Source organism: Sminthopsis crassicaudata, chromosome X (genome assembly GCF_048593235.1).
Source record: "Sminthopsis crassicaudata isolate SCR6 chromosome X, ASM4859323v1, whole genome shotgun sequence".
NCBI classification, from domain to species: Eukaryota; Metazoa; Chordata; class Mammalia; order Dasyuromorphia; family Dasyuridae; genus Sminthopsis; species Sminthopsis crassicaudata.
In genome coordinates, this window is record NC_133623.1 from 25,208,508 (window position 1) to 25,280,596 (window position 72,089).

The 72,089-nt window shown below is 43.6% G+C and overlaps 1 protein-coding gene across 5 annotated transcripts; it reads right to left on the reverse strand.

The window, feature by feature from the left end:
• Positions 1-1,849: 1,849 nt before the first annotated feature.
• GPR174 (G protein-coupled receptor 174) lies at positions 1,850-43,492 on the reverse strand. 5 transcript variants are annotated; one of them, XR_012483958.1, is made up of 3 exons: positions 42,991-43,492; positions 4,151-7,441; positions 1,850-3,157 (listed from the first exon to the last, which is right to left on the reverse strand). XR_012483958.1 is itself a non-coding variant. In XM_074277346.1 (3 exons), exon 3 carries the CDS (start codon positions 6,938-6,940, stop codon positions 5,819-5,821), a length of 1,122 nt encoding a protein of 373 aa, XP_074133447.1. In that variant the 5' UTR covers positions 6,941-7,441; positions 42,991-43,089; positions 43,229-43,492; the 3' UTR covers positions 4,009-5,818. The 5 variants fall into 5 exon arrangements, 4 of the variants coding, with proteins under 4 accessions (XP_074133447.1, XP_074133445.1, XP_074133446.1 ...); XM_074277346.1 differs by lacking the exon at positions 1,850-3,157 and having other exon boundaries at positions 4,009-7,441; positions 42,991-43,089; positions 43,229-43,492; XM_074277344.1 differs by lacking the exon at positions 1,850-3,157 and adding an exon at positions 16,265-16,348 and having other exon boundaries at positions 4,009-7,441.
• Between the last annotated feature and the right edge of the window lie 28,597 nt (positions 43,493-72,089).

Sequence of the window (72,089 nt, forward strand, 5' to 3'; positions counted from 1 at the left end):
AGGAGCCATTGGCCAGAAGAGGAGGAGGGTTTCAGAATCTTTCCAAGCCTAGAAGCCAGGGACTGGGAGGCTAACAGATGCCATCTTGGGCCCTACTGGGGCCAAAATACAAATTGAGATTCTTCTCTAAGCTGTGTCCCAGAAACCACCAGAGCCACTGGTCCATTCAGTACAAAATCCAGGTCGCTCCCCACCCCCCACCACTGGACTGACCATTAGCTTGGGCAGCAACTGGCTGATCATCTGGCTGCTCATGATGTGTAGGGGCCAAGAGCAGAATGGGGCTCTGCAGGAGATGGGCCAGGATGTGAGGAGTACTGAGAAGGGACTCAGTGGCCTGGTAAGCACCAACACTTTAGTGCAAATGACATTATCCTAACCAGAGAGCCCCTGGCCAGGGTCTCTGTGAGAGGAAGGGAAAGAGGGACATTAGAAATCAATCGGCAAAAGACACAGGAAGGGGAAGCGGGGGCTGAAAAACACTCTTTTCCCCAACTTTCCAATTTGGCCCAGGGCCGGGCATCAGAACCTCCCAAGCCAGGAAGCTGGGCTGTCTTTCCAGCCTTCTTTTGGGACAGGTTCCTCTCCGGCCATTCTCCAGGTATCCCAAGAAGGGCACGTCGCCCTCCTCCATCCTCCCACCAGGCGGGGTGGGGGGGTGGGGGGTGGGGAGGGATTTAGCCACTGCAGGAGATGGAAAGAATGAAGCAGATCCCAATTAGAAAATGGAATATCATTCCATGTAATTAAATGGCTTTCTGGAAATGGGTCTTTTCTTCTTCCTGTCTGGCAGTTTTGCTAAGTCTGTGCTCTCACTAAGGAGGCTGACTTGCTTTTCTGCTTCCTGACTGTCTGTATACAAGAACGGGCTGCCAAGCAGAGACCTCAGGAAGTCTTTGGAGCCAGGGGGTAGAAGGAACCAGCCTACTCTCTGCTACAGAGGAGAGCAGGGCCAGGGTTTGGCCTCTTCCTCAAGGACCACAGAAACAACTGGACTCAGCAAATGGTTTGCAAGTCTATGGGGAGGGCCTGGGGGAGAAAACTCTCTCTACCAAAGCAGCTTGGGAAATTCTCAGCAACTTGGAGATTAAGGAGCTTCCTAGATATGAATTCTACCAGATGGGGTCTTCTTCTCACTGGGGACTCATCCCTGCTTGGCCCTGCCATGTTCCCTCTCTCAGACAGTCTCCTTCTCCTGCTATTTCAGGGTCTTCACTCATGGGCTCGGAAGTCCCAGGGGCTGTTTCTCCTCCACAGTATGTCACCTTGAAATCATGAGGTATCCGTCCCTAAAAAACTGAATTTATTTAAAAACAAAACAAAACACCTGAAACTAAGGCACTGGTGGTCCCTGTGACCCAAAATTGCTAGGTATAGCTCTGCAGGGGAGCCAAGTCAGAACAAACTTAGACCATGTGTCCCAAGGGGGTATGTGATTCCAAGAATGGCAGGTGATCGTTTTGGGAGGGGCAGGGGAACAGAGGGGCTTTCTCTGTCAAGTAACAGGGTCTGTTGAGCACTCAGACGCCAATTGGAAAAAGAGGAAGCCCAACCCTGGGGGGAGGGATTTCTCAGTTGGTGAAAGCATGAATCTATGGACTCAAGACTTCTGGATGCCAAAATAGTATCAATGACTACTCTCACATCACAAACCTAGAGCTGGAAGGAACAAAAGAGGCCACTAAGTCCAAGCTCCTTATTTTATAGTTAAGGGAACTGAGACCCCGAGAGGAAGTGATTTGCCGGAGGTCCCACAGGTAATAAGTAGCACAACGAGTCTCTTTGAGACAAAAATGCAATTTATAAATTATAGCAGTAAATTATGCTAAAATACATTTTCACAGTACTTTATGGGGGAAAAAAAAACTACAGGATTTAGAGCTGTTTGTGATCTTAGAGATCATCTCTTTTATTATATAGAGAAGGAAACTGGGTTCGAGAGATCTTAAGTCACTCGGGCAAGGCCACTCAGGCAGTGAAATTGTAATCCAAGTCCTCATTCCAAATCTCATACTTTTGCCACAAGGCTACAGGGGCTTCTAAGAATCAAAACTTTAACCTGGAAATTTACTCATCCCCAGGTTACCCGAAACCCCACTTAGGCCAGGTTTCCTTGGTTCTTGAGACAGGAAGTTCCACTCTAGAGACTCATGGTAAGCAAACTGTATTTTCTCATTGACCCCCACATGTGAAAAGCACAATCTGTTGCTGTGACTTCACATTGTCAAAGTCTCCCACATTTGGATCTGGATTTGGGGCTCAGGAAGCAAAAGTCAAGCAGTGACTGTGACAAAAAGGTCTTTCTTTCTAAACTGGAGATGATTACTATAGATGAAGAAGTCTACTTAGACCGCTCCAACCTCAAGAAGCTGTTAGCGGGCCAAGAAAGAGAACTCCAAATGAATCGGAGAATGAGAGCAGAAATAATAACAGCTGGTAGGCATAAAGCATCTTAAGGATTAGAGACTATTTCCAACACATTATTCTCACTTGATCCTCACATTACCCTGGGAGTTATCTGCTATTATTATCATTATTTTTTTTATTATAGCTTTTTATTTACAAGATTTATGCATAAGTAATTTTTCAGCATTGACAATTGCAAAACTTTTTGTTCCAATTTTTCCCCTCCTTCCCCCCCTCTCCCCCAGATGGCAGGTAGACCAATACATGTTAAATATGTTAAAGTATATATCATTATCATTATTATTCCAATTTTGCAGATGAGGAGACTGAGGTTAATAATAATAATGATAATAATAATAAAACTTAGCATCAAAATAGTGCTTTATGGTTTGCAAAGCACTTTATAACCATTATCTCCTTTGTCCTCACAACAATCTTGGGAGGAAGGCATTACTGTTGTGGTTGTTATTCAGAGACAGGAACTTGCTCAGTCACACAACTAGTAAGTATCCGAGGCAAAAGTCAAAGGCTCTCCCAACTCCAAGCCAGTCCATTTCTTTAAGAATAAATTGGGCCAGGTTGTAGAAGGCCTCAAGAGCCATGCTAAGGAAGAAGCATTAGAAGACTATTATGTAGGGAAGTATTATAAATTGTGGGAAGAATAAATGGGAATCAGGAGTCCTGAGTAGCTCCTGGCTCTGTCACCTGCTGATGTGATCATTTGCCATCTCTGGACTTTCAATTTCTCCATCTGTAAAAAAAGGTTGGACTGAATGAACCTACTAGCTCTAAACATTCTGTGATTTCAAAATCCCACGAGGAAGAAGATTCGAAGAGAAGGGGACAACTATAGCAATACTTTCCTTCTCAGGAGGATTGCTCTACTTACAAGTGCAATTCAATGGCCAGCTCCTCCATTTCCCATTTTGGTGCTCCCCCCAGCCCCTTCATTTGGTAACTAATTTCTCCCTCAGGCCCTCACACAGTACTTTGCACCTTTCCCATTTACTTATATGTAATTTTGTGTTTTAGCATTATTTGTATTTATGACTTATCCCCCCAAAAGACTACTTTGGAGCCAAATGAGGGCAGTGTCTGTATGTTAGCTAAACTTGGCTCTTCCCCAGTGCCAAACAAAATGCTTTCTGCACCACAAATTATGGTACACAAATGTTATGGAATATTACTGTACTATAAAAAACAAAGATGAGGAATTCAAAGAAGCATCAAAAAACTAATATGAATTGATGCAGAGCAAAGGAAGAAAGCCCAAGCAAACAGCATACGCAATGACTACAATGATGGAAATGGAGAAAATACAATAAAACTGAATGTGATAGAAATAAAATGATAAAATTTGGCCAGAAAAGGGATGAGCAGATGCCCCTCCCTCCTTTCATTTAGAAGTAGAGGGCTATGTGCGTAGAATCCTGTTGAAGATGTCAGCTATCATCAATATATCTGTTGGTTTTGCTAAACTGTTTTACAACTATATCTTAGGTAGATGGGGAGCTTTGATTGGTAGGGGTGGTAATGAATGTGATATGAACACAAAAGTTATCCATAAAAGTTTGTTCTTAAAAAAGCTCTCATGTCTCATGCTTGAATTCCTTTCTATTTCACTTTATTTTTCAAAGATACTTCTTGAGTTCAGATTCTTACATTTCAAATAAGCCCCTGTACTGCCAATAAAAGCTAGCCCTTGGGAACTTTACATAGTCATCTAGATGATGAGCATACATACCATATGTGTGTGTGGATGTATGTGTCTGTCCAGATTTGTGATTTCATTAGTATACGGACATCCTCATGCGTAATTGTCCTCCATTGACGCAGATGGCAAACTCAGATACAGGCCAGTGAGAGGTTAAATGACTTGCCCAAGTCACACGGCCAGTATGGGTCAAAGACAGGTTTGGAACCCAGTTCTTCCCTAGTCTAAGAAATCATTTTCCCCATGTCATAAACATACATTTCTTTTTTAAAAAGGCATGAAAAATAGCATATCAGGTAGTAATAGCTCACACACAGATAGACTTTAAAGTTGCAAAGGATGTACCTCCTATACATCTCATTTGAGCCTCATAGTAACTCTATGAGGTTGGTCCTAGAAGTGAATTATCCCCATTTAACAGATGAGGAAACTGAAGCTCAGAGAAGGATCTGCTTCAGAGAAGGACTCCAAGGTACATGCAGGGTCACACCTAAGGAAGTATTAACTGTGGGAATCAAACAAGGGTATGGCTCTGCCCTTTCCCCACACTGCCTCTTGTGTTTTCAGAATGTGTTTGCTTTTCCCAAACCCTCTATCTTCACAGTGTAGGTACAATGTTTTGTAAACTCTCAAGCTATAGATATGGGAGTCATGATCTCATCTTTGTCATCTTCTTCATTAAGATCTTGTAAGAGGTTCCAGGCTTCCCAGAGAGATCTTCCCTACTTTTCCCATGAGGTAGGAGGTGGGGATGGGGATCGTTTTGTCTTTTTCAATAGCTTGGGGTACAGATGAGGAACACAGTTCCCCAAGGGGCATGGCTGAGGCTGGCTATTCCAATGGGATCAGTGATTCCTCCTGTGCTAGGAAATCCAAACAATGGCCAGGATTCATGTTCCTACAGTAGCGATGTGAAGCTTCTGACCTAGGAGGTCACCAGTTAGGAGCAAATGGATATAGGAGCAAAACAAAGCTCTCCAAGCTCCCAAATTAGATGAGTTGACAAATGAGTTAATGATAAAACAAAAGGTTAGAATTCATTTCTAGGCTATAGCACAAATATGTGTATTGTCGAGCATCTGTGATTTTGATCAAAAAAGCTTGAAATCTGTCTATAACTTAGTAGGTTATTCTCACAAAATAGCCCAGGGTTTCAAGAAGGCAAATTACTTGCCCGGTGTCACAAAGTATTGGAGTCAGGATTTGAACTTGGCTCTTCCGTCTCCAAGGCCAGCACTCAGTCAGTTTTCCCCACAAATCCAAGATTATACCAAACCCTGCATTTGGTAGAATAACCGGAAGACTGTACTACATTTGGACACAAACGGCCTCATGGGCTGATGTGGCAGAATTAAGTTTTTTGAAACAATTCCGACATTAAAAAAAAATCATTCTGTTTGTGGCACAGCCACCCTCTGCTGCCTCTCCAATGCCAATATGAACGGCAAGCCATCAAATAATGGTTATCGTCAGCACAGCGCTTGCAGAGATTTGATGGGCAATGGGATGAGCGGTTACCAAGCTGACCTGGTGATGCCCTGACTGGGAGCCAAGACTCAGATCTACCTAGACGCCCATGGATGGGCTAGGACATAACCAGGGAAGACACACATGTGCGGTTGCTGTTATTTGTTTCCTGGGTTGAGATGTTAAGTTGTCTTAATCTCTGAGCTTTCAGTCAGCGCAAGCATTCAGCTTTCAACAGAGTCCCGGCCCCGCTGCTGAGACATGGCTGCCCGTGTAATTTTTATTATGGAGTTGAATGCTGTCTTGCAAATCTTGTCTGGACAGCCGCCTCCGAAACTCATTGGTGGTGAAGTAGTAGATGACTGGGTCCAGGCAGGAATTCAGGCTCGCCAGGCACAAGGCCACTGAGTGGAATATCAGAATCACCTTGCGAGCCCTGCAGCTTTGGATTTTGTTGGCTTTGACCAGGAAATCTAAAGGAAAGCTGAAATGATATGGTGCAAAGCAAATCAAAAAGACCGCTGCACAGGTTAAGATCATTTTAAGAGCCTTCTTCTTCTCCCCGAGGTCCTGGGACACTGGATACTTCTCCTTTAGTGATAACACAGTCTTCCAGGAACAGTAGAGAACAACGATGAGAGGGGTGATGAAGCCCACTAGCTCCCCCACTGTCACCATGACAATGGACTGTGCCAAGTTCACATTCCTGGTGGGGAGATCCACAAAGCACTTGGTGCGGTTGCTAGCCTTCTCGTGGTTGATGCGGAGAAAGGGGAAAAGGAGGCAGGCAAGGCAGATACTGAGCCAGCCAGCTACACTGATGTACAGGTCGCATTTCCTTTTGCAGTCTGTGAAGCGGAAGGGGTACATGAGGAACCAGAACCGCCGCACGCTAATGCACACCAAGAAGTAAATGCTGGCATACATGTTCACATACTTCAGGTAGAAGCAAAACATACAAAGGCCTTCCCCAAAAGGCCAGTTGTGATTCAGGTAGTAAAAGATCCTCAAGGGCAGGGAGAGTACTTGTAATAAGTCTGCGATGGCCAAGTTGATCATGAAGATCACAGCTCGCTTGGTTTCTTTCATATAGCCATAGAAAACCCACAGAGCTAGTATGTTTCCTATGAGACCAGGCACCAGGATGACTGTGTATGTGACCGCATAAATAAAGTACCGAAAATCTGTGTTGGCTATATCTGCTAGGGTACATGAATTGTTACTACTCATGTTTCTCTCCAGAGACTCTCTTTGGTCAATAAGTAAGTCTACTGCCAACTGCAGAGCTTTTTCAGTGACAGATAATGGATGGGCTGGGAAATCTAAAAGCATAGAATAATGTTCTCCTTTCATTACCTCTGCTTGAGCCCCTATACATGATTTGGGTGCTTTTCATAGAATTATGTGGACATTTGCCTTGGATTAGCATTTAGTATTCATGGATATGAAAGTGTAGTCTGTATGAGCCACTGACAGACATCCCTTCTTGCTGCTATGGTGGCAAGGCCTTCTGGGACATTATAACTGTTGGTTCCCTCTTTGTAGGATCCTGAATATATCACATAAGGATTCTTCCAAGCTCCACATGGTGACAGATATCTTTTGGCAAGTATTATCATGTGACACGATGGTAGGATGCTGTCTTAGGACTCTCTGGAAGACCCCCAAGTTTCTTAAAAGAACTTGGTTGCTTGTGACCTTGCTGGAGAAAAATACCATATTGGATACTGGTTTGAGGAAGTGGGAGAAAGCTCTGTCCATCGCACTTCAGGGCAAATTAATTTGGTCCAGGGCATGGCTATGGAGCTATTTCCATGGAACCTTTAAGGCTTGAAACCAGGCATGACAAGCAGACTGCAAGGAAAATAGAAAACAAAATATTAAATCATTTTGAGGACCATTTTGGGACGAGGAACACGGGAGAAGTGTGGAATATTAGAACTGGAAGGTTGCAATCCATTAATTTTACAAATGAGGGACCTGAAGTTTAGAGAGGACACGCAATTTACACATAGGCACACGATAAAACTCGAGCCCAGCTCTCCTAATTCCTAGAGCTGGGTTCTAAGCACTTGGTTCTTTCCAAAGGTTCTTTTCCATTTCATCAATCTTCTTTGTGTCTTTGTTCAAAATGTCACCTTCTTGAATGCTACCTCCTTGGTGGCCCACATCTATGAATCTTTAAGTCTTCCCCCCCAAAGGACTTAGCTTCTTCAAACACCACTTCCATCTTGCTATTCCCCCTAAAGCTGATTGTTCCTCTTGCTTAATCTACCAAGCCCTCTGGCCTGACTTTCAAGGCTTCTCATAATATGCCCCTACCCAGTTAATGGAATCCCATCTCCCACTATGGCCCCACATTCCCACTTTGCTTCAGGCAACTCCTATCTTTTCCAAAATAGGTGGTACCATTCACTCAAAGCATTTATTAAGCACCTACTATCGAAAAGTACTATGCTAGGCACTGGAGACAAAAAATACACCTTGCTCGTTCCTGCCTCTTTTCTCTTTGCTCATGCTTAACTCTAGCCCCAAACTTCCTTCCACATCCATTCTCCTTTGTAGTACTCTCAGCTACAGTCTCCGGACTGGATCCCCCTTCTGTGACTATATATATATGCTTATCATTCCCCTTTCCTAGTCCCATCCCTTCTACCCTCATTCCCTGTACCCATCTCTTGGATTAAATTGTGTATGTGGCCCAGCTCCCTCACTTTTTCCATTTAAGTAGTTGGGGGAAAATAAAGTGCCAAGTGAAAAGGACATGCATAAAGGCAACAGGAAAAGACTGAAGCAGAGAGAAAATAGGAAAGGTTTATGGAGAACAAGCAATGACAAGATGGGAAAAAACAAAGGACATGGGCAGTTTTGCCCTTATCTTAAACTGGTGAGATGGCATCAAAAGCCTGGAGGACCTTTCGGCCAGAGATGTGAGAAGTGAAATTTGAACTGAAGAGGTTCGAGTGAGAGAGACAGAGACAGGGACAGACAGACAGAGACACACAGAGAAACAGACAGAGATGTTACCATCTCTCCTCCCCAGCCCCAAGTCAACCCCCCCAGGATTTTGGGCCCTCAGAATATTGGGAACTCATCATTCCCCATTACATTATTTTCCCCCTTTGAATGAAACCTTCCCATTTCCTCCTGACATTGTCAAGTATGTGCTTACAAGGCGAGGGGAAATCTCCATATCCTGGGGATACTATGCATATGCTCTCTCAATTTTTTCTGGGTAGGATCTCTAAGCTAACAGTAAGGGAATCCCCCAAAATGCACATTGGCCCTTCTTTTCAGGAGTGCTGCAAGAACTACACAGGAGAGGCGGTGTGTCTCCTTAAGAGATCTATTTATTGCCTCAAAAGCTGCCTCTCCCCACCCTCCTGGCCAACCTTTTACTTCAAGGAAAACTTGGACTTACAGTAAAACTATGACTCTAGGCACTCCTGCACAAAGAAAACTCCTCACCATCTGAGCAAGGATGAATGTAAACAGTCCCTTATCTGTCTTTAAGGCAGACAAAAGACTGTGGAGCTGGTTTTCTAGGGTGGACCACTATTCTTTGAGGCTTTCCTTCCTCAGGAAAGCATCCACATTGTGAGGGACTCAGCCTGAATGAGATAATGACTTGAAGGAAGCGTCCCCATTCAAATAAGGAGGCACATTTTTTCCCTTGCTCTCCAGAGTTTTCCCTCATAAATCCAAACCTGCTTCTGCAACTAAAACAAAAATGGACCAAAACACAGCTTGGCAAGCTGGTCAGAAATCCCCCGAGGACTGAGCCGGTTCAGACTGAGCTGTGGTCAGCAGTTATGACTGTTAATTATTAATATTTATCGATCTCTTCACCTAAGTCTTCTAAAGTATAACTTCAATTGACTAATGCTCTGCTTCAATGGGATTATTAACCCAATTGCTAGAGCCGGGCTCCTGGCTGCCACTGGGACCCTCAAGAGGCTTCCTCATTTCAAAGAGCAGAGGAACCCCTGGTTCCAAAACACCATCTGTCACCCTGGATACCTATTGTCCCCTATGGTCAGGGAGTGAATCAGCTTTTTTGATGAGGTTTAGATTTGGGATACCCAAATGAAATTAGGGTTTCTGGTGGTCAGGGAGTTAAATAAGGTCTAGTGGCGGCGCAAGGGTAGGGAGTTCTGAGGATTCCCTTTCTGGCGGCGCAGAGGTCCTCTGTAAAGGAATTTACGGACCCCAAAACCTAGATTGATAAAAGAGGTTTAAATTATGGGGATTGGAAGTAATGTTAAAGTTAAAGTTAAGGAAATAGGTGAGAGTAAAAAGGCACTGGAAATAGTATTCCAGGGGGCAGAGACCCTTGGCGTGCCAAGTGTAGCATAGCATGGCATGTTTGGAATCTCTGCAAAGTGAGGGTTTTAGTTTAGCTCTTTTATAATAGGGGGGTTTGGTTACAAGCTGAAAGGGGCTCATGGGTGGGAGTCCCAGGTTGGCTCCTCAATGGGTTTCAGCCAGGGCTAGAATTTGAATTGAATTCAATAGGTTTCTGGACTGAGCCAACCCCACCCAGATAACAAAGATGAAGCTGTTTGTGCTTGGGGTGGACTCCCCTCACTGAGGCAGAGTCGAAGGAGGTTTTCTCCTTTAAGGATTTTCAGTTTTGGGGTTCCCTCTTCATTCTGAACTACGCTTTGTATACTATTCAGCAGTCTTTAGACAGTTAGCAACTGGAATAGAGAGGGTACTGACTATGGGAATCAGGACTGGTGTTCCAGAGGAGGGGACCTTTGAGCTGAGTTTTGGAGGAAGCTAGGTATTCTTTGAGGTGAAATTCTGGGGTCCTAGGACCACGTATCTCACAGATAGGGACACTGAGTGGCAGAGAGCTTGACTGACTTGTTCAAGGTCAGGACTAGTAATGCAGGTTCCCAAGATCCCTAGCACTCTGCCCTAGTCCAAGAGACAAGTTCCTCCCTATATGGCTTGAATGTGTGCATGAGAGGCTTGGATCATTTTTAGCACCAGCTGGGAGAGTTCCCTCCTTCTCGGAGTCATCCTAGCTATCTGAAATAGCACAGCGGCCCCTCTCCCATGACCCTAATTGGATATACCCTACAGATGGCTCTGATTAGAAAGGCTGAGCAATAATAATAGCTGACATTTACATAGGGCTTTAGGCATTACAGGACACTTTATATGCATTAGCTCATTTGATCTTCATAGCAACTCAGAGACAGGCTGACACAGGTGTTAAGCTTGCCCTTTTCTAGGGTCCTCATTTATGAAAAAACTGAGGCTTGTGGAAATTGGCTGATTTGTCTGTCAGAGCTGGGGTTTGAACCCATGTTATTCCTGAAGTCAGGTCCAGCACTGATTCCACTCACCCTGCTTGCTGCCTCTCCCCAGGGTCTATGGTAGCCTCCCTCTACCCATCTTAGGAAGGCGGTTTGGGGATCAGGATGGGCTTTTCTCGAACAGGGCCCCCTTCATCAGAGCTGCAAAACTGGCCCAGTTTGTACTTATCTTTTATCTTCTCCTTTCTCCTTACCCTAAACCAGTGGTCCTCAAACTTTTAAAATAGGGGGCCAGTTCACTGTCCCTCAGACTATTACTATTGGAGGGCTGGATGATAGTAAAAACAAAAGCTCACACTCGGTCTCTGCCCCTCAGCCCATTTGCCATAACCTGGCTGGCGGCATAAACGTCCTCAGGGGCCACATCTGGCCCTCGGGCTGTAGTTTGAGAACCCCTGCCCTAAACCCTTAGAAATCACTTCTGCCTTTCCATTCACTGGGTTATATATTTAGAGGCACAAGTTGTGGAAACTCGCTGGTTCAACTCATTACTTTTCTAGAGGCCTGACAATTGAGTGCCAAGGGGCTCTGAACATCAGGCTTCCGAGCCAGAATTAGGAGTGCTTTCCATTATGCCACTGAGGGTTCCCGCAGAGCCTTGTTCTTAACTGGTTAGTGTGTTTTCCTTCAGAGGAAAAATTTACATTTTGATAGGGGCTGAAAGATTCTTAATACAGGCATGAATATCTTGAGTGGCTGGTTTTCGGGCCCCAAAACAGGTTAGGTGTAGGGAGCAGAAATATTTTGGGGGAGGAAGGCAGGAGTTCCATCAACCATTCTTCACCTCATACCCAACAGGGGCTCGGCCAAGCCTCATCCCTAAATTCCAAGTAGTAATTTATTTCCCAAGGACCTTAAAATGAATGGTTGTTTAACCTTCAACAAGACCCCAGCAAGGTAGTCAGAAAGTAGGCATTAATATCGGAGTTTTATAGATGCAGGGACTCAGGCACAGGTGATGTCCACATGCCAACTTAAGATGTGTTGGCTTAAACATTAATGTACCTTTTGGTTATTTGTGAGGCTAACTGTTAGCAACTGAGGTGACCCCCACAACCCTCACGAAATGAAGAAAGATATTTATTTAGAATAAATGTAAGGGCTTGAGCCTTGGGACCATGCCATAAAGGAATGATGTTTTGCCTAGAAAAGACTTGAAGGATGGGTAGATGGGGGCTGAATTGGAAGATCTGAAAGGCTAGACCAATAAAGAATAATAGAGAAGATTCCAGTTTGGGTATGATTTTGATTTAATGACCTTTGGAGATTCCATCCAGCTCTAGCTCATTGGGACATCTGCCCATCCTCCTATTGGATTTGAAAAAGTGAAGGGCTTGTTTGCCCCGATCCCAACAGGTTAGCTGCCTACACCAAAGCCATCCCGGTCAGGATTTCCACACTCCCTTCTTCCCTTTGCCTGAGTAGGGGCAGCCTTTTCAGTCAATAGTAGAATCGGATAAATTCTTGCATTCACTTGGACAAACTAACCCAGGAAAATCCTGGATCCCATATATGGGGACTCAATTTAGTTTCTCAAGGGTACCAGAGTACAACACCAAGAGTACTGCATTTGGTACTGGGTGGGGACTAGGTGTAAATCTTGGCACTCCCTAGCTATGTGATTTGGGGAAGGTCACATTCTCTTCTCCTCAATCTCACCACCTGGACTTGATGTCTTTTCCAACTCTAAATGCATGAAACTCTAATCAAAGTCTGTTACTGAATGTGAATGAGAACACATCACCTAATACCTGTATTTTTACTCTCCTAAGAAGTGGGCAAGAATCCATTCATACTGTTAAACCAAGAAGCTTAAAAAACCATATTTGGGGAGTGGGTATAGTGCGAAGGATACTAAAAACAAAGAAGAAAAAGAAGAAAAGAGAGTCACTGGGACATTATCAAAATAAACAAAAGAGAAATCCATAAAGGTACACGTACAAGGAGGGCAGTGTTAGAACTATCATGTTAAATGTAGGAGAAACTTAAAAAAGAAACACACTGTACATTTGTTTACATGTATATAGTCATTTTCAGTCTTTTGTAAATGGAAGTGTTGTTCATGACTGAAAAAGTTTTAAAATATTTATTTTGAATAAAGAAAGAATAAACAAAGGTGTTTGGTCATGGAGCCATTTTTCATTCAGACCTCGTTAGATCCCAGATACTGAGCAAGATGCTGGGATACGGGGACAAAAATGGGAGGTTAAGATCATCTTGAGTGAGCAGAAAAAGAGTGTCAGTCAAGGCTCTGAGAAGAATGGAGGAGTAGAGGGTCTTGTTGGCTGAGTTCCTGTCCTGGATGTGAGAATCCTGGCAAAGCTTGGTATGGTAAAAAGGGATTTGTGGCATCAGCAAGAGTCGTGAGGATCACTCCAGGAAGACTTTGTGATTTGCCAGGATGTGACAATCTACCGTTTGACAAACTCTTCCCTCTTGTTTTGCTTTCTTTCCTTAGAAATCTTGGCATGATGTCCCCAAATTACAAAGAAAAATGCCACATGGGACTAAGGCTACATTGAGGTGGTAGGACTGATGAGATAAAATTTTTCTTTAGGATACTTCCCTTTACATCAAAAGAAGCTTTCCATCTAGCTTCAGAGTTAGCAGGGAGACAGCTGTGATATAAGAGGGATAGCACTGACTTTGGAGGGCCCTAATTCCAGCAACTTGATGGCCATCAAGTCCAACCCAAACCTGACAGAGAATTTCCTCTAAAACAAAACACACTGTCAACCGGCCTTGCCTTGGAATCCTAGCTTTGTTATTTCCTGTTTGGCCTTGGGCAAGTCTTTTCCCTTTTCTGAGCCTCAGTTTTTCTTCAGTGGCAAAGGAAGGACTAAGGGATCTCCAAGGTTTCTTTCAGCTTTGAAGCTGAATTTGAATGAATAATTTGAAGAGAAGTGAAGAGGTAGGAGTGGGAGTGAGAATTTTCCATGGAAAGGGCTCTGTTTATAATAGAGTTAACCATTTACCTGTTTACCGTGTGACTTGAAACCCAGTGAAATGGGTAACTTATGCCGTCTGCCTCATTTCCACCTCTTGCCAATCAAGAGACGTGGCAAAAAAATAATTTTGCGGCATATGCCAATCGGATGCTCAGCTGAATCAACTCAAAATACCACTTAGAAATGAAGGACTGATGCTTCACTGAGCCAAGAATGAGTACAACAGAGGGATCTTTTGGGGTGGGGCAGAGAAAGGGGGGCCTCAGGAATAACTATTTTAATCCACCTCAAAGCTCTGCTGAACAAACTCATTCTTCCATTTGTGAATGAGAGACCCATCACATGCCTCAGCAAGGCCAGAGGATCATTGATGAATTAGCATTCAACATCCTTCATTCATCCCCCAAACTACGCCTTCTATGCAATCCCACGATCTGAGAGCAAGAATAGACCTTCTGAAAGTTTTTAGTCCTGACCCCTGACCTCAGACAGAGCTGCCTGTTAACCTTGGTCACCTCTACAGATTGGAGGGCAGAGCTTTTTTCCCTTTTCAAGATCCCCGGGAGGGATAGCTCACACAATCTTTTCTTGGAAACCCATTCCAGCAGTTAAAACAGCCCTGAGGCAGTATGTACAGGATGGCGCCTAAATAGCCTGGGAAGCAATTAACCAGACCATGCCTCCTTGGGAGTTAACCAGCACTGCCCCGCTCACGAGGTCATCATAGTGTTTGTTCAAACAGGTCTGTGCTGCCTTTCTTGACCCAAACCTCCCAACTGGGGGGCCAATGGTCAAACCTAAGCAGGTTCCCAGCCAGTATTATTTTTAACACCTCCTCTAGGGCCCCATGGAGCAATGGAAAGAGGACAAAAAAGTGGGAGGTAAAACAATACAGTATTGTCAAGGCATCCCTTGTGGGACCGGAAGGTCTTCCATGTGGCTAATCTACATTCCACTGGCTACAGGCAAAAGCCATTTCCTCTCATTCCCTCCTCCTTGGGGAGAGAAAGAGTAAACATCTGGCCACTCTACTTGGTGTCATGAGCCTTACTGCACTAGAAGTCCGTGACGAAGTCATCCCTCGGCCTGGCATTGTTAGGCAAAATGCTACTGGACTAGCCTTACCCTTGCAGGATAGTATATTTTCCAATCATGGCAGAGTGAGTGGTATCGGGGAGGCTGCCATGACTGGATACCAGAAGTCATTGGGACTTGGAAATTGGCACACTGAAATGAATCTGGCCATAAGCTGCTCCTTTTCCTGGAAAGTCACCCCCAAGAAGTTGAGTGGGGAACTTAAAAAAAAAAGCAGGGGGTGGAGTGAGAAGGAGAATGATGAGGGCTCCTCTTATATGGACCCTACCCCTCCCTGCCTTTGCCCCCCTCCCATCACTGGATCACTAGGTAGGGCTCAATTTAGATTATTGTTGAGCATTACCTTTAAATTCAACTCTGCTACCTGAATGTGTGAAAAGCACACTGACTCTGGGGTTGGAAAGCTGAAGCTTAAATCCCCCCTTTAATGCTTACAACTTGGGTGACTTTGGGATAGTGACTTAATCTCCCTGTGCCTTGGTTTCCTTATTTGCAAAACAAGTTGAAGCAGGTGGCTTCTGGAGTGCCTTCTAGCTGGATCCCATGATCCTAAGATCTTGGTGGCAAGGCTCCTCCCGCTTTTGGGGGATGGAACAGTCCAATAGGGCAGAGCAGCCTCTTTTGAACATGTTGTTTTCAAGAGTGGAGGCTTATGTTCCACTGATATGGTGCCATTACTTCTGAGATTATCTGGGCCACCCCCCCCATTTTAACAAAGGGGGGCTAGTAAGTAGGAGCAGAGCCTCTCTGGACAGTGTGCTTTTCCCTCCATCACACTGCCTTGATTCTCGATTTTTTTCTCCTCTTTTTCTGCATTGTTGGCATGCCAGGGAAAGTACTGAGGTCAACCTATGAGACACTGAGGTAGATAGATTAAAACTAAAGGGAGCCAAATATTTGCTTGTCAAGGCACACCATATTTTCAAACCCCAGCGACTTGCTCCATTGCACTTGTGTGTGTGTGTGTGTGTGTGTGTGTGTGTGTGTGTGTTGTATACACACCAAATTTTGTAATGAATACTCTCTTCTTCGAGGACAGCTCACCTTGTCTGCCCCTTTTAAGTTTCAAGATTCCAGCCTTTTCAGTTTGGAGAAGCTGATGTAAAGATCACAAGGTCTGTTTACAGTGGGGAAAGTGTACATATTTCCTGTTCTCGGCCCTCCTGAATGCTCGCTTTATATCTGGGGCCAGACAGGAACGTTTGGACAAGAAGGGGGTTCTGGGGATGGGGGGGAATTATGAGCCTTCACACTTATAGAAAATAGACTTGCTTCCAAGATAATCGAGCCCTGTTGGTAGGTTTTACCTTTCTGTGGGTCTTCTGGGGCCTGTACTCCTGAAGTTACAGGACTCATCTGCTTTTAGTGGAGCCACAATACAGCTACCTCACCTGGGGAAGTAGAGGATTTTGAGCTGTGAATTTACATTTCTTTAGTACTAGACAAGTGATAGCCCGGTTTCTCTCTATCCAGCTGGAGGATTTGGTAGACTCCATTTCCATTTCCCAGAGGAACAAAATGAGCCATGACATTTGCAATGTCCCAAGGGTAGTGGGTGGGAGAGCTGGGGCTTGAGGCCAGGTCTTCTGTGCTTTGTTCAGGGGGCTTTTGGCTGGCCCTACGCTGACGTCCATCACAACGAATGCTATAGCAAACTCATGCTGACAGAAGACCACTGTCTTTTTCAAGGCCTTGGTCAAGTTTGCAGTTATTCACCACATCTGATGCCACCTCCCAGCTCTTCAAGCCCTGTATGCATTTCACAGCTGAGGACACTGAGGTTCTGAGAGGTAAAGTAATTTGCTCAGGATCAGGCAAGTAAGCAGAAAATAAGGGGTGAGATTAGAAACCAGAGCTCCTGAGGACATGGCCAGTGTTCTGAATCCTACATTCTGACTTCAGGTCTCAGAGTTGGAAGAAATGAGCTGGGGCACTGGAGCTGGGAGCTAAAAGGGCAGGGGAAACAGGGCAAAAACTCCAACAATGGAGGTAGTCTTTGGTGTTCTTCTCCAAGAGCCAGCTTAAGAATGAGACAGATCAGGCAGCTGTCTCCTGGTGGAATTTCAGGGGCCCCAAAGCCCCTCTTGTCCCCTCTCTCGTGCCTCCCTCCACCTGTTCAGTAGAGGCTTGAATTTTTTTTCACCTGGGGACAAAGCCATTCATTCCATGAAGCAGCCTTGAAATGCAAATACCCCGAGAGAGGAAACACAGGGCCTTACATTCACCCAGAGGAACAGATGCCAGCCTGGGGCTGGCTGGTTGAGTCAACAGTGTGAGGGTGGCAGCCAAAAATGCTAATGCCCCCTTGGGCCGCATTCAGAGGCTCAGTGTCCGGGCTGATGGTCCAGCTTGTCTTCTGCTGCTCTGGGCAGACCACGGCTGGAGGGCTGGCTTCAACTCTGGGCGCCACAGCCTAGGAGGGACGTTGATACTCTGGAGAGCATCCAATGGAGAGCAACCGGGGGAGGGGGGAGAAGGCCTTGAGCCTGGGCCATGCAAGACTTAGTGGAAGGAGCTGGGGATGGTTAGCCCCGAGAAGAGAAGACTTGGGTGGAGTGTGGTGGGGTGAGGGAAGACATGAGAACTGCCTTCAGATATATGAAGGATAGCTGTGTGGGATGAAGGACACCTATGTGGGACAGAGACCAGGCTTGTTCCATTTGGTCCCAAGGGCAGAAATAGGATCAATGAGGGGGATCTCAAGAGAAGCAGATCCAGGTTTGATGTGAGAGAAAACTTAAGAAGAAGAGCTGTCCCAATATGAAACAGGATGCCTAAAGATTTGGGGGTGGGGGAGGCTTCCCTGCAAGTCTTTAAGCCAAGTCTGGATGACCACTGTTGATATGATGTAAGGGGATTCTTGTTCAGGTGGTCTCTGAGAGCTCTTCTAATCCAACCCCCCAAATCATTCATGAAGCATCCATTGTCTGCAAGATATCAAGGTTACTTCTGAGATTCTGTGGCTTGGAGACTTTTTGAGAGGACAGGCTTTGAGAGCTGGGATCGAGAATGCTGCCCACAGACCCCAAGTCCTTGGAGAAAAGCTCTGTGATGGGAAGATGAGCTTCCTACAGAGTAGCCATATCAGGTTCTGCCCACTTCTGTACAGACTGGCCATCTTGGTCTCTATCTGATTGGCTCATCCTCAAGCTTTCATCATTCTTCTTGGCACTAGACAGAGGGACCACAAATGAAGCAAGGGACTAGTATTCTCCCGCCTCATTCTTTATCTTAGACATACAGTTAGGTCTACAGAAGGCCATAGGGGTTGGGCCCCACCATGAGATAGAACTCCAAGCCTCAAGCTCCTCTTCTTATCAAAGCAACCCGATTCTAAAGGGCCCTCTCATTTACAGCTATGGAACTGAATTTTAGAGCTGGAAGGGACATTAGACATCTTCTAGTCCAATGCTTTCATTTTTACAAATGGGGAACTTGAGTCATAAGGAAGGGAAGTCAATTTTCCAAGGTCACACAAAGAATAAGCAGCTGAGATGGAAGGGGATTCCAACTTTGTGTTCCTGATTTCAAATCGAATATCCTTTCTACTAGACCACAGCTGCTGCAATTTAAGGAAATAACGGTGTAAGGAGAGAGACAGCGGGTGAACAACTTGTCAGTGACAAAGCTGGGATTAGGACTCGGGTCCTTCTGATTTGGAACCAGTGACCCTACTGAGCCAAGTGCCTGCTAACAGCATCTTTTGACTCTTAGAGAAATCTTCCCCAACAGAGAGACCCCTGAGTATTCAGAACTGAAGCTAGGTGAGTCCTCTAACTAACCACCCCTTCTTAGCAGGCAGCCCAATTGATCATTCACAATGGCAGTGGCACGAGTAGAGAGTCCCAAGAAGACTTGGGCCCTTTCTTGTTAGGAAGAAGTGGCCAGACACTTCTAGGATAAATGGCTCAGAGGCTCATAAGTCTACATCTAAAAGAAATTTCAGAGGCCATCTAGTCTACTCCTACCCCAGCCCTACCCACGCCCATTTTACAGATGAGGAATCTGAGGCACAAAGACATACAAGCAGCTTGTGACTGAGCTGGGATTTGAACTTAACTCCTCAGAGCCCCAGACTGATTCTCTTTCCATTACATCACTGGAATCTTTGCTTCAAAGCCCTCAGGGAACCATGATTTCCTTGATATGAGGGCTCTCTCTTTCAATGACTGCTCAGGATCTCTCCATGTCTTAACAGACCAACTTCCTAGGCCTTCTTACACAGCTATAAGCAGCCTTCAAGACAAACAGTGGAAAAAGTTCTGTCCCCGCTGCAGCCAACTTGGTGCTGGGATGTTGTGCATTTTGCTAGGCTGGGCCTTGGACAAGAGATGCCTAGTCTGTCACTGACTGTACTGAAAGGCTTCCCAACTTAGTAGGACCTGCCTGAGCCTGCCCTCCTTTGGCATGGCCTTCAAGAGTCCAGGCTGCTCTTCATGCCACAAAGAGGCACCAGAGAGGGACAGCTAATGACAACTGTTGTTATTGGATATTTAGACTCAAGGTCAGGAGAAAGGCTAACTTATCGGGTACAAGGCATTGGCTTCTGTCCAGTTGGCTCCAAAAGTAGAAATGTATCTCCCCCTTTTGTCCATGTCTGTCATTCCTCCTATCCATTTTGAGGTGGAGGAGATAACTGAGAAGAGCAAAAATCTAAGCCACCCATTTCTATCCTGTGGGGCCCTCGAGTCATCATACTCAGCTGTTCCCAAAGAGGGGACCTTAGGAATTGGCAGGGACACAGCGACATCTTCCACCCAACCAGAAACTAAACAGAGAGAACAGAAAAAGTTGGACTATGATTAGCAATGAGTGTCAATATTTGGACTCAGAATATCTGAGTGGAAATCTTGCCTCAGACATTCAGTTGTGCAACCCTGAGCTAGTCACCTAAACTCTCCTAGCCTCAGTCTCCTCATCTGTAAAACTAGAATATTAATAGTACCTGCCTCTTAGGATTGTCATAAGGAGCTAATGATAATTAGCTTTGTAAACCGTACAGTACATACAAAGTGTTTTGCAAACCATATTCTATAAGTACTAGTTATTATTTTATTATTATTATTACTATTATTGCTACTAAAGTTGAGTCCAGCAATAATTCCAACCTCTCTGTGTCTTTTTAAACTACAATCACTCATTTCTAGTAATCTTTCCAAAAGAGGAGCCAGCGACCACTGGGGGACTCTCTTATCTAACTCAGGACCAGCAGAATGCCCTGGGTATAATAGCACTACCTTAACTTTCTTTCTTTCTTTCTTTTTAATAATGTTTAATGAGCAGAACTTCTCCTTGGAGTTGCCAGACCTCTATGCAGTTGTCTTTGTTCTCTATCAGACAATAGCCAAGCGCCAGACTCATTGTGGCTCAGTGTATTCTTAGCCCCCAGAGGTATTCAGTGTGAAAGGCACCTCTGTCGCCAGCTTGAAGGTCATTCCTCTTGTAAAACCCCATGATCGCACTTTATTTAGCAACTTCCCAGCTGTTGTTTTAATCACTGGTTGTCTGCCTTTGGGAGGCCCTGGGCCATGGTAGAGGCCACCTTCTTTGAGCCTTTTCCTCCCTTTTCCGCCCAGTGAGCAGGTTATATTCTGATTTCCCTGACTAGGCTCGTCTTTTTAAATGGGAAATTTGCTTTCCTTCAATGGTTATCTGCCAAAGGATAAAAATAAATGCAGATCTGGCTCTCATACCATTGGATTAATCAGGGCTCCCCGAGGGGCTTCTAGGTGGCTCTCCCACTGATAGGATCAGAGAATTTTGAGCTGAAGGGGAACTCAGAAGTCACCCAGTCCAATTACTTTACTTCACACAGAAAGAAACTGAGGCTAGAAAGGTTTAGGTAGCTTGCTGGAGGTCATCCAAGTAACAGAGGTGGGATATGAACCCAAGTAGGCCTCCATATTAATGATCGGGAATGAAAATCCAGACATTTAAAAGCAGACATAGGACAAGTCTCCCTTGCAAAGCTGTCTCCCACTTGCCCCAAGCTCTCTGCAATTCTGAATCCAAAGAGAAGCTGAAAGGCAGCTAGGTGGTGTTGTAGTGGATACAGTGCTGGGCCTGGTAGCAGAAAGATTCTTCTTGAGTTCAAATCTGGCCTCAGACACTTCCTAGCTGTGTGATCCTGGCTAGGGTCACTTCACCCTGTTTGCCTCAGTTTTTAAAAAGAACCCACAGAAAACATCTAGCATTGAGAGTAGGGCCTTGAAAGTAAGCTGCTTTTCATAAAAGGGAATGACTCCTCCCCTAGCCAGGGAATGAGCTAAGAAGACAGTCTGAAAGCCCAAAGATGACTAGTAGCCCAGTCAAAGGAAAAGAACGGAGGACCACAGATGGAGAGCTGGAAAGTATCTTAGAGGTCACCGAGTACACCCCCTCATTTAAAGGAGAAAAACTGAAGCAAGGAGAGAACAGGAGACTTGCCCAGGTCTCCCAAATAGTAGGAAATGTAGCTTTTATTAAGTGCCTTTTATGTGCCAGGAGCTGTACTAAGTGCTGAGCAAATATCAAGAGGGACAAAGGATACTCCCTGACCTCAAGGGACTCATAATCTAATGGAGGAGAAAACAGGCAAATATACACAAACTAGCCCAGAACTGTCTAACACCAAGTTTAGCATTCTGTCCATATATCTTGGATACTTTCTAGCTCTCCATTATCTTTTTAAAAAATATCTTGAGAAGGGGGCAGCTAGATGGTGCAGTGGATACAGCACACGACCTGACTTCAAATCCAGCCTTGGACATTTAAATCTTACTAGCTGCGTGATCCTGGGAAAGTCACTTAATCCCAATTGCCTCCTTAAAAATTTTTGAGAACCACATTTTAATATAATTGAAGAGGGGACCCCCCTACTCTGAAGATCCTTGGAGAAAATCTTCAACCCTGTCTCAATAAGGGACACTGCCCCAAGTCTTTTCTTTTTTTCTGAAATGAATTTAAGTTTTAACTGCTCGAGGGGGGAAATGATGAAGAAACTCCCAAACTCTTAAAATCTCTTCGGACTCTGCCTCAGGGACTCTGTCCCACCCCAAGCACTGTTTCCTCCTTATTTAAAAACCCATTGAATTCTATTAAAATTCTAACCCTGGCTGGAACTCAAGCCAGAAGCCAATCTGGGACTCCAACCCCAAGCACCTTCAGATTATCAAAAGCCCCCCTATTACAAAAAGGGCTAAACTGGAGTCCACTCTTGCAGAGATCGCAAACATGGCATCCTTTCTCCGGCCATGTCAGGATTTCTGTCCATTAGAACTGTGGTTCCAGTGCCGTTTTATCTCTACCTTCAACCTTACTAATTAAACTTTACTTCCAAACCCCACAATAAACCTCTTTTATCAATCTAGGTTTTCGGGTCTGTAAATTCCCTTACAGAGGACTCTTGTGCCGCTACTAGACCTCATTTAACTCTGTATCCTTGTGCCGAATCCAAAGGGGTTACAGGGGAGCTCTATTTGACTCCCTGTACCCCAAACCTGCCACTAGACCTCAATTAAACCAAATTTCATTTAGGTACTCCTTACTGATGAGTATTAAATGATGAGGAGTAAATTGAGGAGTAAACAGAGATGGATCAGTTCCTTTTCTCTCTCTCCTTCCTTCCCCAAAGTAACCAAGGGCGGGTTCGGCAGCAAAGGAATTTGCTACTTAATGCTGTATGGAAACATAGTCTTTATTGATTAGAATGGAAACACGGGAGAGCCGGTGGGCAAAATTGCTGCATGGTACAAGGCCATTTGCAAAGAGAAGATTCCAGTTCTCTCTTTTTATGCAGTGATGTAGGGAGGTTCCTGAGAGTGATGTAAATTAAGATAAGGACTCTCTTGTTATCTTTTGGGGACAGACAGAAGTCTCTTCCCAAAAAGGAATTTCCTGCTGGCATTTGGTCTATCTGAGCAGATTAGAATGGGGGCTGTAAAACCCCGGCCAGCTCAGATAGCCCAAACTAGTTTGACCAGATCTTGTATCAAAGGTCCAAGTCCCAAAGGAAGTTGGAGATATAACAAGGAATACCAAGGGGCTACCGCCCTCAACATTACCTAGTTCTCATCATAATTAGTTTCCTTTGTAATTCTAAGTATCTTATTTTATGCTACATGTAAAGGTCTTATTTTGAGAAGGGGTCCACAGACTTCACCAGATTGACAAAGGGAATCATGACACAAAACATTTAAGAACCTCTCTACTCAGAGAATCTAGTTAATCTAGTCTCTTAAATCTTAAACTGGAATGGGTTGTTCCAGATTACTGCCCCTCCTACCAAATTTCCTTCCTCTAAGAGTATTCTGGGAAAAATGGAAGTTGAAATGTGTTTGTCATACCCAAATGGTGCCAATACAGAAAGTGAGTTTTCTTGACTTGTGGATCCCTATATTTCACAGCCAAAAGAACACAAATAACACCCATACTGGTAGAGAAAGCTCTTAGAAGCTAGCTGGGCTGCTGAGACAGAATTTCTAGGGTATCACTCATTTGCCAAAGTTAAGGCCAAACTGACTGTCTTTGTGTTTCTGATAGATGGTCACCAAATAATTGCACATGACAGAACATCAGAGTTGAAAGGACTCTTAAAAGTCATTGAGTTCATTTTATAGAACAGGAAACTAAAGTTTGTAGAGGAGAGGAAAGGTCTTGCTAATAGACACACATCTAGTAAACATGTGGGAGCTGGGACTCTCCTGCCTATAAATCTGCTGCTTTTCCCACTATGGTAGGCTGCCCTCCTGGTACTTATGAAGCTAAGGATCAGCACACCCATCTCCCATCTGAGGATCTCCTTGGTCATTGGCTTGCGGACCATCAAAGCTAATCTCTGATTAGGCGCTGGTGGACACTAGTTTTCTAAGAGTATAAGTCACTTTCAAGGAAGTGAAAAATAGATAACCAGAAAGCCAAAATAAAGTTTATTTCAAATTAAGTTGAAATAGCTTTCCCCAAGCTGCTCTATGTTTAGTGTTAACACTACCTTCCCAATCTGCCAGGCTGGAAACCATGAAATCATCTTTGACACCCCCTCTTTACCTCCTCCCCCACATGTAGACCATCCTTAATTACCATTCTGCTGCTTCCTCTTTGGCACAGTTTCTCAGTTTTGCTTTTGCTTTTTTGATTGCTATGCAAACAGAGTCTTTTGCCTTCCTCGAACCCGCTCACTCTTAAATTGTGGCCCCAGTCTTGCCGCCTACCTCATCCATATAACCTACATTCCGAAGCAAATACCCACTCAAGGAAAACCCCTTCAGCAGAGAGGGTAAGGGGATTTCCCTGGGAGGAAAGCTCATCATTTGAGAGAGGTCATAACACCTTCCCTTCTGCCTCTCCCCCTCCCCCACAATATCTCTCTAGACTCTATCTTGTATGAAGAGAGCATATAAAATATGAAGTTTTTTTTTTTCAAAAAGATATACAAAAATGGAACGGAAAGTTAGCCAAATGACTATTTTCTCTTAAGGACTGCACAGAGGTTAAGGGTTAGGGTGAGGTGGGGGGGAGGGAGAGAAATGCATTATTGTTATTTTAGTCATGCTTCTGTTTTGCCAAACATGCAGTCTGGTGTTAGGGAGAAAGCACTTGGTTCAAATCTCGGTTCAATTATTCACTAGCTGTGTGACCAAAAATCAGGCACTTCTAACTGAGGAGGTTGAACTAAATTCTATGCTAACCTTCAATCTTACATGTTGGAGTGCACAGCATGCTGTTCTTGCCTTAGACACATGAGCTGTGTGGCCTGGGACATGTCGAGCACTGAGTGAAGGAGTTGGATTCAATGGGCCGCCAATGTTCCTTCTAGTTCTAACGCTGAGATTCTCCTTGGGAACGATTTTCAAAGGCCTCAGTGCCAATTTTCATTTTTGGATTTTGGAAATGACCAAAAGAGAGAGCAAATAAAGTGGAAATGTTCACATCTGGGGCCCCAGTAGAGTATATGAGGCAGGTGGCACAAAACATAGCCTTGGCTATAGGGGAAGAAGGAAGAACATCCCAGCTCATTGTCTGCTAGCCTCCTCTCCCAATTGACTATTCTTGTTTACTCTAGCTAAGCTCACTTAGAATGGTGAAGTGTCTTGAACAGAAGAAACTGGGAATAAGTAGCCTGATAATGAAAAATTGGGGGAGGGGGCATGAGAACTGTCTTCATTTAGATTAGACTTCTTCTGTTTATAGGGCCCATAATCAAGATGGACTGGAAGAAGCTACAGCAGCAAATTTAGACTAAATGTCAGGAAATGCTTCCTAATGGGTCATCTTGAGAGAGTGGATGACCTCTTGTCAAGTATCTCAGGGTAGACATTCATCCCTGCAGGAGATGGCTAGATGACCACTGGAATCACTTCTAACTCTCAGATTCGAGGACCACAACCAGCTGTCAACACCCCTGAAATCCAGCACCCTGAGCCAGAACCCTCTTTTCTCTGCTCTTAGAACTTCTTCTTCCTCTGTGAAATCAGAGAATTGACTAAACATTCTTGTCTGTAACATTCTAATTCAACTTCCAGGAGTCATAAGGGATTGGAATAGAATTAGATGGCCAAAATTTGACTACATACATATACAGATTAGAAGCAAGAATGCAATAGGTAGAAAAATAACCTCAAAACCAAGACCCCTCTCTAATTCTTATCAACAAACCTGAGTCTCAAGGCTAACAGTGGAACTATCTATGTCATCTACTCAAAGATGCTCACTTTCAACAGGGGAGCAATGGGTTGAGTCTCCACATTTTCTGGCATCCGCTCCAAGTCTGGGAAAGAGAAAACAATATTGCTGAAAAGTGGGCTTCATCTGGGCAGATCTGCATCCTTCCTGCTGGGGCCAGATCATGGCCTGCTCCATTTTATAGGAACATCCCTGGGAAGAGACAAACCCAGTAAGCATGCAGCAGGAGGTCCCTTAACCTGGCATTTACAAGCCTTTGCTGTCTGGCTCTAGCCTTGTTGCATTTTGGGCACTCTATGTTCCAGCCCAACTGGCCTTCACGCCATTTCCTATTCTGGGTATTCTGTGTTTGCAGAGGCTGAACCAGGACAATGCTCACTCCTGAGCTCTGATTTTTAGAATCCCTAGATTCCTTTGGAGGCAGCTAGGTAGCTCCATAGTGGATAGAATGCCAAGCCTATCTGGCCTCAGGTGCTAGCTGGCGGTGTGCCCCAGGCAAGTCACTTTACCCCATTTGCCTCAGTTTCCTCATCTGTAACATGACCTAGAAAAGGAAACAGCAAAACATTCCAGTATCCCCATTGAGGTCACAAGGAGTTGGACATGATTGAAAAACAACTCAACAATTTCCTGATTCTGAGCAGGGGACTCCAATCACTGCACCATCTAGCACCAACCTAATACACAGGGTGGTTGTGGAGGGGAAGAAGTGGTGACTTACTTCTTTCTCTCCACAACCACCCTGTGTATTAGGATCCCTATTTTATAGATGAGAAGACTGAGGCTCAGAAAAGGGAGTCAGTGTCACTAGGAGAGCACTACACTTGGATTCAATTCCAATTCAAGCTCTGCACCTTGGCTAAGTTATGTCATCTCTCGAGGCCTCATTTTCTTTATCTAAAAACCTGGATGATCTCTGAGCTCCCTCCTAACTCTACAAGCCATGTTTCCATGTTGGGAATCAAATGATGAGAGCACAAAGCTCTGCAGTTGAAATGACTTGCTCCACGCCTTCTCAAGAGAGGCAGGATTGTTGGCCGGGTCTCCTGACTCCATGTCCAGCAGGTAAGATCCCTGCATCCTCTGGACACTTAGAATTCACATGGAAGGGGACTGGAGGAAGTAGTTTGGAAGAGAATGGGCTACATGGAGGAGAGGAGAACTCCCTTTGCCCCTAGGAGTCTCCCTGTGTCAGAGTGCGCCTCAGGAAGGGGGAGAGAACAGGTAAAGCCCTCGAACATGGGGCAGCTGGAGGGTTCCTGGTGACTCACAAGGCCCTTGGCTACTCAGATTTACTGTAAAAGAATCCCACCCCACCCCTCAAATTCTCATTGTGACTGGAGGGCAACAAATGTGTTTTCTCAGTCAGGAATCTTTTTAGGAGGAAGTTCTCACGACCACAGCTGTTTCACTGCCTGTTGAGTGAGTGGATTAAGGCCTAGCAGCCTGTCAGTACAGCTGTGTTCCAATATATATTTTGTACCCCAAATATTCCCAGCCTGACGTGTGAACAGAAGAGGCAGTAGTCTGTGTGGCTCGACTGAAGGGTCACCAAAAGGTCCCCATGCCCACAAATATCTCCCCTACTAGTCTGGAAATCCCACCATTAAAGACTCATTTATTTGGGTTAAGGTTTTGTATCACCAGGAGGCCCCTATGAATTTCACCTTAGAAAGCAGAGATCAGGACCCTGAGACCATGGGATTCAAGGCTGGGGAGAGAAAAAAGCAGGGAAGAATAGTGAGAAATAGCCTAGTGGAACTGGGAATGTTGGACTTGGCTTCAGACCTGCCTTTAGTCTTGCCTCAGACACTTGCTAGCTATGTGATCCCAGGCAAGTCAATGTAATTCTCTAAGTCTCCGTTTCCCCAGTGTTAAATAGAGATAATAACCATTGTCCTTACCTCCTAGGGTGGCAAAAATCAACTTGTGAAGTTAACAAGCATTTACTAAGCGCTTAAAGTACTCTCTAGATGTCAGTTACAGCATCACCAGTGTGTGGTAAAACCAGACCCCTTGTCGCTCAGTAAAAGATTCGGCCATCCCCACAAAGATGACACTGGGGGAGTGAATCTGGGAAGAGGAGAAAAGCATGAAGGGGACGTTGAGCAATACCCAAATGGCCTACGTCTATATGGGAAAACATAAGCTCCTCTTTTTCTTGAATCTCCCAGCACATGGCACAGGAATGGGTACATAGCAGGTGTTTGCTAAATGGATATGCAGAAAATACTCAGCGTGGGGTGGGGGGCTACAGCCTTGTTATACTCAAAGAAGGCTCAATGCTAGAAGTCATTTTCCTCTAGCAATTTGTGAAAAAAAATCTACTAAAGGCATCAGGATAGTATGCCATGTGGCAAGGAAGGAGTGCCCTCACTGATGAAATGCCAGACCCTCAGAGAAATACCTTACCAAAGGAAGTTCTTTGGTCTTCTAGCTCACTTTCCCCCTTGTTCTGAGCAGAGTCTGAGGCATAAAGGGAAGCATGGCCGGGGGGTGGTGGTGAAGAGACTTACATTCAAGACCTGTCTCTGACCTGCGCTGGCTATGTGACTCGGAGAAAGTCACATGATCTCTCAGTGTCCAAGGCAATTCTCTAAGACCAGTTGTGTCTAACTCAAATAGAAATGGAGGCCACTGACCTGTACAGAAGGATCCCTGTGGGTCACAGATGAACTTCATCTTAAAAAGTGATTTTATCTTTGTTTTATTGTATTTGTATTTATTTTGTTCAATATTTCCCAATTACATTTTAATCTGTCTGGGCCAAACATGAGAGTGATGGGCATCTTCATGTGGTTACCTCAATTCCCTCACGGTTAAGTGGGGATAATAATAATCCCTGCCTCAAAAGGTTATAAGAATCAAATGAGACATTTGTAAAGTGCTTAGCACAGTACTTAGGACATACATTCTCGTTCCTCTTCCCTTCCTTTCCCCAATGGCCAATGAGTAGACATACATAGTCAAAGAATCGAGCCATTGCCCTGCAGAGTGGTAAAAGATTCAGAAGAAGTCCTCCGGATGGTTGTGTGGACCTCCTATCTAGGACTTCCATGAGGATATGGATACAAATCACCCAAAATACAAAGAGATGGACTGATTGTGATCTGTATAATTGGGAGTTCATTCATATCAGTCACTGAGCTTGCAACCCTGACCTGATCCAATCCAATAAGCACTTATTAAGTAGCTGCTATGTGCCAGACACCAGGCTAGGCACTGGGGATATAGAAGCAGAAATGAAATAGCCCTTGTCTTTGAGGAGCTTGGAGTATTGAAGAAGCATTTGCTCATGCTAGATTGTGGGGAAAACACTCAAACTGAAAAGTGCCAAGTGTTCCTTGTATAGAAACTATTCAGCTCTGTAGAAGGGCTTGGGCTACCAGGGTTAGGGCAAAAGTCCAGCTCTAATCCGGAACAACATGGGGCCCCTCAATGTGCTATTTGGAAAATTCAAGACCATAAAGACCATAAACAGCACTTGGCTCTCAATTCTCCTGCATATGGATTAACCATGCTCCCATGATCCTCCTTGCTCCTCCAGCTGCAAACCTTTTAACCATTTGGTCCCTCTCTGGCATCCCTCATAATAAGCCTAGCCAAGTGTGCTGTCCCTGTGTGCTGAAAGAAATCTTTCAGTTAAAAGGAAAAAAAAAGAGAGGGAAAGAGAGAGGGAGGGCAACAGTTGTTTCCCATGAGTTCTACTTTATAATTTGGTTTAGAATAACAGGTAAAAGACAGATGAATTTAGTTCAACAGATGCAACGGAACTCTCGGGGGTGCTTTTAAATGGATAAAGCCCAGTGTGCAACAGATCGGGAATTTGCACAGAGGCACACCGGCTGTGCTCCCCCACCCCCTTCCAACTCCCTCATGTAGAACAGAGGAAAGAGTGTTCGATTTGGAGTCAGAAGACTTGGCCCTGAGCCCCAGCTGGGATGCTCACTGACTCTGTGACCCTGGCCAAGACAGTTCACCTTTCTGAGCCATAAGGATGGACAATCCCCAGCTCTAAAATGGGGATAATGTAAGAATACTTACACCATTTGCCTAGCACTTAGACAGTTGGGAGGAAGGCACTTTAGAAAACTTATGGTTCTAAAGGAATGATATTTATTATCGGGAAAGAGATTTTAGTTTGACCCAAGGAAAAACTCCCCAGTCACCAGGGCTGTCCCATTGGGAATGGGCTGCTTTGGTTTAGGGAAATCTTTCAGGTTTGGTTGTGAGGTTTGATTGTGATTATGTTGGTAAAATGCTTTGCAGACTTTAAAATATAAATATCTGTTATTCTAGTGGTAATATTTTTGTCATTGTTTACCAGCCCTGTGTTTTTATAAAGGTAAGGAGCTCCAGGGATCAAATGAGCTAATATTTGTCAAGTGGTTAGTACAGTGGCTAGCACAAAGTAGGTACTTAATAAATGCATATTCCCCTCTTCTCCCTTTCTAGAAGAGGAAATCCCTTCTGCTAATTCAGTTAAGCCCCCCTCATGCAACTCATGGTCTTAAAGATTTACCCAGAATAGTGGGACCAAGCAAATAGAAAGGAGGCCATTAAACTGAACATATGGATCCTTGTAGGCTGCATATTGATTTAGAAATCAACTTGTTGATATCATCTATGTTGTGCTGTTTTTTTATTTAGTTAGTTAGGTAATACCCAATTACAATTTAATTTGATTTTGCCATACTTGGGAGTGTTGAGGGCTTAGACCACTGAGAGGTTCAATGATTTTCTTCTTGTTCTTGTTCTCCTTCTTTTCCTCCTCCTCCTTGTTCCTCTTTCTCCCTGTTTTTCTTCTTCTTCTCCTTTTTTCTCCTCCTCTTCCTTTTTCTTCTTCCTCTTCAACTTCTTCTTTCCCTTTTCCTATACACATTTTTACTATAGATGTAACTTTCAACCAGCAGATTAAAAGTCTCAAGGTAGCAGTGCAAGGATGTATATCAACTTGCCTAAAATAATGACCCTAAATCCTTACCCCAAACCTCTTTTGAGGAATTTGTATAATTCTTTTATTTTTTCTCTCTATACTCTTTCTCACTCTTTCTTCCTGTTGCTTCTTCTGGAAATGAAAGATTCCCTTTGATCTCATCTGGCTTCTTCTTCTAGAGCGAAACTTTGTCATTTGCCCTAGTCAATGATAAAATCCTAAGACTAGATTTGGGAGCATCTAGACTCCAACTTTTAAAAATCACCCATTTGAGATCAAAGCATAGTATGATCTCCTTTTGTTATTGTTGTTTGTTTGCTTGTTTTTTTTTCTTTCTCATGTTTTTTCCCTTTTGATCTGATTTTTCTTGCACAGCATGATGACTATGGATATAGGTGTAGAAGAACTGCACATGTTTAACCTATATCAGATTACTTGCTGTCTTGGGGAGGGGGAGAGGAAGAGGGAGGAAGAAAAATTTGGAACACAAGGCTTTGCAAAGGTGAATGTGGAAAGCTATTTTTGCATGTATTTTGAAAAATAAAATACTAAAATTTTTTTTTTAAAAAAATCATCTACTTTGTTAGCAAAAAGTGAGCCAACTTCTTCCAGTTGTGCCAGCTATGTGACCTCGGGCCAGTTACTACCCTTCTCTGGGCCTCAGTTGTTTTTTTTTCCTTCATAAAATGAGAGGACTAGACTATGTGATCTCTAAAGTCCCTCCTAACTGTGGCTTGAAAATCCTAATACCTCTAAGGCAAGAAAGCTGAGCTTTGATATATAACTTTTCTCTTCCCAAGCAATTCATCTTTCTCCACCACTTTTTAGCTTATAACAATCCTAGGAGCTTGATAGTGCAAGTATTACCATTCCCAGTTTACAGATAAGGAAAGTGAAGCTGAAAGAGATTGAGGGGCTTAGCTAAGTCACACAGCAAGTAAGTGATAGACTTGGAATTCAAATCTAGGTCTCTTGCTTCCAAGTATAGCTCTTTCTCCATTGTACTGGACTCCCTAAGACCAATGGTCATCTTTGCCTTACACTACTTCTGTCTTTATTGGGAACATAATAAATGCTTAATAAATGTCTGTTGGAGAGAAATAGACTGAGTTGGTATTTCAAGCCTATTTTTAGTTGCCAATTTCTTTTCAAAATTTAAGTAAACCTAACAACCATAAACAAAAGCAAACACGGAAAACAAAGGCTAAGATCTCGTCCAAATTCTTTGGCCTTTTGTAAGGCAGAACTGAAAGAATGAACAATAAATAAGCAAAAGAGTTCATCTGGGTCTGCAGCTCCTTCTAAGCTATAAGAAATTTCATCACTTGAACTCATTTTCTTTTTTTTCTTTCTTTCTTTTTATCTTTCTCTCCTTCCTTCGTCCTTATTTTCTCTTTTCCCATGGAAACTTCAAAAAATGTAGCTTCATGAGAGCTATGAGTCTATATGTTATATGTTGTTTTTAGTCATGTCTGACTCTTTGTGAGCCCATTTGGAATTTTCTTGACAAAGATACTAGAGAGCTTTGCTGTTTCCTTCTCCAGCTCATCTTCCAAATGAGAAAGCTGAGGCAGATGGGGTGACTCGTCCAGGGTCACACAGCTTGTAAGTAAGCTGATTTGAATTCAGATCTTCCTGACTCTAGTCCGATGCTTTATCCACTATTGCTGCCCTAAATGTCCTATGAGGATCAGCTAATGGATTTGGGAATACTTGGGCTGGAAAACATATTCAAAGGAAACCTGATAGATGTCCTCAAGTATTCAGAAGGGCTGTCATATGGAAGAAAAATTAAACTTGCTCTGTTTGGTTTCCTTTTCGGTTCCTTAATCTCATGGATCATCAGTGTGTATGAAGATCTATTTCTGCTTAATTCAAACAAGATTTCTTAACATAAGTCTTTATGAATTTCCTTGTGTAGTTTAAGCTCCCAGTTTCATAATTCAGGACAGATAATCAGGCAATAAGCTTTTATTAAATGCTTACTCTATGTTCGGGCACTCTTGCTAAGTGCTGAGGATACAAAGAAAAAGCAAAACCAGCCCCTATCCTCAAGGACCTTGCATACTAATGGGAGAGATGAGAGCTAAACAATTACGTATCTCTCAGATAGATTCAGAATAGATGGAAGGTAACAAGGCTGAGAATATGGGGGTAGGGCCACAAACAACCCCATGGATTGATCCCAGTTGATGCTGCTCTCTACCCACCTTTGATTATTTTCTTTTTACTTCTCTGTGCCCTGTTAGAATCTCCTTCAAGAATACAAGCTCTTTGAGTGCTCTCTGAATACTTAACAGCTAGCACAGTGCCTGGCACATAGTACCTGAGTCCTAAATATTAGAATTGAATTGGAATTTCCAAAGAAAGGCTGATTTCTGCTCAATGTAATGAGAATAATTCCCAACAACTGGAGCAGTCCCAAAATGAAATGGGCTGCCTTGAGAGGAGAGTGGGCTCCATTTTGCTGGAGGTCTCCAAATAGGGGCTGGAAAACCACTTGCTAGAAGTGCTGGAGTGGGGACTCCTGCTCTAGGAGATACTTGAGATGGAGGTCTTCCGAGTTCCCTTCAGACCCTTAACAGATGTCTAACTCCCCTGGCCAAGCCTAGTCCCATAGGGGCCCAGTGGGCTCCTTGCTAAAGCTGACTCTGCCTGTTGCTTCTAAGCACTGGGGTGAGATGGGGAACTATGTTATATGTTAGAGTAGACTAAAACAAATGTATTTCCCAAGTGAGATGAAATCTATACAACACAAAACAACTCTTTGTATCATGGTACAGTGGAAAAGAATACAATTTGGAGTCAGAAGGTTTGGGTTCAAATCCCAGGTCTGCTACAAACTAGCTGTGTCATCTCGGACAAGTCTCTCTATGTCTAGGGGCTTCTTTTGCCCCATCTGAGGTCCCTTCCAGCTCTAACTCAGTGATCCTGTGAAGCATTCTGTGGCCCCACTGATTGGTCCATATAATGCTGTACAATCAAATGGATGGAACTTTGGATCAGAGTGACCAACCACAGAGACTAGTAGAGCATTTGATGGAAGGGACAACAGAAGTACGGCAATGGCCTGGGCTTCCTTGCCCCTAGCTGCCATATCTCTGGAGGTCCATGCTGCTCATTTCATTTGAGGGCAGCTATGTGGCACCAGAGTAGATAAAGCATTATGCTTAAAATCAGGAAGACCTGAATTGAAATCTAGCCTCAGACCAGTACTAGTGTGTGACCCTGGGTAGGTCACTTAACCTCTGTTTGCCTCAGTTTCTCAACCGAGCTATATACAAATTCCTTTCCTATTTCTACCACCTCTTTGTATCTTTTCTGTGGTAATCTACTGCCCTCTAGTTCTCTCCTTCCCATCCCTTGATAGTAGCCTGTGGCTCACACTACCAGCTGTTGCCAGCTGCTTCACCCAGTTCCCAGGCTGGCACCCTGAGTCAGTAGACATAGTCACCAGCAGTGCCAGGGAGACCGGGTGGGCAAAGAAAAGCCCCTCCACATCACAAACCCTGAGAAATCTTTTCAAATGAGCAAAGAAAAACTTTGCCAAAAATCAAACCTGGCTTCCCAAATCAAGTTCTGAGTTTGGGAACTAAGTCCTGTTGGCTGTTGAAATTGCAAGGACCCTGATGTTTTACAGATGGAGAATATACTTTTTCTCAGCTCCTCCCAGGGCTACTTAGAATGAGACAGGGCAGCAAGCCTGCACTTATATGCTGCTACATTTGGCTTTAGGCTCCCAGATCCCGGAAAAAAGACCATTTTCTTGGGGGTTTAGGGGTATATTCCACATCTATTTCACTTAGCTTGAGGGTTCTTGCTAGCCTGGTCCCTTCTTTCTCTATTTGATCCTGGTTGATGCATGAAAGTCTCAAATATATGGTAGAAAGAAAAAGTGAAAAGGGGCTGTGTGTGTGTGTGTGTGTGTGTGTGTGTGTGTGTGTGTGTGTGTGTGTGTGTTGGGGGGTGAGCAACTGAACTCTGATTGTGCCCTTAACCAGGGAATTCAACTTGTAGAACTGCGTGAATTGGGAGTGGGGTGGGATCTGCTCATAACCTCCAGATATTGGCTGTCAGCCCTTTTAGCTATATTTTTTTAAAGCAAATGACAGTCAGGAAATAACTTACAAACTTGGGTAATTAGCCCTGCTTTTGCTCATAAGGCAGCTTAGTGTATTGGCCTTGGACTCAAGAAGATTTAGGTTTAAGTCCTTGTGCTACAAACTAGTTGTAGCATTCTGGGCAAATCACTTCCTGTGTCACTGCCCCCAGGAGATCCTGGGAGTTTGGAGGATGCAAAGTTACAGACCAGTATTTGGTGGAGGCTAGTTCCCCACTGAGAGTTTCACACCTACTTTCTCAGTTTTAGTGCATCTCACTCCCCCTTACAAAACACTCTCTGGTCTACCCAAACTGGTACTCCTACTGTCCCTTCCACAGCACAACCCATCTGCACACCTTTGTCTGGCTGGCCTCCACACCTAGAATGCTCTCCTTCCTCATTTCTGCCTCTTCAAATCCTTAGGTTTCTTCAAAGCTCAACTTGTGTGCCACCTCCCAGAATCACAAAGGCTTTCTGGAGCCTCCCGATTGCTAGTGTTCTCTTCTTCCAAATTACCAGGCATGCATTTTTGTAGATAGTGATACATGTACATATTGTCTTCCTCCAATAGAACATGAGCCCTACAATGTCAGGAATCACTTCACTTTTGTCTCTGCAAATGGCACAGGGCCCAACCTTTAATAAATACTTCTTGGTTGAGTGATTGATTGAATTGATTGAATTAAAAAATGGGAATCATGTCACAGAGATTTTCCATTTTAATGTTCCCAGAACCATTTTTCTGTTCCTTTTGGAAAGATGTAAATGGACACAAATATTTCTCCACATGGAATGCAATGATTTCTCCTGTACAGATGCTTATTACCTTGAAAGTCTGTGTGCAGTATGACCTGGGTCACACTTTATTTATTCTGAGAAACAGTGCTGTTCTCTGCAGATCACAAAATGTTCTCAAAGTTGTACCCAAGCCCAGAATTGGAAAAAGTTTGCTGGGTTCCCCTATACCAACTGGTCCTTCCTCATCTGGAAGTCTGAGCGATGTCTCTAAGCGGCCCCAACCTCCCCCTTCCTGAATCTTGTCCTTGTCTCAATCCAAACATTTCCACAGGGCTTTACATACATGATCACTTTTGAACATCTTCCATTCGCCCTGCCCACTAGGTAAGAAGGAGAGAGATCAGGGCTGGTGTTGTAGTTTCACTGGTAGAGAGAATTCCCTCTACCATGTAGGTCAGACCTTTTCTGCAATTGCCTAGAGCACTGGAAAGTGGTGACTTGCCCAGGGTCAAAAACAGTCAATGTGTCAAAGGCGGAACTTGAACCCAGGTCCTCCTAGCTTCTAGTCCAGTTCCCTAGCCACTATGCTTTTATGACTTCTGAGCTAGAGAATACAGGAAACTTTGATAGATGAGGAAATGAAGGCTCAGAGACCACACAGTTAGTATGGACAGAGGCAGGATCTTCCTGACATCAAGTCTAGGCACATCATGTACCAAATGGCAGACTATTCTCCCAACTATTTTAGCGACATGAGCAGATGACATAGTTTTCGACTCCATTCCATCTTCTCTCATCATCTCAGGGAGGTGCAGGATCTGTGTTGGTGACCTCTCATCCATTCCAAGCTCATGAATTCATCAGTTTCAACCTCAATGACATCTTTCTCCATTTCACCATGCCTGAGTCACAGTCACTCTGTATCTTCCATCTATCTCATGGAAGAGCTCCTCTCGTGTGGTCTCGTCTCATTTTGTCTTGTCTGGTCGCTTCTCTCCCCTCTTCTCGTCTTCTCTCCCATGGCCAAGAGCTTCGAGTATTCTCTCAGTATGGATGATTCTTACATCTAGAGCTCTACTCATCTCTGAGGCTTCAGACCTTTTATATCCAACTGCCTACAGGACATTTTCCCTGAATGTCATTCAACATGACACACATTCAACATGTCTCTAACATGTTTCCCCATCATTTCTCTTAAACTGGTTCTTTTTTCAGATACCACTGATTCTCCCAGCAGCACACCATTCTACTACTCGTCCTTGTCCAAAATCCAATGTTATCTCTGCCCCTTTCTTCTCATACTCATTCATTTACTAGCCCCTACCAATCCTATGTCTAAGGTCTCTCCAGTCTCCCCTTTGTGATTCCTTCCGCTATCACTCTAGAAGAGGGCTTTATTATCATTTGTTTGGAACACTGTAATACTCTCCTATCAAGTCTTCCTGCCTCTTCTTTCTCTCCAATCCAATCCAGGTTTCACATTGCTGCCAGAATCAGTCCCTCTATACATATATCTTGTGATGTCACCTGTCTTCTCAAAAGGTTTTGAAAATGTATTTTTTAGCAATTTCTTACTGTCTACTGAGAAAAATTCAAACTACTTTGCATGACTTTCAATGATCTCCAGAATCTACAGCAGAACATACTCTCTCTCCTCATCTCTGTCTCTTTGAATCCCTAGTTTCCTTCAACGCTCAGCTCATGTACAGGAATCTTTTTCTGATTGCCTTAGTTATTTAGTGTATTCCTTGCTCTTCAGAGGAGAACATCTATACTTATTTGTTTACATATTGTACCCCTTCCTTCCCCCACTGAAATTCAATTCAATTCAATGCTACATATGTGTGTATGTATAATATGTATAAATGGATGTGTATGTGTGTGTATGTGTGTGTGTGTGTGTCTGTGTGTATACACAGGCTTGTATCTATCTATCAATACCACGTAGGGGGTACTGCTTTGGACAGAGTGCTGGGTCTGGAGTCAGAAGACTCATCTTCCTGAATTCAGCTGTGACCTAAGATACAAATGTGTGACCCTGGTAAAGTCCTGTTTGCTTCAGTTTCCTCAGTTGTCAAATGAGCTGGGAAAAGAAGTGGCAAACTACGCTAGTATCTCTGCCAAAAAAAAAATCACGAGTCTGACATGACAGAAAACAACTGAACACACACATATCTATATATTTATATCTATACTCGAAAAAGGCATCACAAAGGGGGAGGCACTGGAGCTATATGTTGAAGAAAAAGTAGGACTCTAGAAGGGGAAGATGAAGAGAGAGTACTGTATATTCTAGACAAAAGAGGTACTTGTGCAAAGCTACAGAGATGGGGATGTCTATTTTGAATGGAATGAGAGTGCATGAAGAGAAATCATATGAAAAAAAATCAGTGGGAGCCAGATTTCAGAGGGATTTGAATGCCTGAGTTGAGAATTTCTGATAGAATATAGGCTTCTCAAGGTCAAGGGCTGTTTCTGCATTTTGTCTTTGAGGTTCCAGGACCTAGGTGAGTGCTATTTTTTAAGGTGGGTGTTTTGCATATAGCTTTATATAGTATAAAGCATATAGCAGTGCTTTAGAAACACTCAAAAGATTGAATTGTTTTACTATAAGACTATTAAGAGAAGAGGGAAAAGAGTGAAGGATTTTGAACAAGTTACCAGAAGGGCAAAGGGTTCTGTTCTTGGAAGTCAAGTGGATGATATCTTTGGTATCAAAGAAATAAGAAGTATCTTTAACTAAATTTTTTAAGTTTAAGAAGGCCTACTTGTAACCTGTTTTTTTTTTTTTTTTTGAGCATCCTCTGATATTTTATACAGAGTGATGAAACCATTTTCCTCCTTCTAATGAGGACAAAGTTGTGCTAAATTGCTGGATTGCCCAATTCCTGTTTCTAAGATGACCAAATGAATTGGATAATCCCTTAACTCTTGGAGCACTTTGGCAAATGTGAAACCAACCTCATTTCCGGCAGCATTAGCAGAGCAGCTGATGGTTTTTATTTTGCTAGTAAAATTTTAAAGCAGTTTTACTGCCCCATTGTGTTAAAGATAATTCCAGTACCCTTTACTGGGAAGGGGAGGAGTTGTTTACAAATCTGCACAGCAGCTCCTTGATGCTTAAACATCTACTAGGCCTGTCCCATTGCCAAATGTGCATTAGTCTCAATAGCTTTTGTCTTTTTGGAAGAAGACAGAGGAATCTTATTTTTTAAAATTCAGAATGAAAAAAAAATTTCAATGGTTTGGCAGAATTTTCTCATTAGGTCTCATTTAAGAAATCAATTTTACTTCCTGTCATCTGTTGATGAAAATCTAGAGTCAAGAAATAGTCCTAGGGCTGGAGGGGACCTCGGAGCAGAGAATATCATATCTGGGAGGGACCTTAAGGCAGAAAATGGAAGAGCTGGAAGAGGTCTTAGAATCCACAATGTTGTAGCTAGAAGGGACCTTGGAGAAATCTAGTCCTGCTTTCTCATTTTTCTAACAAGGAAACTGAATCTTAGAAGAAGGGAAATGACTTGTCCAAGGCCACCCAGCTAGGAACTGGTAGACTTAGAAGACATAGACTCTAGTCCTGGTGCTACCACTAATTAGCACTAGGCAAGAACTTTCTAAACTATAAAACCTTGGGTTTCACACTCAGCCTTGCCCGTTGGTTGGTTGGTTTGCTGGCTGCTGTTTTTCCTTCTCGAAGAGGATCAAAATGACATCACCATGTTAAAATAGAGTTAGTATGTTCCACTATAGCTGATCCAACCACTACAAGCTCAGAATGCTCCTCCACAGGTCAGACACAAGTCATCTCTATGAACATTTGGGGGGGGACTCTCTAACTTTGTGCACTTGCATTTCTTCTGAGCTAATTCAATTCTGCTTTGTTCATAGAGCACAGCACCTTCTCTGATGAGGATACGCCATGCTGGGAGGTCCTGTACCAGTGTCTCCCATGTCACACAATCACCTCTAAAGTTCTTAAGAGATACCTCTAGAGCGTCCTTGTATCACTTTTCTGACCACTTATGATCCGAATGATCCTGAGTAAGCCATTTCATCTCCTTAGTTGTAAAATGACAAAGACTGCATGAACTCTAAGAGCCTTTCCTTCTATGATCTATGACTAGAGGCACTAAGCGGCTCCTAAATCAGATTTCCCAAAGGCAAACCAATGAGGACTCCTAGGGACTGGGGACCCACTACAGGTTGCATAATGCTCTTCATTTCTCAGAGGAGTAAACCAAAGTTAAAGTCATTAAGGGTATGTGTGAGTCAGGCAGTTCAGAACCAACCGGACTTGGGGAAAGGATATCTGCCCTGGTCAGGACATAGGGCTGCCCCCTCAATCTCAATCTGGTATTTCAGACTTCCAGGGCTAGTAGAAATATAGAATCAAGCAGAGGAAACAATCTTCCTTCCTCCCAATCTTTGCTCACTTGATTACAAGGTGCTTGCCACCTCCTCCCCCTCAGCATGTATGGTTCCATCTGTGTGGGTGCTCTCTTCTCTGACACAGATTACAGCTCCTCTCTGTTGCCAGAGCTGGTTTTATGAGCAAGTGTCAATGAAAATTCATCACTTAGTGGCTGGATCTCTGGTGTTCGGTGGGACCTATGAGGCAGGCCCTTTATTGGCATACCCTTTGAAAGGCTGCCTTTGCCATGGGAACAGACACCGGAAGGAAGAGACAGCCAGTTTGGACATCAGGATATCCTTGAAAGAACATCAGTAGCCATATGGTCCAACCTCCTCCCTTTATAGATGAGGAATCCGAGGTCCATGGAGGTAAATCTCACACAGATAAGAAGTGGCAGAGGCAGAATTCCAATCCAGATAACCTGGCTCCAATCTCATATTCTTTCCTGCTATCACCAAAACCCTGCCCCTGAGCACATTCCTTCAAGGTTCAGTTCATGGAGCAAACACCTCTTATACTAGGACTGCCCTCATCCCTTTGTCCCTGGTTCTTAGTGCCCTCCTTCTCCAAATCGCTTCATCTTTATTCTGTCCAAATTTGGCATTATTCGTCTATGTCCATTCTACTCCCCACCCAAAGGAATGAAAGTTCATTGCAACCAAGTATCATTTCCTTTTTTGTCTTTAAATCCTCAGCACCTAGCACAGTGCCTGGCATACGAGACAGCCTAATAAATACTTACTGAATGAAGGGATGAAAGAATAGATGGATAGGTGGATGAATGAATGAATGGATTAACAGGAATGAAGGATGGCTGGACTATGGGAAGAAATCCCCCTATATTTAGAAATCATCCAGGGGTTTTTACAATGAGCTCCTTTCACTTTTCTTGATGAATATCATCTGAAAATCAAGATGGAGAACTGGAAGAAAACCTAGATGTAGAGTAATCCAACACCTTTAACTGTTTAGATGATGATACTGAAGGTGGAGAAATCACTTGCCCAAGGTCACATGGGTGGCAAGAAGAAGGGCAGTATTTGGAGCCAGGCTGTCTTGCCCCAGTACCATTTTCCTGCTTGTGGTAGGCAGCATAAGCAAATTTGTAAGTACCCTGTTTGAACCATGACTCTCCCAGATAACTCACTCTAGCCAAGTCGATCAATTTCCTTGGGCTTTGGATTTTCTAGATGTCAAGTCTAAAGGGCCATAGTGAGGAAGAAATGAAATTCTGGCTCTAAAAATAATGTCATTCAAGCAGAAATTGATATTGTAACCCAAAAGATGGGAAATTGCTCCTGGAGCTATTGGGCCTCCATCTCTGGCCTGATTCTCACAAGGGCCCTGGAGCAATTTCCCATCTTTTGGGTTACAATATCAATTTCTGGACTATCAGATACCAGGATGCTCATAGTTGCCCTTAGGTCAATCATTGGTATAAGGAGGAGAATTGTCTTCCTTGAGCTGGGCAGCCTCTGGGGCACCAAAATGGCATGGCCCTGTGGATAGGCAGCATGGTAAAGCATGTTAAAAATCCAGCCTCAAATACCGCTGTGTGACACTTAACCTCTCTCTGCCTTGGTTTCTTTACCTGTAAGTCTAATTTATTTATCACTCTTAGATTTTCAGCAGAAATTGTCCTCAAGGAACAGGTCTGATGACCACCGTCAGGATATGCCCCTTGGAGTAGACAACACCAGAGGCCACTGGTTCTGACAGAAGGGAGTCCCTGATGATTCCATCTCCAAGGTTTTCATAGGATTGAGAACTGGAGGAATATCATTAAATCATCTAGCTCATCACTCTCCTTTGATGGATGAGGAAAGATGCCTAAACTGGGGAAGTAACTTAGTCTAAGTCAGAATGTCAGGAGGTTGTAGAGCTTGGATGAGAAGCCAGGTCCCTTAGAATAGAGTCTTTTCAAAACCAAATGGCAGAACAATTCAGCTTCCTGCCTTTTGTCTCAGAGGACTGATTTTTATGATCAGAACATCTATCGGGTGATTGGTATTATACATCATAGACCTGGGGATGGACCGATGCTTATCTGTTTGCCACATATCTTTTTCCCACGTACCTGGGAATTCTTGTGGCTACCTTTTTGGCTCACTAATGTATTTAGCCCTGCTAACTGAATAGAATTGCAACAGCAACAATAGCAATAATAATAGGAATTGCTACAACTCACATTTATGAAGGTTTGCTATTTTATCCTTCTCAGGCAAGAATAGAAAATACTAACCAGCAGTCCTCACTTGGCCCAGTTGATAATGAAGCTGGAAAGGATAGGAGTGCTCTTGGGGGTTGGGGTGCAGCATTACTTCCTCCCAAGGGAGAAGTCTACCCTCCACTTTCTCCTATATGATGCAGCTCTCAGCCCCCATCTCTTCCTGCTTGACTCATTTGGTTTCAAATTAAAGGGAATTTTCATGGATAATTCTCTTGAGAAAACTAGTAAACTGACCCTTCTGTTGGGTCCAAACAAATTAAGGCTGTTTTAAGTGTTTGCAAGCTACAAACTGAAGCCCAATTCCTTCTATTCACTGTTGATGTTTTTTGTCCACTGCCAAATATTCTTCCAATAGATAAAGCTTATCTACAAAGAACAGAACAGCAGGAATCTGTCCTATTTCCCCTCTCTCTCATTATAAAAAATGGTTTGTTTGCGTCTTTATGCCCCCACCCTCCCCTTTTTTAAAAGCAGAATTTTACCAGCTAGCCTTGTGGAAAGCAAAGAGTTTTAACAATCCAAGTGTCCAATGTATAGGGTAGGATGTGAGGCGGCAGCAGCCATGTGGATCTGGGTCCCTAGACAATATAATTCACCCAATAGTTTTTCTTATCATAGATAAAAATCTGAGTGGGAAAAAAAGGAATGGATGAGAAAGTAGATAATACACATTAATTTACTCTACAGATGGCAAAAAGAAGAAAAGCCATAGTTACATCCAGCACTATGGACCAGAACTTGTCTTGCACGAGCATCAGCTCCCTATATGTGATACTTGGTCAGACTGCAAATAGCCACCTTGCTGGGGGAAAATCCATTAAGGCCGTTTCCTGAGCATCAATTGCTTGAGAACCACTGGGAGAAAAGTTAAAGAAGAACCCCCCAAAAGGCTAAAATTCTCATCTCCCCAAGGGCCCATCTACCCTTCAACAGCCACTCAGCCACCAGACTCACCCCATGAAGACAAATCCAGAGGAAATGATCTCCACCGCCAGTCCAGGATCAAGGTATTCCTCAAATGCCCCCAGGAGCTAATGAGCTGGGACCAGGGCCCTATGGAGGAGGCATCTTTAGCAAAAGGCTCGGCACGGCAGAAAATAAATGAGGTGCCTACCTTGTGACTTTCCTTGGCTTTCTTGTCCAGCGAGCCCTCCCCCCACTCCCCAAGGGCTCATCTGACAGCAAGTCCAACCTGACAGTCTGATCTGTGCATCGATTCTGGCTCCCCGGCTCGAGAGGTACTGCAGGTCTTCCTTCCCTCACCAGAAAAAAAGAAAGGAAGCTCACAGCTCTAAACCTCCTACCATGTTATAAAACATGGTAGGGAAATGTCAGAGTGAGATATACAAGAGACTGAGTGCACGTTGAGCATTTCCGTTTCCCAGGGGGCAGCTCCCTCTCTCTGATTAATGAGGCTGGGCTGTGCCCTGGGACCATGGGATGAGGCCATACAGCTTAACACTGGGGGAAGGGGGAAGCGGGGGCACAACTATCTTTTCTATTTATAAGGCCAGAGTGTATTGTCTTCTAAACTTGTGGTCACATTCAGTGTGGGTTTGTGGTATCGCCCAACCTCCTTGTTTCTGGGGATGGGCACTGTGGCTGGGTAAATTTTGGTATGTTCCACTGAGGGTACGCCAAGTTCCCAGCAACCCTCGGGTGCTTTGGGTTTCACTTCTCTCAGGATGAATAAGAAGTGACTCTCAAAGAGAAGAACAGCAGTGCTTGCTCCCTAAGTCAGGACTTAGAATGATGGAGATGGAAGAGACCTTATCTAGATCAGCCCCTTCATTTGACAGAAGGAGATGATGAGGCCCAGAGAGAAAGCAGCGCAGGCAGGATTCCTCTGGCTCCAAATTTAGCTCCCTTTCCCCTATGCTACCCTCAAGGGGGTCTCAATTTGGGGGCAGCAAAATATTTCCTCTCTTCCCCAAGACTGATTTAGAATTTAGTTATCCCTAAGGACAGCTTAGAGGGACCTAGACTGCTCTTTCCATCCCCAGGGCCCTTGTATCAGAGACTCAGAGTGGACGCCCAGCTCTCCCATCCTCCAGAAGTTACAGGTATAACTCAAGCTCCAATCTGCCTAACTTGAGACTTAGGAACATCCTAGAACTGAGAAGCCACCAGGCATGGTGCCCATGAGGAGGACTGCAGCCCTGGACTATGGGCCTCACGAGTCACCACTGTGACCCTCTAAGCCATAGAACAAAACATGGGGCATCTGGGCCCTGATCCTGTTCTTTGATTTCTACCACTAAGTTTGGAGAAGAAGACAGGTTTCAGAGGACTGGTTGAGGATGTATTGTTCAAGGCAGAGATGACCATATTTTTTAAAAAGGTTTATGCTGATATAGACCCCACTCACTAAAGTGTCCTTCCTTCCTTCCATCTCGCTCATCTCCTCATCCACCTGAGTCTCATGGTACGGTAGATCTGATCCTAGGTTCCTGAAGACAGTTCATGGAGTACAAGCCCAGGGTACTGGAGAAGCTAGGAGGAGGGAGTTAGAGGATTGGAGCTGGATTGTGGAGAGTTTTCAGAGCTAAGCTAAGGAATTTTCATTCTCTTCCAAGGGCAATAGGGAGCCCCTGAAGGCTTTTGAGCAGGGGAAAGACAGGGTTGTGTTTGAAGAAGGTGATTTTAACTGCTGTGTGCAAAATGGATGGAAGAAGGGAGGGACAAGAAGCAGGTAATTCACCAAGGATGTTGCTGGACCTTGATGTTGCTGGAAATCATGCTTTAGTGGAAAGTTTTCCTGAGCTGTTGTGGCCAGATAGTCTTATCACCTGGAAAATGCCACTGGCATCCAGAGGAAGAACTAGAGCATTTGAATGAGAATCAAAGAATACTATTTTCATTTTTGTTGCTGTTGTTCTTTTTTCTTTCTCTAGGTTTTTTCCTTTTGTTCTGATTTTTCTTTCACAACATTATTAATATGAAATTTTATTTTAAATGATTGTAATGTATAACCTATGCATCAGATTGCTTGCTGTTGCTATCTTGGGGAAAAGGGGTAAGAGGACAGAAAAAAATTTGGAACTCAAGATCTTATAAAAATGAATGTTGAAAACCATCTTTACATGTAACTGGAAAACAAAAGACTATATTAAGTTAAAAATAATTCCATGATCCTCGCGGCCACCTGCATCTAGTGAGGCTCTTCACCTTCAGCTGGATGGCCCTCCACAGATGACAGACAGAATCCATCATCAGGATGGAACAAGAGACCTTCCATCAGCTGAGCCTCTGAAAACCCAGAGTCTATTTGCACACTATGACCAAGATTCAATGTCACTGTATCCAAATACAATCCCTTCTCATTTCTGGCATGAGCTTGAGCCTCTGGTGAGAATTTGGTTCTGTGGGACGGCTACAACTTGCAGGAATTGGACATACCTTCTACATTATTACTGACATTTGTCCTTCATGTTCACAGAGGACCGACGACCTCACAGTGTTATGTCTTCACTTGTCCCTGAATTGGATTTCAGTGAGGCAGACCTGCACAAAGTCATCAGCCTCACTCTCTTTTCCAGAGGCATTGAAATCCAGTGGCAGGATGAAAGTCAGGATGATGGACAATGGCCCAGGTTGCAATGGAGAACCTTGACTCCTTCTGTGCTTGACCAAGCTCTAAGCACTCCACAGCACTTGCTTCAGCCACTTTCATTGACATTGAAACAAAAATGTTCTCATCCGCCTGGTCTGCTGGAAGAAGTCTTCACAAGCTTGGGGTGGATGTCCCCCTAACTCACTGATGGATTTGAGGCCTGTAGTTTATCCTCAGCATGGTTTAGCATCTCTGCTGAGATGGTTTTATGAGGGTATGGTGACGGCACCTTCTGTAGCTTCTTGTAGCCTCAGGTGAAAGTTGGGTGAAGATGGACACCAAAAATGGATGAGCAGCCCTGAAAAAGGCTCGGAGGCCCTCATATCTGAGGTGCTCGTACTCCCTGAATATCTCATATCTATGTTATGAGATGCCAAATGGCAAGACTTTTGAATTGGACTACGTTCATTAAACTATCAAAATCAAAGGAGTCTGGCTTGATTAGAGTTGAAATAAAGTGCTATCTACCTACTGGTCTTTGGCTCCAGTGTGCTCTGAGCTGGCAATATTGAGTCAGAGAGGATGAGAATTGGAGAAGATCTTACAGACCACCGCTCAATCTCCTTGTTTTTTTTTTTTTACAGTTGAGGGGACTGACACCCACAGACTGGAAAGTATGCAATGCCTTAGCGACCCGAGAATCTCATGTTTATGTGAAGTCAGGAGACTTGGTAAAGAGCTTGAGAGCTCTTTAAATACTTGATGACTTTAATCATGTCTACCCTAAGTTTTCTATCTTCCAGGGGCAGCTAGGTGGCGCAGTGGATAGAGCACCAGCCCTGAATTCAGGAGGACCCGAGTTCAAATCTGATCTCAGACACTTAACACTTCCTAGCTGTGTGACCCTGGGCAAGTCACTTAACCCCAGCCTCAGGGCAAAATAAATAAATAAATAAATGAAGTCTTCTATCTTCCAAACTCAACAGCCTGACTTCCTTTGACAAGAGCTTACATTAACATGGTTGCCAGTATCCTCGGCATCCTGGTCTTGAATCTCTGGATTGGCACCAATGTGTTAAGATCTATCCTAAAATGTGGCCCAGAATTGTTCATGGTACTTTTGGTGTGGCACGACCAGGGCAGAGAACAATGGGGCTGACACTTCCCTCATTATGGACACAAGGCTTCTCTTGCTACTGCCGAAGACTGGCTGTCATGGCACACCATTCGCTCATTATTGAATCTGTGGTCCACTAAACTCTCCAGAACTTTCTCACGAGAGCTGCCATTTACCAGTCACTGCCATCGCTTCGAGGCTCATGACAATTGCAAAATTGTGAGGTTTCTGCATGTATTGGATATCAAATCTAATCAGGTTTTGTCCTTCCCAGACAGGGCAGGGCAGAATCAAATGGGCATTGGGATTATACTCTTGGCTAATATTATTTACCAATTATTATATTTATGATAATTAATAATCACACAATATATTAACATATTGTACGTATATAATTATGTGCTTGTGTATATATATTTGTATGAGATATAGATGTATTATATAATATCGTCTACATAATAACATTAATTGACATTTGCCTTATATTTTGAAGATGAGATTTGATTCTCACAGCTCTTAAAGCAGAGCGTTCTTAACTTGTAGTCTACAGACATCCATCAATAGATTTAAGGTGGTCCATGAACTTGACTGAGAAAGCAAATAACATCTTCAGTTTTGCTAACTTCTCATTGAAAGTTGCATTTCTTTTCACTTAGGAATTAAAACACACACACACACACACACACACACACACACACACACACACACTGTTCTGAGAAGGGTCCATAAGTTTCACCATCCTGCCAGAGATGTCCATGGCACAAGAAAGGATCAGAACCCTTGCCTTAAAGGTAAGTATAATAATTTTTATTATCTCTATTTTATAGATGAGGAATTTGAGGCTCAGAGAGGTTGTGAGATTTACTCATAGTCACATAGCTAGTCTTGTCAGAGACAGGATTTAAAGCCAGTTCTTTACCAGTTCTAAAGCCAGCAAACTTCCCACTTCCCTATACTGTATACAAAATAAATTGTTTTACCTGATTTTTCTGGTTAAGCTAGGAAAGAAGTCAAAATTAGCCAGACCAGTTTGTACATGGACATAAACTGCATTTCAGCCCCTTTTCTTTATTGTAAGGCTGATGATAAAATTCAGCAGCATTTGGTGTTAAGAGTGCTGGATCTGGACTTGAAGTCCCTAGGTTGAATTCCAGCTTCTCTTGCTTAACTGTAAATTAACCTTATGACCCAAGTTCTAATCTCAGTCTGTTCTTGGCTGGAAGATCTTGGCCAAGTCTTTTCTTCTGTCTAACCTCAGCTTCCTCCTCTATAAAGTGGATGAAAGCCATGATGGTTTGGGGGTCGGGAAGGAGAGCTCCGCTTTTGGGAAGCATACAGTAGAGAGGACTAAAGAGGTAACCTCAGTAATAAACATATGGACCCAAGTCCACCTATGACAAATTCTTCCAGTGGAACAATGGGTAAATCCTTTAAGTTCTAAGGGCTCCAAGAAAGTCTCTAAGACTGTGAAAGATAAGGTAGTCAGAGATGGGAATTTATCAGAGCTCCTGCTGAAGTCAAGTCTTTTCTTTTCTCAGTTATCCTTTGAAGCAGTTTCATTCTAATGCCTTGCCCTAAGGAAATGGCTCAAAATTTAGTGAGTTTCATTTGTTGTTTTCTTCCCTCATTTTGGTCATACCACAGAGTACTGTAAATTTTCGTGATGCCTGTCAGGACCTCCGATATCATCCTCCAAAGCAGCCAGGCAGCACGGTGGATAGACTGCATGTGCACGGCCCAGCCTAAGGAAGACCTGAGTTCAAATTGGACCCTATATAAGTTCTGTGAAGCTGGACAAATCACTTAGCCTCTGTTTGCCTCAATTTTCCCATCTAGAAAATAGATAACAGCACCTACTTTTGCAGGTGGATTTTGAGGGTCAAATGAGATAATATTTGTAAAGTGCTTATTAGCACAGTCCCTGGCTAGCAGAGGGGCTAAGCCACGGTGAGGGTAACTGACAGGCTTCAGACTCCTCAGTGACTTAGGGAGATCTGAAGAATTTCCCTGGCAGAATGGGTGGATGAAAATAATTTGTTCCAAGGGCCATGGAGGCAGCTAAAGCAGGCAATGTGAAGCTTTTAGAACTTAGATGTCCAAGACACCAAGGTCATCCACTGCATCCTGGGCCATTACCAGTCATCTCTGATCTTTGTCCTGTCATTGGACTCCAATAATTCAGGAAGAGAGAAGGAAGGTGACAACTTCATGTAACTCCACCTTATTTAAATCCAATTCACTCAAGAGTCAAGATATCATTCCATGATGTAATTGGGCCTCTTCAAAAATGAAAGACAAACAACAAGACACTTAATAAATGCTTGTTTCCTTTTCTCATCTATAGCAATGTCTTCATTTTAAAGATGATGCCCAGAACTGGGGAAAGGACTTGGCTACCAACACAAAAGAAGAAAGTTACAGAGACAGAATGAAAACTTGGATCTCCTGAGTCTAACCCTCTTTCCATTGACTCAACAGTGATGCAGTAACAAAAGCAGTTTTAAAAATTATAAACAGAACAGAAATGTGCCAATTCAGAGATTATTCCCAGAGTGTTTCTTTGGAGTTAAAAATTGGGACTTCTCCAGTTACCCTAAGATGTAAGAGCATAGAACTGGTGGATCTTGGTTTTGAGGAAGCCTCCCACATTTCTCCTGCTCAATTCAAAGAGATCATCTAAGCCAGTTCACTGTCCCTCAGACTGTGGGAGGGCCGGACTATAGGAAAAACAAAAACTCACACTCTGTCTCTGCCCCTCAGCCCATTTGCCATAACCTGGAGAGCGACATAAATGTCCTCAGCGGGCCGCATCTGGCCTGAGGGACTGTAGTTTGAGAACCCCTGTTCTAAGCCAATGTTCCTCTGGATGCTTCTCCACTGCAAAGCTTTGGTTGCCATGGAATGAATGCAGGCAGGGCCCCTTCTGGAAGGAAGCTTCCTCTTATGAATTTCAAACTTGGAAAATTCATTAAAGTAAGAGTAAGGTCAGAAGAGATTGTCTACAGAGATCAGATGGGGAGAGAATGGGCAGCTGGAGTCTGAAGAGGATAATAATGAAAGAGGAGAGAGAAGGAAAGAGATTCGAGACGGAAAGAAACAATATTGACAAAGTGCTCATGCTACCTACCTCCTGACAAAGATGGCAGACTCAGGATGCAGAATGAATGAAACATACATTTCCAGGCAAAACAAATGTGGAATTTGTTTTGCTTGCCTAAGTATATTTATTATAAGAGAGTTGAGGGTTTTTAAATCCTATGTGAGGGTTTGAGAGGGCAAGGAGGGATAAGGACAGCGTAGGAAAAAAAGCAAAACTCTCTTCCTCGAGAAGAGAGAGAAAAGAATAGGAGGAAGGCCCAAAAGAAGAAACAGACAGGATGACTTTAATAGTTATAGGTTAGTCTTAGTATATACTTAAAAGGAAAAATCAAACTATCCATATAGAGATTTGCAGGCTCATGTACTTGCCTCTTTTCAGGACTACTAAGGTCAGAATAAAAAAATAAGAAATTAAAACTATAACAACCCCCCAGTGCTTAATGCATCTTCTCCTAATGCTGTGCAGGGCCGGTAAGATGAACCTTTTTGTCAGTCACTTCTCTTGGGCTCCCAACACCTATAGGACTCTGCAAACTGCAGAGGGCTAGAGTGGGTGGCTATTTTCATTACTTGTGAGCTCTGAACAGTGTGGAGGCTGTATTGAATCTGTGACTTGCTATTCTTTTTTAAAAAAAAAATTAGGTTAGTAACTTCAAAAATTAGGAGACAGTTGATAATAAACAACTTTCAAGTAAGTATCTTTGATCTAAAACAAATTAGAAAGCAGTCCCAAATGAGTCCCTCCTTTCTGCTGCCAAAGAGAATTCTTCTCTCAGTACAACTAGGAAAACTGCTCCAAAGTATGTGGGAACAGTCCCAGCTTTCAAAGACAGGGACAGATTGTGTACAACAGAAAACCTGTGTGGCCTCATTAGGGGAGTCCTAATGGCCAAGCTGGAATGGAATATTCCCAACTAACAGAAGGGCTCCAATCAATTTCATTTTCCCCCAACCACAGGGAGCAAACTTCAGCAAACTCTAGAGATCTGAGAAGGATGCAGCCAATTTAGCTCAGACCACTGGCCCCCAGGATGGACTGCTCCTTGTAGATTGGCCTTGGTTTGGAAGTATGTGTGTGTGTGGGGGTGTGTAAGAGAGACAGACAGAGACAAAGAGAGAAAGACAGAGAGAGAAGCAAGGAAGGAGGGAGAGAAGAGAGAGAGAGAGAAGAGAGAGAGAGAGGAGAGAGAGAGAGAGAGAGAGAGAAAGAGAGAGAGAGAGAGAGAGAGAGAGAGAGAGAGAGAGAGAGAGAGAGAGAGAGAGAGAGAGAGAGAGAGAGAGAGAAAACATATCTTGAAAGGACTTCTTGCATGGGCTGGTACAGTCCTACAAAGAAATAATGGGGCTTTATATTCATCACATTGCTGGCTCTTTAAGGAGGCCATGAGTTGGGCTGTAGAGCAAGGGCAGAGAGACCAAGTGGTCTATAGCAGAGAGCCCCTCCAGAGCCAAACTGCTTCTCTCTGGGGTTACTCAGCCTTGTCCCCGAGAAACAAGGCCAGAAAACCTGTTTGCTCCTCACTCTTATTAGACTAGGTGACCCAATGGATGGTTTTAGACTCAGAAGGAAGGTCAAGAAGACTGGATTCAAATTCTACCTCCAACACTTAGCTGTGTGCTCCTAGGCAAGTCACTTAATCTCATTCCATTTCATTTTTTTTTCTTTTCTTTTTTATGGATAATGCTTTTATTTATATTAATAGTTTTTATTTACCAGATATAAGCAAGGGTAATTTTACAACATTGACAATTGCCAAACCTTTTGTTCTAATTTTTCCCCTCCTTCCCCCCCCCCAGATGGCAGGTTGACCAATACATGTTAAATATGTTAAAGTATAAATTAAATACAATATATGTATACATGTCCAAACAGTTGTTTTGTTGTACAAAAAGAATCGGACTTTGAAATAGTGTACCATTAGCCTGTGAAGGAAATCCAAATTGAAGGCGGACAAAATTAGAGGGATTGGGAATTCTGTGTAGTGGTTCACACTCATCTCCCAGAGTTCTTTCTCTGGGTGTAGCCGGTTCAATTCATTAATGCTCTTTTGGAACTGATTTGGTTCATCTCATTGTTGAAGAGGGCCACGTTCATCAGAATTGATCATCATACAGTACTGTTGAAGTGTATAATGATCTCCTGGTCCTGCTCATTTCACTCAGCATCAGTTCCTGTAAGTCTGAAATCATCCTGTTGGTCATTTCTTACAGAACAATAATATTCCATCACATTCATATACCACAACTTATTCAGCCATTTGCCAGCTGATGGGCATCCACGTAGTTTCCAGTTTCTGGCCATCACAAAGAGGGCTGCCACAAACATTCTTGCACATACAGGTCCCTTTCCCCTCTTTTAGATCTCTTTGGTATATAAGCCCAGTATTAACACTGCTGGGTCCATTTCCGTTTTTTCATCTGTAAAGTGGGCATAATAACAGCATCTACTTCACAGGACAAATATGGTAATAAATGTCAAGTGGTATAAAAATAAATGTGGAAGTGTCCCAGAATTTCCCTCACTGGTCAGTGGCTTCAGACCAGACGGCTTCTAAAGGCTTTCCCCCACTCAGGCAGGCAGCCTCTGTCCCTCCTTATCCCGTGGGGGGGATGAGGGGAATCATCCCCCTCCTTTCTTCTTTGTCTGTTTCCTTCCCCATCTTGGAAAGCCAAACTCAAGTAGCCTGCCCAAATCCCTCTGGACCTCGTGATACTTGGACTGCACATCATCACTGCTTAGGTCTTCCCCTCTCTGGTGCAATCCATCCTCATGGGAAAGCCCTTCCCTGGTGCAGCTCAGCCGTCCTTTAGAGTTTGGAGTAGCTCTCTAGTCCCTTCCTTCTAATTCCCCATGGACTCTCCTCTTTTCTGTCCATAATCCCTTTTGGCAAAAAGAAAGGTTGCCTCCTCTGGTGACTCAGGGCCAGTCCCTCCCCCTAGTCTCCTTGGTCCCCAGGCAGATTATATAAGAAAATGTATGAGGTCTGCAACCCTACATGAACAGCAGAGAAGAGAAGTCATCATATGCAAGAGGGGAGTAGGCTGCACAACTGCAAAGAGGCAGATTTAAACTCAAGGAAAGGCAAAATTTTCAAACTACAATCGTAGTTGTCCAAAAGTGGGCAAAAGTATGGGTTCTCTCAACACTGAAGGCCTTTGAGAAGAGGCTAGGTGACTGTCCACATGTCTCAGATGCAAAATATGGGATTCCTGTTCAGGTATGAGTTGGCTGTAACACACTCCATGGTCTGGACTCCTGGAGTCTGTGAGTCTATGACTTCCTGTCCACTGTTTTATTTTAATTGGTCCAGATCTGAGATTCCATTGGGGAAGGAGAGGAGGGCGGTGGGGGTGGAGAGCTGCTCCAGTTGTCCAAAGTCCTTCCTTTCCTCTTCTGTCCAAGCAGAAAAGTGGTCCTGGAAGCATTCCCCAGGGCAATCTTCCTCTTCCTCAGAAAGAGATTGGACAAAGGGAACATCTGGCTCATCCTGAACCAGGAATAGAGCACGCATGATCCAGAATCTGAAGATGGAGAGCAGACCACACAAAGACTGGATTGGAGGATCTAGGCTTATTTAGTTGGAGAAGAAATTGAAGTGGGGGTGGGGTGGACGGAATCTTTGAGACAGATAACTCTTTTCAAGTATCTGAAGGCTTGGGTAAGAGCAAAATGAATCCTTTCTGTTCTCCTTGGCAACAGAGTGACAAAATGAGAGCAAAATGGATGGAAGTCCTTTGATTTCTCTGGGCCTCAATTGGTTCAATTGTATAATTTTTTCAACTATTGAGCTCTTGGTAATTTATAGGCCCAGAGAATAGCCTGAGGAGAGCAGGAGGATAAGGGGCTTACACCTCATCACTCAGGCAGTGTGAGTGAATGGGAACCTCTAGCTTCTGTGGATCTAAGGCGTTCTGCCTGTCCCCTACAGCAGCCCTGCCTCTTGGTAAGGAGAACATCCCCTCCCTTCTTTTCTTTGTATACTCATACAGTCTTACTTACCAAGAGGCAGAGTACAGTAAGTGACTCATAAATGTTTGTGGACTAAGTGACTTCATGAGGTTTCAATTGCATTATTCCAGGACTAGTGAGTTAAAAGGTGATTTTATTAGGAAAGATCAAGGAGAGGAAATGGCCCACACTAGTACCTGAAGGCTGATTGGCCATCTGTTCTGTGGCCTTGAGGAGGGCTCTCCTGTCTCCTACATATTTCCTTCATTCCTTGAAATATTCTGCCACTGGGCAGAAAATTCTGCCTTTTAGAAAATGGCCTAAAGCACCCTCCTGTTTTCTAATGCCAAGAGCCTATACAGGGCTGCTGTGGGATGGACATTTGGGGGATCTTTCCCATCCCTGTGATATGGCTCACTTTGGCAACTTGGTGAACCTCAGTAGCCCCTTCTGGAAGTAATGCCTTTAAATGCCTAAAATAAAATGCAAATGGAACCAGTTGTATTGAATAAATACAACTGTATATATATATATATACACACACACACACACACACACACACATATATATATATATATATATATGTGTGTGTGTGTGTATGTGTGTGTGTGTATGTATGTATGTATATTTTTTACCCCCCATCCAAAGTCATGAACCTCTTGAAATCTAGCCATAAATGCCAGGTTAAGAAGCCCAGATCTGGTGGTGAATATTTCCTCCTGGCACTTTGTGGCTGGAAGGGCTCCTTTTGGAGTATCCTGGAGGCTGGCTGATGTTCAGCTGCTCAAAGAGCTAGCTGCCTCTACACCCTGGTTGTCTAGGTGGAGGTGATTTTCACACTGCTCCTGATTGGAAGACCGATTTTTAACAAAGCACTTCTGTCCCAGGGGTGGTAGTTTACAAGAAATGCAAATTAAAAAAAAATCTAATTGGTAACAATAAAATAAATAAAAAGTAAGCATTGCTGAAGCAAGGTCCTTGTTTCCCCTTGGGAGTCTGGGGTTGCTGGTGTGGGGGACTCTGAACATCCTACAGTCAGGCCCATTTGCCCACTACATCACCACAAAAAGAAGAGAGAAATTGGTTTTGGTCTTGCTTTCTTGCCACTGGGCAATGATCCTCTCTCTGTGTCTTTCGGGATGGTGGTTGGTTGGATTTGAGGGGCTCCTCTCCCCTTCCCAAGAGGCAAAGAGCCTCATGCTTCGGGTGGAAAGAGAGTCTTGGCTTTGGAGCAGAGCACCTGGCTTGGAATCCTCTGTTGCTTCTCATATGACCTTGGATAAGTCCCTTAAGCCCTCTGGCTCTGGCTGTCTTCCTAGACAAATGAGGGGCTCATCTCCAAGGTTCCTTGCAGTCCCAGATCTTCAGAGCCCCAGTTTCCCATGCTCAGTTCTCAGCCTGGTTTCTGGCCACTGCCAATTTGGCCCCAAAGTCAATAAATTCCAAGGCTGATGTTCAGCCTTGCTCTCCTTCCACAGCTGTTGGCTGCTGTCTCCTCCATCTGATTCCTTTCTTTAGGGATTTGCACACTCACAGGTTGAAATCCCCTGCCCCCCACCTCCCATTCAAAATGTGCATGCAAAGCATTTTGTCAACAAGCATTTGATTGTGACTTTTGTCTGTAAGTGAACAGTTGTGATCAGCATAGACAAATACCACTGCTACTATTCACATGGTCTTATTTAAAATAAGGAAGACTGGAAAAAAAATCCCTAGAGCTTTGGGTTTTAGCCCCAACTCATTTGTTACTTATGAGACTCTAAACAAGCTACCTCTCTCTCGGCCTCAGTTTACTTAACTGTCAAATGAGATGTCCTTTGAAGCCCAGTCCAGCTCTAAATCTGTGCCTGGATGATCTCCATGAGCCCTTACAGTTCTCTAGTTGCTCCCTTGCTGTGACTAAAAGATCTCAGAATAGGTGCCCAGAGAGAGGAAGAAAGGGAGGACACTGAACACTGGAGGAAGAGAGGGTTTGAGGGGCAATGAGCTGCTGGAAAGAGGAAAAGGATCTAGAACTAGGATGCTGAAATGGCTACGGGGAGACAAGACTGCTAGTTTGTGGCAGGAGTTCAGTGCTTGGTAGCAGAAGCCATATTCTCAGTGCTGGAAATGCTGTTTAGGCCAGGCTTTAGGTTCACAAGGTCTATTTGTTAAGAAGGGTCAGAACAGACCTGTCCCAAGCTCAGGGTATATGGGATACTGCCCCAAGTGCTATCATTGAATTCTTTCCTCTGCAAAGGCCTTGTTTCTTTCCCTACACTTTGCCTCCGGGTCCTCTGAAGGCAACTAAGCTAGACTGCTGCCCTCTGTGTCCTGTTACCATGAAGCTCTATTCTTCAGGATATGCTTCTCATCTCCATCTCTCCTTCCTGTGTGCAAGGACCCTGGTGTCCAGAGGAGGGGCTGTCCTTTTGAAGCATGACTGTACCCACCATGGGGAGACTGTCTTCTGTTCCCTGGAAAGTTGCCCCCTACAAAGGTCCACTGACTGCCCCAGTCACTGTTCATAGCTAGCAACAGCTATGGGTCAGGGAAATGGCTTTTCCCTATGCTTCCCCAAGTCCACCATCCTCAGGAGTTGCTACTTTAGCTTGGACCCTTGAGCATCTGGAGTTGCCAGGATGATTCATGGGGGAAATGGAATTTCTACCTTGGTAACTATTGGTGTCATTTTTATAGGATTAAAAAAATCCAATTTCCAGGAATTTACATAAAGCACATAATGTCCCCTTTCCGGGGCATTTATTTGATTTCAGTTTATTACCTTGCAATAAAAATCTCCCTTATTTCAAGGGTTTAACATAAAGATTGAAGGCACTGAGTTTTTAAAATTTAATTGAATTTTATTTTCTAGACTAACCTCTTAGATCACATCTTGGAGAGTTCCACCAGTGGACTGGAGTTATGAATCTTTGGGTGAATGACAGTGTCTCTGATGTACTTTGTGTAGACATTTATCTTGGTGTATACGTGTTGTGTCTTACTCCATCCCCTCCTATTAGAATTCATTCCTTTGAGGCCAGGAATTATTTTTTAGGTTTTACCTTTATATTCTGAGTACCTAGCACAACGCCTGACACATGGTAGGAGTTTCATAAAGGTTTGCTGGATCATATTGAATTGAATCCCAAAGGGCATGGCTCATCTTTCCCTGGGCTGAAGCTGTCTGCCATGGACTTGGCTGCTCAGCCCCATACTGGGCAGTCTTGATGGGGAGGGCTGTGTAAATACAGGTGGCCCTGGCTGCTAGTGGGAATTTTGTTTCCACATTAAATTTATAGGTTTTAACTTTGAACGCCTCCCTGCTTTGGAGAAAAACCAAAAAGCAAATGAGTCCAAAGGATTTTATTTTTTCCTTGGCTCCTTTTTTTTTTTTTTTTTTCAAACAAGGATTCGCCTTGTTTTCCAACAAGGAGGGACAGCGTGGCGGGCGTAGTGGAAAGAACATTGGATCCGGAGTCAGGAGACCTGTATTCCAGTATTGGCGCTCATACTTCCTTGCTGTTTAACTTTGTGGGCAAATCATGTTGTTTCTCTGGGTCTCAGTTCTCTAATCTGTAAAATCTGTAAAAGAGGTATACTAACACTTACATTCCCTAACCAATAGTGTCACTGTGATTTAAATGTTTTACAAACCTAAAGCACTATAGAAATGAAAGGTGCAATTATTCAGTTTAGTTCAAACTCACCTGGAGTGTAATTAATTATTCAGTTTAATCCATGCTCATCTAGAATAAGTCTGATGGAGTCTGAGTTGTAACTTTGTGGTGATAGCACCATGAAATCCCCAATTCCCCAAAAAACATGAGATCTAACCATCCACACTGAGAAGACCAAGTGGATGAAGAATGCCTTTGATTTTTGACTATGATATGCAGTTGGGCAGATAGATCATGGAACTCATATATCAGTACATAAATCATTGGTACAACAAATCTTGGTAAATGGACAATGAGCTAGGACCCAAACTAAACAGGAAGAGGAGAGTACTCTGGACTTGGGAAAAATAATGCAATGCTTTTAATGACCATGTAACATTTCTTAAATGAAAGTTTTTTTTTTAACATCATTACTATTCCAATGATATTATATGACATGTGTCATGAAACTCTCTATTCTCAAAGAACTGAAGGTGAGAATCATCCACAGGGCAATAAAGAAGTGCATAGTGGGAATGAACAACTCCAAACTAGGAATCACTTAGGAGAAGTAGTAAAGGATGTGGTAAAAAGAAATAGAGACGAGTCCTATAATCTATCTGGGGAATTCCTGGAGAGGAAATTCCTTCCACCGATGCAGGTAGGTAGCTTCTTTGTCACTTTCAGTCTTAGGGATTCAACTAGACAGGGTAATTGAATTCTCCAGGGTCATACAGGCAGGAAGTATCAGAAGTAGGGCTTATACCTGGGTCTTCCAAGCTCTGAGGCCAGTTCTTTATCCACCACACTATATAGGCCTGTTCAACAAAGAAGATGGGCTAGTCATGTGATGATGAAAATGATTAGTGACAATCTATATACTCTGCTGGTAGCCTTGAGATATCAAGAGGGTGAGAGGAAGGACAAGGATCATTTGGAGGACCTCCATGGATGGAGGAAGGGGGGAACATGGACAAGAGCCACAGATGGTTGGTGACCTACTTATACTGATAAGATCACAAATCCATTAGACTGTTGTAATTCCCACTCTTCTCCACAGAAAAAAATCAAATGTTTTATTTACTAATTGGACACATTTCCATTGGTTCTTGGAGGCCTTCATAGATGCCTCAGTTCAGCATGGAAGCACCTAAGATCCTTCAAAGGCTATATCAATGAAGGGCAAATTCTAGCAGGCACTAGACCTGACTCCTGACCCAGATGACTGAGGGGTGGGTCTGTTGTCCAAGGTTCTGCCTAGCTAAGGTCAAAGAAGCTCAGCCCTGGGCTTATCGCGGGGTCTAGGATCATCGAGCGCCTAGTGACAGATTCTGCAGCTCTCCCACTCTCCAAGACTGTGAAGTCACTGGTAAGAAGCAATTTACATCACGAAGAGAGGACCCACCCCTAGGAAAGCATGGTGTTGCTTGATGAATTTCTATATCTCAGGTGATAGAATGGAGTGTGAATACCCAAACATTTAGTTGGCCAATCTAAAAAAATGGAATGCCTCTACAACAGGCTCATGAACCACTTATGTGTAAGAAATAATTCTTCTTTGTCTCTGACTCCACCCAATCAAGTTGATCTTTCTATTCTTGACCTCACAGGATCATGAGATTTAGAGTTAGAAATGGCCTGAGAAATCATCTAATTCAATTCCTTCATTTTACAGATGTGGAAAGTGAGCCTCAGAGACATTAAGTGACTTACCCAAAATCATTTGGCCAGAAGTGAGATGTGAACCCAGCTCTTCTGGTTCCAAATCTAACCTTTTTACCTAAACCCGGCTTCCTATCATTCTCTCCTCCATATGCCCACAAAGTCTATGGTCCTATACTGCACTGAATTAGTTTTTGTTGTTCCACGCACATTGATATGATCCCCCTTTTTAGGCTGTGAATCCGTTACTGGGCCTAGACTTTTGTTACTTGTTTTAGAGCCCGCACAGGCCCGGGTACCAGGCTAGGCACACCACACGAGTGCTACATAAGTTGAGTGATTGTGTCCCAGGACAAAACAACTAGCCACAGAATATGTAATATGGATATGATCTATAGAAGTTTTAGTTTTGAAATCCTCCCTGGAGTTGGAGAAAACCTGAAAAGCTAATGAATCTCTTTTATTAGACTATGTAAATGTCATGATTTATTTACAGGCAGATTCCCCTCAAGGGCAGGAGAATATTTCCCTAGTGACTGAAGAGGGATCATTTACCTAGGTTTGGGACCACTTGTGTCCCCAGACTTGATAGCTATGCAGATTAATGGGGTTCCTTCAGGATGGGGCTGGGGGGGGGAGGAATAGCCTCTTTCTAGCCAATTTACTGCCTCCCCTCTATGTCAAAAGCATATGAATGTGGAGAGGTGAGGTGGGCAGGAATACCAACTGGAATCGGATTAGGTGCTCTACCAGAATCCTCCCAGAGGCATCTAGATGGTTTCTTCAAGCTATCCTCTGGCCCAAGGGCATTTTTTAGCAGGGTAAATTCCCACCCCAGTGAGTTCACACATGAGGTTAAAAAGCCCTTCTTATATATACACTTTGAAGGCACTGTTTATTCTCTTAGGGGATTTTTGTTTTAATCAACCTTCTGAAGCCCAAGGAAGTGATGCCATATCCTGTTTTTGCCATTGGGTTATGTACAGTACCCAAAAGGCACTGGGCAGCCAAGTGAACTTGCTTGTCACCTGAAACAGGAGTGAGAATCTAAGCTGTTCAGTTGCCTTGTTGAAGCTTAAACAATTGGGAAAACAAGTCCTCTTAGAGCCAAGTGCCTTGGACAAAGCAGAATAACACTTCTGGCCTTCTCCCAGGAATGCTCCCAATTTCCAAGGGCTAGCATCCTAATTATTGATGATCATCCATGGTAGAATTGTGGAGTGTCACACCCAGAGGGAATAGATTTTCTGATCTTTGAGCTCATGCCTCTCACTGTCCAGAAGGAAAGAGATCTATACTGGCTCACCCAGGAAAGCCAGGGCCAGGCCCAAGTGCGAGATAATATTTGTTAAGCACATAACACAGTGCCTGGCCCATAGTAGGCACTTAATAAATTCTTGTTCCTTTTCTTTCTTCTTCTTGAGGTCCAACCTTATGTGTTTTCCATTAAGCTGCTGTGCCTCGCCAATGCCACATTGCCTCTCAGGTCTACCAAGAGGTCCCCTATGCCAAAAAACACGCCCAGGGCTACTCTCAATGTTTGTGTGCTCTGGTTAGATCCCATTGCTCTGGAAGCTAAGTGGAGTTCACCGAGTCCTGGGTTTGGCTTCTAGTCCCAACTGTGACACTTTCTAGCTATGGGATCATGGGCAATGGGAACTACCTTTCCTTAATGTTTGTGAGTTTTGTTTCCTCATCTATAATTCAAGTCAAAGCACTTCTTAAGTATATACTAATGGGCCCAGACTTAGCTCCGGGGGACACTGGGAGAAGAGCGCTATTATTTTTTAAATGGATAATTACCTAAGACTCAAAAGTTTTTAAAACACTTTTCGTGTATTATTTCATTCAAGTTTCATACCCAAATATCACAGATCTTTTCTCCATTTTGCATATGAGGAAAATGAGGCTTAGAAAAGTAAAGTGACTTGCTCAACATCACACAGCTAGTAAATTTCAGAGGCAAGACTTGTACCTATTTCTTCCTGACTCTAAACCTGACATAATATTGCCTCTCAAGGCATTACAGCTAGCAAGTGTTAAATGCAGGAAGTAAACTCAGTTCTTAAACTCAAATTAAATGAAATTTAATTTGTAAGAACTCAGTGTTCTTACCATTTGAAAATTATAGGGATTACACTTAGCATGATGCCTATAACACAGTAGGTGCTTAATACATTCTAGTTGATTTTGTGAAGAGAATGGATGGGAATTCAACAGTTATTATATGATACAATACGATAGACATTAATTAAGTGCCCACTGTATGCCGCGATGTGGTAGTTACTAGGGGAGATGCGAAATGTTAAACCAACTCTATTCCTGTCTTCAAGGAGCTTACAGTCTAGGAAGTGTTAAAGGTTAGAGAGGACCTGAAACTGAACAAGACTTACCCAAGAGAACTTTATTTACAGTTTGGTAAAGATAAGAAACTAAACTTTGAAAGTAATTTCTCATTGGGGGCAGGGAAGGTTTGGTAGAGGATTCTACAGTGCTTTAATCTTGTTACATCTCAGAAAATGGAAGGCGAAAGAGTGAAATCATTGTTGAAAGGCTTTTTGGCTGAGTTCAGAGGTACTTACAAATGAGCCCTGGCATTTGCTTTGCTTTGCTTTGTAGATCTAAGTAAGTGCAGAAGATGGGGCTTGGCAGGGCTCATTTGAAGCAGAGCAATAACTTTTGGCAAATCGGTACCATCGAGACTGACTGTTGCCTTCCATTCCATTAGTTATTTATAATGATCCTTATTGCCTAAGACTTCAAGTGCCTTACAACAAAGAAATTATGGAGCCTGGGTCTCTGGCCCATCTGAAATAGTAGGCTCCTATGAATCCCTTGGGAAAAGGGAGGAAGCAAATTTGTCAGCATGTGTGCATGAGTACTTATGTGCTCACACATACACACACTGTAACATGCACTAGAATGAGGGGCTGAACAAGTGTTCTTCAAGGCCCTTCACCTTGGCGTGCTTCTTTTATTTCAAGGCAGCACTTAGGACTGCTGCCTTAAGGATTCATTGAATCAGGGAGTGGGAAAAGAGTTTGGGGATCATCTGGACAAAGTTAGCTGAGAATGTGCCATTCTTTGGACCAAGTAACATTCACTTAAAGGGAAACAGGATGACATAATGGTTAGAACACTATCCTGGGCTCAGTCACAAAGTGCCTGTGTGTCCTTTCACAAGTCATGTGAAATGAGGGGGTGGAACATGGAGAAGGCCCTGCCCTCAGGAAGTTTACAATTTGGTAGGGTAACTTTCATTCCTTCATTTAACAGTCACTTACTGAAAATGCCTTGGTTTTTTGTACAGTTTATAAACAGTAAAGTTTGGATCAGCATTTTTGAAGAAGGTTTGGAACAGTACCTACAATTTTACTTTACCCTGATGGAAGTTTTAAAAAAAAAATCTCACTTTATAATACTTGTAAACATCTTTTTGTGATATTAGATTCCAAAGTAAGAGATTCCCAGGGTCTCCCAGCTAGGAAGTGTCTGAGTTCACATTTGAACTCCTATTCCAGTCTCTCGTTCTATCACTGCCATGCCATCTAGTTGCTCTGGACTAGACCTCTAAGATTCCTTCCCTCTCTAATACTGTGGAGAGATGGTGACTACACACTGAACCAGTTTGTTCATTGTTACTAAGCAGTCTGATTACTAGAAGTTTGGTTACCTCAACCAGGTCATGTGGCTTTGCTGAGAAAAAAAAATCCTAAACTTGGAGAGATAGGGAGAGTGTTCCAGGATCTCACCAAGTCTGAGGGCTCCCTTTCAAATCTAGAAGACACTGGCGCAGCAATAATGCCCCACAGAGAACCCTAGAGACCTGAGAGAAGGAAGACCACCTCTAAAGTACACACCTTATTGCCAGCCAGAGACTCATGTACTGGGAAAAAAGAGAACTTTCATCACTGAGTTGTTTGCCTTGAAATATCTACTCCTTCCCCACCCTCACCTCCACTTCCCTTCCCAGATTTTTTCTTCTCTCTGTGTATGTCTCTCTGTCTCTCCTCTCTCTGTCCCTCCCTCTCTCTGTCTCCCTCTCTCTTTCTGTCTCTGTCTCTGTCTGTCTCTCTGCTTTGGCAGGAGTTGGGGGGAGCTGCTGTCATTCGTATGAATGTCTCAAGGAGGATTAGTAATAAGTTACAATTTCACAAAATATGTGTCTGCTGCTTGTCACTTTGCTGAATCTCTTTTGGATTACCCAGCAGCATTACAGAAAATATCCTTTAAGATTAATCAACAAATTGACTGGTTCAGCTGGTACACAGGCCACTTGACTCGACAGCTGGTTTTAGGGTGAGGGAGAAATGTTGTAATTTGTATTTTCCGAGGGGCAATTGTTCAGACTTCTGGCTGTCACGGGGATAGCATTTCCACCCACTTTTTCTTCCTCTAAGACACCGTGAGAGCAGGTCTACAACCGCCATCCCACATTCCTCTTGAGTATGGCACCTGTTTTCATCTATTATAGTCATTTTTTGAAAGGAAAGTTCATTCTGGGAGTAGCCCAGGCAGGCCCAAACAGAGCTTTCAGGGTTTAGAAAAGCCCTTCCTCAGGGGCCATCTTTGGCATGGGCTGCTGCCTGCAGAGTGCATAATTTGGGGGCCTCCATGTGGTCCAATTCTGAGAAAAGAAAGGGACTGAAGCCCAGTTCTTGACTGGGGATATCTGGTCATTGGGCCAAACACCCAAGTCCCTTAGGTTTGAGGCACAAAATACATTATCCCAAGTTATCCTCATCACCCAGGAGTCTTGAACCCCAAGGGCTCTCTAGAGATCATTTGGGTATGTCTGTTTTCTCTTTGCTAGAGATGCACCCTGTTTTCTCTTGGGCTTTTGAAAGCTGTTTCCCATATCCTCTGCCCAGACAGGTGCCTTTTGGGTATCTGCTCAAGTGGAGGCTCCTGGTATGAAAATATTGGGGTGTTCTTGGAGTCATATACTTAATGGTTTAGCTCCAAAATGCATCTGACAATGCACAACAGAAGCTTAAGAGCAGCACCCAGCCCTTAATTTTCTCTGGCTATTTTGTTCAAGATAAACTCAGAAAAGAAGATGGCTAGGGTGGAGAATGGGAGATTTTGTAGCTTTCCTTTGCCAATTATACTGACACCTGAGCCTTCCTTTCCTTTGTCAGAGAAGTGAGTGCCAGGAAGTAGAACTCTTTCTATGGTGCCTTTCCTCCTTTCTTCCCTCCCCTCCTCCTTTCTTCCTTCCTTCCCTCCTTCCTTCTTTCCTTCCTTCCCTCTTTCCCTCCTTCCTTCTTTCTTCCCTTCCCTCCCTCCTTCCTGCCTTCCCTCCTATTTCCCTAGCTCAGTTGCTTGGCATGTCCAGTGTGGGCCAGAGAGCAGGCTGGTTTTGTTCAGAGCCCTGGAAGGCTGTATCTAACATAGCAAGGTACTAGTTGGGGGAGCCAAGTAAGAGTCAGTAATGTAGCCCCAGGATCATTACTTTGTATCTGGCACTCACTGTTCTCTCCTAGCTGGGTGTCCTTGGGCAAGTCTTTTCATTCCTAGGGCCACAGTTCCCTCAGTAAAAAGGAAGAATTGGCCGAGATGTCCCCTAAGGTCTCCAAGACGTGGTGCAGTGGATAGAGTCTTGGATTTGGAGTCAGGAAGTCCTGACTTTGAATCTTCTGTGCTCCCCACTTACTAGCTAGATGACCCTGGGAATCTCAGCCTCATCTTCTCATCTACATCACAGAGTTGTTATAAGAACCAAATGAGCTAATGTATGGAAGTGTTAAAAATGATGGTTATTATTTTGCTATTATTAAAATTATTAGAAGATCTTTAATTTCAGGAAATGGAAAGAGGACAGCAAACATTGGTCAAGTGCCTACTGTCAGTAGTTTCCATAGGATTTACTCACAGACTCAGGAGCATGGGACTGAAAGGGACCTTAAGAATCACCCAGTGAAATTAGAGCATCCTCAAACTAGAAGAGTGCTAACAGGGCTCCTAGCCTAACTTGTTTCCAAATGAGAATCCTCTCTGACCATATCAAGTAAAATGGAACGAACTATACTACAACGATGGGAACAGAACGTGGCAAAATTGGAATTCCTAAGCTCAGCCCCAAAGCAGAGATATGAGTAGATACCTTGGATCTTCCTTTGCAGAAGTAGAGGGCTCTAGGTATTGTCACACTGTATATACAGTATCAGACTTTTCCAATATGTCGTTGCTTCTGCTGTGCTGTTCATGTCCGTTTTTTATTCTTTGTTATAAGGGGGGCAGCTCTCTGATTTGGAGAGGGATACATTGAGAAATGTAGGTGACAAAACCAAAAAATAGCGATACAAATTAATTTTTAAATAAAGAATCTCATCTATTATATGTTCTAAAAGTGGTCAGCTGGATTCTGCTTAAAGAGCTCTAGTGATAAGAGAGGGACGCAGACAAGAAACAACTCAGGGTCAAGGTTGTCAAGTGTGATAATGGCTTACGGGAAGCCATAAAGACCCACTTAGCCCTTGAGAGGAAGTAGGGCTTATTGGTGATTTGGCATCAGGAAGAGCTGGATCCAAATCAAAGGAGGCAGTATATATGCAATCCTTTGTAGACCTGAAAGCGCTATGGAAATGCTAACCATTATTATTGTGTTTGCCCATATTATCATTAGTGTTGAAGTTCTGCCTCTGACACTTGCTGTGTGCCCATGGGCTTTCTGAGCTTAAATTTCCTTATCTGTGGTAAGTAGCATTTTTACCCAGGTCTATGTAGGGCTCAATTGAGAGCATGATTTCCAGGGATGAGGTTAAAGGCTGGACCTAGGATTTCATATGGACAAAAGGTGCTGGGGGAGGAAATTCACCCTCACTGCTGATTTTGTTGTATGCTAAGGGAACCTAATAGTATTCTGATTCAAAGCAGATTATCTGGGACTGGAGAAGGAAGGAACCTCAAAAGAAAAGGAAAAACAATACTACATATGGCTAAGTGGGGAAAGGAAGATAGAGACCAGGAGAAGTCAAATCACTTTAGTTTACAGAAGGTGAAACTAAGGACTGGGGAAGTGAAGTCCCTTGCCCAAGTTCACCCTGCCCTCCAGGAGATAGTCTACTCTAGATAGTCTAAATGAGATAGTCTAGTTGAAGGGAGGCATATGAAGGGGGTAGGGGGTAGGGTTCCAGTCCTCATTACAACCTCTTCCTTTCTCTTCTCTGCTGGAGAGGGGGCAATTTCCCCTGCTTCTCAGAATGGCTTTCGTTTGGTCTCAGCAGCTCTGCTTGTGCGTCTGAGCCGTGGGGTCCATGGAACACCAAGGCTCTGGCTCTTCCCCAGTCGAACTGCAAGAAGCTCCTCTGTGGGAGAGCTCCATGGCCTGTTCCTCGGGGGATAGCAGCTGCCCACCGGATGCCATGGAGCCTGGAATGTCTTCGGTTCCCTCCATGGCCAGCCAGCACATTTAAAAGAAGCTTTGTTCCCCAGGGTTTGGGAAACAAGGCCCCACTGTACGAGGCACAGCCCTATCCCTATATGTTTGCATAGAAAAAAGGTGTGGGGAAATAGCCTAGTCACCAGAGGGAGACCTTGCTGGGGATTTGTGATTTGACTCTCTCAGTGGAGAATTCCCTCTTCCTATGGAGATTCCTAATTGAGTGGGTCTGCCTTATTGTGGCAACTTCTCAGAAAAAGACTTTCTGATCCAGACCCCCATCACTACATGAAATAAGTCAAGTCACCCTTGCACTTCAGGAGAGCTCCATTCATTTAGAAGTGGAAATCTTAGGGTCCAGCCACCTAGATCATTGATCTTGGCCTCAGAAGAACAAATCCTAGATCCTAGCTGAGGTCATCTGCTCCAGTCCTTTTATTTTCCAAAGAGGAAAACTGAGACTTAGGGAGGTGAAAGGGCTTGTTTAAAGTCATACAGCTAAGAGTGGCAAAGGACCCAGATCATCTGTGCTCTTTCTCCGTCCATCCACACTCTGCAATCAATCCTGCGTCTGTCTCTTCAGCTTGTCCAACAAAAGCAGCATCAGTCATTACCAAATGTTGTTCAGTCAGTTTTTGGTCGTGCCCTACTCTTTGTGACTCCATTTGGAGTTTTCTTAATAAAAATACCAGATATGGTGTGTCCTTTCCAGCTCATTTTACAATGGAGGCAAACAGGGCAAAATGACTTGTCTGGGGTCACGAAGCTCCGAACTGAGACCAGATTGGAACTCGCATCCATCCTGATTCCAGGTGTGGTGCTCTATCTGTCGTACCACCTAGCTACTCTGCTTTATTGAATGCTTTGCTAAAAATCTATGGTCTTCCTTTGAATGCTTTGTCTAGCGTGTCTGTCCAAAAAGGAAATGAAATAAGCCTGCCATAAGCTGCTGTTTGACAAAGCCTCTCTGGCTCACCATAGTATGGAAGAGGGGGGAAAGACTGCATTTCTCCTCTCTTCCAGGTTTGACACAACTTGTGATAGGGCAAACTGCTACTTCTAGTACGCCTATGTTCTGAATATTGTTTTGAGAAAACAATAAACTTTAGGTATGGCTAAGCCACTGAACAGTCCCTTAGGATCATGGAAAAACAGATTTCAGTCTCACCTTTTCTAAGATGGCCCTGTCTTCCAGTGGTGCTGTAAGAATTCAATGGACACATGTCAAGTGCTTTACAAAACTTCAATGTGAGATAAAAATAGTAGCTATCAGCACCCCAAAGTTATATCTTGGGGTCCTTCAGGCTTTTCAGTTTCCCAGAGCCCCTGTGAGAGTTGATCTAGACGTCTGGGAGGGGAAAAACTCTAAATCATGCAGTCAAGCCCTCAGCAAAGATTAGTTGTCAGTTAGTGGGGACTAAAGTCCTGTGGGAAGGAGGAAGGCAGTGCTGGAGCTGGAGCACCACCAGGAGGTGGAAGATGGTGTTGGAAACACAAAAGGAAAAGACAGCAAAATCAAGGCTCACTTCCTTCTCAGTTTTTACCAGAGCCAGCCCTGCCCATATGTGGTACATTTTCTCTTTTCCATCTTCTCTCCCCTTCTCTCCTTCTATCTCCTTTCCCTCCTTCCTTTTATCTCTTTTTATCTCATCTTCCTTTCTTTCTTTATATGTCCTCTCCTTTCCCCTTTTATACTCTCTCCTCTCCCCTTCTCTCCCTTTATCTTCTCTCCCCCTCTTTTCTTTTATCTCCTCTCCACTTCTCTCTGTTTATCCCTTTCCTCTTTTTATCTCCTCTCCCCTTCTCTCCTTTTAATCCCTTTCCTCTTTTTATCTCCTCTCCCCTTCTCTCCTTTTAATCCCTTTCCTCTTTTTAATCTCCTCTCCCCTTCTCTCCTTTTATCTTCTCTCTTCTCACCTCTCCCCTTCTCTCCCCTTCTCTCCCCTTCTCTTCTTTGATCTCCTCTCCCCTTCTCTCCCTTTCTCTCCTCTTTTCTCTTTTTATCTCCTCTTCCCTTCTCTCCTCTTCTCTTTTCACCTCTCCATCTCTCCCCTTCTTTCCTTTTCTCTTTTTATCTCCTCTCCTCTCTTATCTCTTCTCTCCTTGTATCTTTTTTCTCCTCTTCCCTTCTCTCCTTTTCTCACCTCCTGTTCTCTCTTTTTACCTTCTCTCTTCTCACCTCTCCACTTCTCTCCCCTTATTTCCTTTTATCTCCTCTCCTCTTTTCTTTTTTATCTCTTCTCTCCTTTTATCTTCTCTTCCTCTCCTCTCCCTTTCTCTCTTCTCCCTTCCTCAACTTTTATCTGCATTTCTGTGCTATTAACAAGCCATTTTTCTGCACCTGGCCCCCTTTTCTCCAGGTTGGCCAGGTCACTTTTCAAGCACCCTAGCAGTTGAGGTGTGCTGAGGCGGAAGGTGAACGAAAGGAGAATGCCTCAGAGGTGATAGCAGTGACCGATGTTGGGCTCTGTCTATTAAATCAGACTCCCCTGCCCCCTTCATCTTTATACCTCAAGCTCTATCACATTTTATTTTCAGATCCCCTCAGACCCCTTCACCCTTGTTTTGTCCAGTAGAATAATTCCTTTTTTCCCCATAGACTTATCCAGTGCTAGAGCTTGAGAGGGCTTCAGAGATTCTACCCCTTATTTCACTCAGGAAGAAGCTAGAGCTGAGAGGAGGGAAGTGACATCTCAAATCCTACAGGTAGCAAGTAACAGGGCTGAGACTGGAAATGGAGTCTGGTGATTCCAAGCCCACAGCTCATGCCATTCCTCTCCCATGAGCATCAGCAGCTTAGCTGACATAAGACTATCAGTGGCAGAGACAGACAGAGATAGGGACAGAGACAGAAATCTTCCTCCCCACTGATAAGAGGCGAGCCTGGCAGAGAGCTCTGGTTAAGCCTTAGCTTCAGTTTGGAAGCTGGTTTCTCCTCTCCTACTTTCATGTTTCCTTGGAAACACTTTGTGTTTTCTCCTGGGTCACCATGGCCAGCAAGCTTTCTGGATTTGGGCAGCCTGAGTCCAACAGAGTTCTCACTAACCACCAAATGTGTCAAATGAGTCAAAAGAAGAGATCAGTGGGGAGGCACATTTACAGGTAATGCAGGAGAGGGATTTAAGTGAGAGCCAAGGTCTGTTTCCATGGAAACTCAGCACTAGACTCTGCTGGTAAATTGGCATCCCTCATGGAGATGGAGGACGCTAATGTACAGACGGGCCTTAAAACATGCAGAAGGAAGGGGGTTGGACAAGAAGAACCCTCTCTTGGGGGCCTTTAATGCAGCCCCTCCCTACTTGTTGGAAGGGACAAAGTGCTTCCACACACCCTTCCTGCCTCCCCCACCTCAGCTACTCTCTTGAGGTGGCATATGGAGGAGGCTGGGGAAAAGGCAAGGTCAAGATTGGGAGGGTTTAGGAAGAGGTATCCTGGGGAACCATTAACCCCACCCTTTTCCCTTTTCCCCTTCAACCTCAAGCTCTGATTATAGATATGAACAGAACAATACTTAAACCTTCCAGAGTGAATGTAAGGAAAAGGTCAGGCACTTGCCAGTAGAGACCTGAGCCCAGCACATGGCAGCCTAAGCTTGGTAAGAAGAATCAATTGCCTAAACTGGGAAAACATTTTTACAATTGAAGGTTCTGATAAAGGCCTCATCTCCAAAATATACAGAGAATTGACTTTAATTTATAAGAAATCAAGCCATTCTCCAATTGACAAATGATCAAATGATATGAACAGAGAATTCTCAGATGAAGAAATTGAAACTATTTCTAGTCATATGAAAAGATGCTCCAAGTCATTATTAATCAGAGAAATGCAAATTAAGACAACTCTGAGATACCACTACACACCTCTCAGATTGGCTAGAATGGCAGGGAAAGATAATGCGGAATGTTGGAGGGGATGTGGGAAAACTGGGACACTGATACATTGTTGGTGGAATTGTGAATACATCCAACCATTCTGGAGAGCAATTTGGAACTATGCTCAACATTACTACTGGGCTTATATCCCAAAGAGATTTTAAAGAAGGGAAAGAGACCCACATGTGCAAGAATGTTTGTGGCAGCCCTCTTTGTAGTGGCCAGAAACTGGAAACTGAGTGGATGCTCATCAGTTGGAGAATGGCTAAATAAATTGTGGTATATGAATATTATGGAATATTATTGTTCTGTAAGAAACAACCAGCAGAATGATTTCAGAAAGGCCTGGAGAGACTTACATGAACTGATGCTGAGTGAAATGAGCAGGACCAGGAGATCATTATCTACTTCAACAACAATACTGTATGATGATCAATGCTGATGGACGTGGCCCTCTCCAACAATGAGATGAACCAAATCATTTCCAGTAGAGCAGTAATGAAATGAACCAGCTACACCCAGCAAAAGAACTCTGGGAGATGACTATGAACCACTTCATGGAATGCCCAATACCCCTATTTTTGCTCACCTGCATTTTGGATTTCCTTCGCAGGCTAAATGTACACTATTTCAAAGTCTGATTCTTTTTGAACAACAAAATAACTGTTTGGACATGTATACATATATTGTATTTAATTTATACTTTAACATATTTAACATGTCTTGGTCAACCTGCCATCTGGGGGAAGGGATGGGGAGAAGGAGTGGAAAAATTGGAACAAAAGTTTTGGCAATTGTCAATGCTGTAAAATTACCCATGCTTATAACTTGTAAATAAAAAGATATGTGTGTATATATATATATATTTTTTTATATGTATATATATATATATATATATATATATATATATATATATATATATATATATATATATATATATATATTTTAAAAAGCATCGATTGCCTTCCTTCCTCCCCACTTTGGGCAGAACTTGGAAATAGGCCCATATAGCCTGGGTAAGATTCCCGGGAGTCAAGGGAACCGTCTCCAGGGATTGTGTTTAGCAATAATAATTATGAAAATTTCAGAGCTCACCCACAATGAAGTAACAAGGTCCCTGATGAGCAGATGGAAAGGGCAGCCTTGCCTGGGACTCTGATTGTAAGTCTCTGAAATGTGTGGATGGGCCCACAGAAGCCAGTGACTCCTTACACAGAGAGAGGACTTGTACTCATCAGGTCAGAGATGCAAGAGCCCTTAGGGCTCATCTAGACCAAGGCTTTTCAAAGTTTTTTCATTCACAATCCCCTTTCACCCAAGAAATTTTTATGTGACCTCCAGGTGTATAAGTGTATAAAATACGTATACAAATCAAACACTGACTGATGATAAAACATAATTTCAGAACCCCCACATTCAGTTACAAAATCCCATATATGCCAGCAAACCACATTTTAAAAAGCTTTGATCTAGAGCAGCCTCTTTGCTTTGTAATGGGGAAACTGAGGCCCAGAGCAGGAGAAGTAGCTTTTCCCATCTCCTCATTGGGAACTGGCTCAGATCCACATTTTTGTACTGAATCTGTTAAGAAAGGGGATTGTGGGATCAGGCCATCAGTTTAGCCACTCCTTTTAAAGAGGAACAACAGGACCATTCAGTGACTTGGCTATGATTCTATGGGTGGCATCCCACTGGAGCAGCCTTGGAGCATGTGCTGGGCTCTAGCAGGAGCCAGTGGCAGGGTCCCTTCCTTACTGATCTCACCCCTGTCAAGGGTCT

Coding starts and splice junctions, on each gene's coding strand:
- GPR174 (XM_074277346.1), bottom strand. CDS start 6,940: ATGAAAGGAGAACATTATTCTATGCTTTTAGATTTCCCAGCCCATCCA.